General features: G+C 43.1%; 9 protein-coding genes, 1 long non-coding RNA gene and 1 pseudogene across 14 annotated transcripts; 5 read left to right on the top strand and 6 right to left on the bottom strand.

Annotated features, from left to right (window-relative positions):
- Positions 1-1,694: 1,694 nt before the first annotated feature.
- LOC127761840 (nuclear pore complex protein NUP35-like) lies at positions 1,695-5,457 on the bottom strand. Its single transcript, XM_052286175.1, has 3 exons — positions 4,848-5,457; positions 4,094-4,205; positions 1,695-2,810 (listed from the first exon to the last, which is right to left on the bottom strand). The coding sequence occupies exons 1-3, from the start codon at positions 5,381-5,383 to the stop codon at positions 2,481-2,483; spliced, it is 978 nt and encodes a 325-aa protein (XP_052142135.1). The 5' UTR covers positions 5,384-5,457; the 3' UTR covers positions 1,695-2,480.
- Positions 5,458-5,687: 230 nt separating this feature from the next.
- Positions 5,688-12,857, top strand: LOC127760806 (uncharacterized). Its single transcript, XM_052285104.1, has 11 exons — positions 5,688-5,919; positions 6,052-6,096; positions 7,496-7,552; positions 7,753-7,822; positions 9,021-9,062; positions 10,107-10,180; positions 10,626-10,696; positions 11,080-11,165; positions 11,311-11,411; positions 12,393-12,450; positions 12,535-12,857. Coding segments are annotated over exons 1-11 (801 nt in total). The 5' UTR covers positions 5,688-5,724; the 3' UTR covers positions 12,537-12,857.
- A 3,919-nt stretch (positions 12,858-16,776) lies between these two features.
- Positions 16,777-21,802, top strand: LOC127760647 (homeobox-leucine zipper protein HOX29). The gene is made up of 16 exons (XM_052284934.1): positions 16,777-17,438; positions 17,507-17,597; positions 17,678-17,773; positions 17,884-17,997; positions 18,073-18,156; positions 18,281-18,436; positions 18,515-18,589; positions 18,663-18,769; positions 18,872-19,058; positions 19,150-19,335; positions 19,435-19,512; positions 19,611-19,745; positions 19,842-20,200; positions 20,356-20,467; positions 20,856-21,005; positions 21,435-21,802. The coding sequence occupies exons 1-16, from the start codon at positions 16,915-16,917 to the stop codon at positions 21,582-21,584; spliced, it is 2,604 nt and encodes an 867-aa protein (XP_052140894.1). The 5' UTR covers positions 16,777-16,914; the 3' UTR covers positions 21,585-21,802.
- Positions 21,803-23,221: 1,419 nt separating this feature from the next.
- Positions 23,222-25,046, bottom strand: LOC127760505 (uncharacterized). Its single transcript, XM_052284776.1, has 2 exons — positions 24,952-25,046; positions 23,222-24,236 (listed from the first exon to the last, which is right to left on the bottom strand). Exons 1-2 carry the CDS (start codon positions 25,006-25,008, stop codon positions 23,676-23,678), a joined length of 618 nt encoding a protein of 205 aa, XP_052140736.1. The 5' UTR covers positions 25,009-25,046; the 3' UTR covers positions 23,222-23,675.
- Positions 25,047-27,951: 2,905 nt separating this feature from the next.
- LOC127770586 (phosphoribosylaminoimidazole carboxylase, chloroplastic) lies at positions 27,952-42,252 on the bottom strand. Of its 4 annotated transcripts, none has more exons than XR_008017025.1 (17): positions 41,915-42,252; positions 41,578-41,793; positions 41,352-41,463; positions 40,874-40,936; positions 40,665-40,803; positions 40,394-40,449; positions 39,109-39,182; positions 38,853-39,000; positions 38,592-38,765; positions 38,374-38,461; positions 38,161-38,274; positions 37,445-37,542; positions 37,224-37,341; positions 36,733-36,827; positions 36,489-36,595; positions 35,817-35,991; positions 27,952-28,140 (listed from the first exon to the last, which is right to left on the bottom strand). XR_008017025.1 is itself a non-coding variant. In XM_052296364.1 (16 exons), the coding sequence occupies exons 1-16, from the start codon at positions 42,091-42,093 to the stop codon at positions 35,883-35,885; spliced, it is 1,890 nt and encodes a 629-aa protein (XP_052152324.1). In that variant the 5' UTR covers positions 42,094-42,252; the 3' UTR covers positions 35,780-35,882. The 4 variants fall into 4 exon arrangements, 1 of the variants encoding a protein (XP_052152324.1); XR_008017026.1 differs by lacking the exon at positions 27,952-28,140 and adding an exon at positions 35,213-35,708; XR_008017024.1 differs by lacking the exon at positions 27,952-28,140 and adding an exon at positions 35,214-35,713.
- Positions 31,358-34,660, top strand: LOC127770605 (autophagy-related protein 3-like). Of its 2 annotated transcripts, none has more exons than XM_052296385.1 (10): positions 31,358-31,807; positions 31,890-31,960; positions 32,205-32,321; positions 32,411-32,583; positions 32,684-32,769; positions 33,228-33,279; positions 33,360-33,425; positions 33,909-34,039; positions 34,143-34,253; positions 34,420-34,660. In XM_052296385.1, the coding sequence occupies exons 1-9, from the start codon at positions 31,647-31,649 to the stop codon at positions 34,237-34,239; spliced, it is 954 nt and encodes a 317-aa protein (XP_052152345.1). In that variant the 5' UTR covers positions 31,358-31,646; the 3' UTR covers positions 34,240-34,253; positions 34,420-34,660. The 2 variants fall into 2 exon arrangements, with proteins under 2 accessions (XP_052152345.1, XP_052152353.1); XM_052296393.1 differs by having other exon boundaries at positions 34,401-34,660.
- Positions 42,253-44,136: 1,884 nt separating the features above from the next.
- LOC127753817 (uncharacterized) lies at positions 44,137-44,565 on the bottom strand (annotated as a pseudogene).
- Positions 44,566-46,038: 1,473 nt separating this feature from the next.
- Positions 46,039-47,265, top strand: LOC127760279 (uncharacterized). The gene has a single exon (XM_052284511.1). The coding sequence runs from the start codon at positions 46,261-46,263 to the stop codon at positions 46,882-46,884; it is 624 nt and encodes a 207-aa protein (XP_052140471.1). The 5' UTR covers positions 46,039-46,260; the 3' UTR covers positions 46,885-47,265.
- Positions 47,266-49,077: 1,812 nt separating this feature from the next.
- On the bottom strand, positions 49,078-50,546 carry LOC127757425 (uncharacterized). The gene is made up of 3 exons (XR_008013420.1): positions 50,166-50,546; positions 49,960-50,082; positions 49,078-49,875 (listed from the first exon to the last, which is right to left on the bottom strand). It is a non-coding gene; the product is annotated as an uncharacterized LOC127757425 (long non-coding RNA).
- A 3,476-nt stretch (positions 50,547-54,022) lies between these two features.
- On the top strand, positions 54,023-58,664 carry LOC127760764 (uncharacterized). Its single transcript, XM_052285062.1, has 7 exons — positions 54,023-54,484; positions 56,079-56,117; positions 56,238-56,308; positions 56,878-56,942; positions 57,024-57,113; positions 57,349-57,441; positions 57,928-58,664. The coding sequence occupies exons 1-7, from the start codon at positions 54,072-54,074 to the stop codon at positions 58,342-58,344; spliced, it is 1,188 nt and encodes a 395-aa protein (XP_052141022.1). The 5' UTR covers positions 54,023-54,071; the 3' UTR covers positions 58,345-58,664.
- A 2,523-nt stretch (positions 58,665-61,187) lies between these two features.
- LOC127760384 (uncharacterized) lies at positions 61,188-62,283 on the bottom strand. The gene has a single exon (XM_052284634.1). It carries the CDS (start codon positions 62,258-62,260, stop codon positions 61,691-61,693), a length of 570 nt encoding a protein of 189 aa, XP_052140594.1. The 5' UTR covers positions 62,261-62,283; the 3' UTR covers positions 61,188-61,690.
- Positions 62,284-68,321: the final 6,038 nt, after the last annotated feature.

Genomic DNA, 68,321 nt, shown 5'->3' with positions numbered 1-68,321 from the left:
AGGCCAAATGTTTTCCCCAAGTGGTCATCCGGATTGATATTTTTTTAATACTCAAAATGCGCACATGAATATGTTTTTTATGATATTACAAGTCAAAATTCTTATTCAGAAGTATATTTGTATAAGTAAATGTCTAGTTGATATAGAGTCGAAGCAATTGCCAATAGAAAAAATCATTGCACCACAAAATCAGCCTGTTTATAAAGTCATGAATTCTTTTGAGCTCAGTTAATAAGGGAAGACATGTAACTGATACAACTAAGAAATAATTTTAGAATAAAACCTTTACACTTTTTTTAGGGGGAATAAAGCCTTTACACTTTGCTCTTAGTGGTCTAAAAGTCAAGACTGAGTGATGAATAACGATATAAAAATTTATTTTTTAAATTAACTTGTAAAATTAAAAGTATAAGCCGCATCTCTAAACCAAGCAGGCCTACTGGCTGTTAGCGTGAAATGTATGCTCCCTTTGTCTCAAAATATATAAGGGGCCCATAATTTTAGAGAAAACAACATTTTGCAAATTTTGAATAACAATTAAACTAGCATATATGTTTAGTGTTATGCATGTGACATCTCATTAAATTTGTATTTATAAGTACTTTTCCATATGATCTGAATTTTGTAGTTGTTAATAATACATTACGAAAGAAATTAATGGTTAAAGTTTATACGTATTATATTTTAGGATTAAAAAATACTGTTTTGTGGTGCAGTCTTTATACCTCTAATTATACCATGGCTCTCGAAGATTTGTGCTAAGCTATGAATTGATCGGGGTTCAATCAGGTCGTTAAATAACCACTTTGACAAAGATTGTTCTGCACAAACGAACAAAACCCACTCGATTAATTTTAATTAGGTTATCATGTCCACTTCGCCTTTCCTGATTGGGTATAATATCTTGATTAACGACTCCCAAAACGGTGGTTGGAAGTTGTCTTCACCTTCTCATAGCCACACGACAATATTGATGGAGTTTTAAGCATAGATCAAGAATATTTTCTTCCTCTTAACTAGACAGTCCGATTTGATCTATCCAATAATAAATTATAGGTTTTAAGTACGTGCTCAATCTGTCTTCACATGTTTAAAAAGCTTTGTTGGATTTGGTTGGCAAGTATTGCATTTTTATACAATACAATACAATGTCTCGTGTACGGTTTTTGGCAAAGAAGACAGGGTTTATGCTAGACACATTGCCGGCTGCCTAATTGAAATAATTATGAGCCATAGTTAAAAAATTATGGATGTGGGAGGTCTCCAGCTTGGATATAAATAATTTTATCCCTTCCATTATATAATTATGTAAGTTTATTACTCTGATTGTATGGATGAGTTTGGTTCGTACAGGTGTTCATTATATAATTCTTGAGTTGACATATATGATTTTTTAAGGAGCAAAAATGGCACATTTGTCAGGCTAGAGTAGCCCACATTTTGCTATGGATTTTTTTTTTGGGTCATATAGTGTCATTTTCTGACATTTTTGCGTCTTTTTTCATAGTTGATTTGCTCAAACAGACGTGCTGTAATACAGATTTTGAAATTTGGAAACGGGGACGTACTTGAAATTGTTTTGTTCCCAAGTTTGTTGTTAAGTATGTGATTACTGGATATATCTAACACGTACGTAGTACTACTACCTTATAAATAATTCATACTACTAATGTTAGTGCTTAATTAGCGAGTTGGATTGACTTAACCATATTTATTAGGTGAAGATGACCTTGACATTGTGAGCCTCGTGCAAAACTATGTTATCTCAATGAAGGGTCATGTATAATTAATTCTGTTTGCTCATGATTGCTGTTAACACTCAGTTTTTTAATTGAGTTCCTAATCAAGAATACTCCACAACGTATTAGAACTTTAAAAAGTCTAATCCAAGCCAACTAGCACAGGTCAAACTGTGTTTTCCTAATTGTTTTTTTTCCCTCCCTTATCAGATAGAGAGAAGAATTGAACAAACTAAAAAATTCAGATATGTTGTTCCCACAAGGGAGACCATTCATATTCAGTTCCCAATTTGACTATGACTACATAATAGTATCATTTCTGGTGTCAAATCCTTGGAAAACAATTTACTAAGACGCATTCAACATATATATAGGCTCTCATGTCAAATCATTCGAAAACAATTTACTAAGATGCATTCACATACAGGTCAGAATCATTTCATTATGTATAAAACCAGGATGATACTTGATATTTCCATGGGCATAATTTCCATATGGTTTGGTATTGGATGATCCACTGAATGCTTACGAGCGAAACACCATCAACACTAGCTCCAGACCGACCGGGTGATATACCAGTATGACACCCTGATGATCTTAGGCTCGGTACAATACAGATTCTGTGGACCAATAATGTCACTTCGGTGCGAAAAACCCAACAATAAGAAATGTTATGATCAGTAATCCTCGATTTGCCTTGGAACAGCCAAAAGAATAACAGCCAGTACTTGGTAACAGGATTTAGAGGCCGAACATCAGGTCCATAACTTTGGACAATACTGATTTTGTGGGTGAAGCAATGGCCCCCGAAGCACCACGGCCACTCCCGTTGCCGATTCCATTTGGCATAGAATTGCTAGGCAAAGGTGCTAGTGCATTTCTAGTTGTAAATGAACTTGGTGCTACATGCTGTGATGGAAATGGATCTGTTGCACCAACTTGAAAGTTCTCATTTGTGTTCTCATTCAGGTACTGCCGCTGCCATGGGTCCACTTGCTTCACACCGATGATAAGAACACTGTTTAACTGTTGACCGTGCTTGGCGAGAGCTTTTTGTGCATCATGCCGGCTCTGGAAGATGTCGAACAAGATAGAGATCAGCAATTAGAAACATACATAACAAACAATGGTCAGAACTGGCAACAGGAACATTCAGTGATATCTCGCATATATTTGTAGTTTGTAATCATGATTGAATTAAGCATATGGTCAAGCCCTACATACGAACATTATTGCTGGTAGGAAAAGCTCATCACATCAATGTACTGTTATCATACTACATCTGAATTCTGCGATCTATCCTAACAAAATACACATGACGATCAAATGAAAGGGAAATATTGACCCTTGAGCCACATTGTCACCTCATAGTTCATGCATGAGATATTGTCATGTACTAGGTCCACAAATCACAAACTGTGCGTCTGTGCCACCATCCATCTTTTGGTTTAGTGTTGATTTGTTTTCACATCTAAACAATTTAAATTCTGAAACAAATGCAGAGAGACCAAAACTAGCAGAGAGCAGGCATATGAGAGGATCTCCAAAAGACTACGTGTATGACTAGCCATCCCAAAATTTGGCTAGCGTAGCAAAAAAAAAAAAAAGAGGTCCTCCAACAGACTAGCCATTGGTTGGGCCATCCGGCTAGCCATTCCCCACCTACACTCACTATTATGGCCCACCAAAAAATATGAACTATGGAGAGTGTGATTTGGGAATTTGGCTAGTCTGTTGGAGTGCACAGGAAATATGGCTAGGCACTTTCTTGGCTAGCTAGCCATAAGACCATTTGGCTAACCTCTTGGAGATGCTCTTAGCTGCTTACATAATTACATAATGTTCCAAACTTTTCATAATCATGTCCTGACCAAAATGAAAAGCAGGTAACTTTTAGAGCAGTTCAGATAATACATAACCAGAAGACATGTAAAATTCTTAACAAAGAAAAGCGCAGATCCTCATCAAACAGTGCAGAAAGGGGTTCAACTCAACAAGTCATGACCTGTACAGGTCAAAATCATTTTATATTCTTGAAATAAAAAGTTCCTAAAGACCACAATCTATCTTTTGTCATCCCAAGCGCTCAGTATAGTCAAACAGTTGTTATGAATTCTGGGCCAGGCCAGCTCAGAGCTTGCAACTTTGCAAGGCCCTCATGTAGAATTAAAACTGGGCCATAGCCATTAAGAGGTATCATTTCCACTGGACTCCTCCCCTTCACAACTTAACAACTTTACAAGCCAGTTACATTTTGAGCTTGCTCTCCTTTTCTTTTGGCTATTAATATGCAATAGAAACAAGGTAATTATCTTTTATCAAATCTAAAACAATTAAGTCATCAAAGTTTTTACCTGATACAGGATATGCATCCAGTTCGCATCCCTTGGACCAGGGACATGTCTCAAGACTATACCACACTTCTCAAATTCTCTCAGTACCAAGTTGGTATCGCCAGGTAAAAAACTGGAAGGACAAAGACAGGGGCAACATTATCAAAGTGAATTATGTAAAACAGTGTAATCAAATATGCACCAAGTCAGGGGAACTATTCGAGATAGAGTAAGACGAGGACAAACCTAAGTACAACAATGAGAATCATATTATATTGAAAGCTAAATTAAGGGAACAATATGTACAGAGCGAATGCATGGTCATATGGATACATTCATGACGATTCCCCCAAAAGAAAGAATAGCATCAGGATGCTGTTTCTGACTGTCTAGTGCACGTGAAATTATATATTAATTCATCCCAAGAAAAAGGTTTGCTAAACTATTTAACTAGATTTTTGGGATCTCCTTTTCCAACTTCCTACACTCAAAACCTTAAAATTTTCCAATTACTGAAATGAATCACGATCTCTATTCTCTACTTCAGCATATCGATTCAACTACAACAGAAACATCAAGACAACATAGCATCCAATCACATACTCACTGATCAACTTAGACAATCATCGTTTTGCAGTACTATGTAGATTTAATTGAAATATGGCATAACACATACTCAACTATATGAACCCAATGCCACAAATTTCATCAAACTTATACTAGTTTATAACTTAATCATCCTACTATCATAACAGTAAGAGGAGAGGCCACATACCCAAAAACGGTGACCCACTCCTCCTCGTCGACACGGCCAGCGGAAGGTGTCGAATCCTTCGGCATCTCCGGCCGCGCAACTTCCCTGGGTGGCGGCAGCGTGATGAGCGTCACCTTCTGCTGCTGCGACTGCTGCCCAGACGCCGTCGTCGGAGACGGCTGCTGCTGCGGCTGCACGACACCATCGACCGGCGAGCCCTCCCTGGCCATCTCCTCCCTCGAGGAGGACCACCACGCGGCGGGGGAGGGGGACCCATTGGAGCGCAGCGGGGTGGAGGAGAAGAGGCCGCCGCGGTGGGGAGGGGGAGGCGAGGGGCTCATGGCCGCCGCCTGAGGTGGGGTGGCGGGCCTCGGCGAGGGGGAGTGGTGGGAGAGGTCGTCGAGGAACAGCAGCGGCGGCGGCGGCGGGGTGGTGGAACCTTGCGTCTCGCGGCGGAGGGAGGCCGGGGGCAGCCGCACGGCCGAGGAGATCGGCGACGAGAGGTCCCGGAGAAACGGCGGGTGGTGCCGCCGGTGATCCGGCCTGGATGCGCTCATCTCTGATCCGGCGGCGACGGCGACGGCGAGCGGCGGCGGCGGCGGCGAGAAACCCTAGTGGAGAAGCGAGTGCCCGTGCGTGTCAGTGACTCGTGTGCGTGGCCTTTGGGTTTATCAAGGATAGATGGGCCCACCTGTCAGTGGGACAACAGAAGTCTGACCAGAAAGCGTAAATTCGTCAATACGTAAGCTCGCTTCGGAGGCGTAGTTATCAATAGGACAATGAAATCCTGCTAGAAGGCGTAGAGTTAGAATACGTTATTCCTTTTAGAAGGCGTAATTTAGTTTTATTTTGGGCTTTTAGTTCAAACTGACAGCGGAGCGGAGAAGCGTCGGAGGAGATGGAGGTTGCGACGGCGACGGAGGCGTCGGCGCCGGCGGCGAGCGGGGCGGCGAGCAGGCGGAGCCACCCGTTCCCGTGGCTAGACCTGGCCATCTCCGAGCCCTACTACTTCCTCCACCTCGTCGCCTTCTTCTCCTACTTCGCGGCCCGCAGCACGGTGCCCTCGGCCGACGACGGCCTCCTCCTCCGCCGGGTGAGATACTGAGATGAGATACCGGATCTATTTGCAGTGTAAACGATCCGGATCATGCCGTTTGGGTGGTGATCGAACTATTTCGGCTCATGTGGATCGGTGGTGGTTGGTGTGTTTTTTTTTCTGCTGCAGGAGATCCAGGCGGTGCTCACGTTCCTCGTGCTCTTCGTCGTGAAGGTACGATCGTTCTCGTACGGTGTTTCGTGACGAATGCTTGTCCTGAATGTTACTTTGCTGAGTACTTTACTTGATTGAGGATTCTGAATCTGGTAATTTGATTTAGGAGTAGGGAGATAATGTGAGAACAGGAGCTGTGAAGTTATGATTTGATTGAACTTGAGTGTAATGTCATTATGTGATGTGATGCTAAAAGGCGGAGATTTAGTGTATTTTCAATTTTGCATAGGGGGAATCAGTCAAATTGTGAGCATAAGTGAACAATGTCAGATTCGAGTGAACCCGAATGTAGGTTAAGGTTAGGTGAAATTGCTTTTAATTTTACCGCCATGTGTATGGCTATGGTTAGTTGTTTGATATTTGCAAGTGTAACAATGGTGTCATGTGAAGTTGTTATATAAGTAATTTCCATTTGTGAAATTGCATTGTCCAGTTGACATGAGAGACAATGCTATGCTGTTCACTTCGAGCTACTTCCCAATATATTGTACATATGCAAAGATGTTCACACATGCATTATCTGTTTCTTAGGGCCTGTTTAGTTGGTGAAATGAAAATTTTTGAGTGTCACATTGGACGTTTGACCGGATGTCGGAAGGGGTTTTTGGACAGGAATGAAAAAACTAATTTCATAACTCGCCTGGAAACCGCGAGACGAATCTTTTGAGCCTAATTAAGCCGTCATTAGCATATGTGGGTTACTGTAGCACTTATGGCTAATCATGGACATTAGGCTCAAAAGATTCGTCTCGCGATTTACATGCAAACTGTGCAATTAGTTTTTCTTTTTATCTATATTTAATGCTTCATACATGTGTCCAAAGATTCGATGTGATGTTTTTGCGAAAAGTTTTTGGGGAACTAAACAGGGCCTTAGTGGAGTTGGATTTTTTTGGGGTGAAAGATAAACATTGTAAAAGAAGATAACATTAGCATGCTATCGGAACAATTCTTTGGTTTGGTTCATAAGAAAATGGTATTTGTAGATAACAAAAATAACGCTTGTATCATTTGGACTATCAGGTTTTTTAGCTTTAGCTTGTGTAAGAGAAAATTAAGATTACATGTTAATTACGAGAGTTTTTCCAAAGTGGAGAGTGGGAGGAGAGTTGTACTTTTGAGCTCTCAATGCACTTCCTTTAACTTATGTAGAAAAAATAAATCACATCGAAGTCCTCAAGATGCTTGCCTTTTTGAGAAAAGATATTTGCCCTTTTTCTGTGTTAGAAGATAATTAAATTGTATGTCAGTTATCTGTTTTTTTTACAAAGTGGATGGTGAGAGTGATGATTGTAGTTTTAATCCCTCAAATGTGCCCCCTTGTACTTATCTGGCAAATTAGCTGAGTAAAATCTCTTGTAGATTATATTTCTGAATCAAATTATTCAATGTTCTGCAGATCGTGAAAGAGGAAAACTGGGAAACATGCATTGCTGATTCACTGCTCTATGCTAAGGTGCATTGATACAGAATGATTCTGACCTCTCATCCCATGATTCATTGATGCGAAATGATCAACTTGATTTCCGGTTTGATATCTAATAGCATGCAAAAGTAGGGGGAAAGTGGAATACTAGAATCATTGTAGTTTATTCTACAATTAACATTGCAGAGTGTTGTAAATCTTCCTTTAATTTTTCTTATTTTGATCTGTAGGGATTATTGCTGGCAGTTACTTTGGTTATCGATTATTGGCTGACTGTCTCCTACTTACTGGGATTTGTTGGTATGAATTTTTTTTTTTTGCGATATTATTGCGTAATGAGTAATACCTGTTTCTGAAGTGCAATGAAAATATTTGATGGATTTGGTACCCTCCTTGACTATAAATTTACCTTTCACGTGTTGCAGGAACTTAAAAGGATACTCTATTCCTATTTAAGTTCCTGTAGTGTACATTCTATATTTGCCCTTTTATTCAAGATGTACATTCATGTTAATGAAATGCTGCAATCTCCTATTGTCTCTTAATTATATGGTACTGTATAATGTTCTCTGGCATATTTAGTTGGAGCAATCATGTATCAGTCTCTTGGTTTGATTGATGAAACTATTATACCCTGTCCTGCTTAGCCAAGTTAGTCTATCCATTAGAATATGGAACCTGTATACCAGATTTTTCATGCTTATGCCCAAGGACAACTCATCAGAGAGCGTAGGTGTGCGTTTACCCTGGCTGTTGAACACCCTTCTCAGTTTTATAGAATGAAGAAACTGGTTAGATTGTGTCAAATGTTAGATTAAACCTGTGGAATTTCATCCCAAAAAAGTGCTCACAACATTTCCTACCTTATTGCCAAGGAGTGTAAGCTGCAATACAATTTTGGCCCAATTCTGTGAGTAAATTATCCATCTTTTTCTTCATGCATAGCCCAATTTTAGCATGAAGGACCACAAAAGCACTGCCCCTGGTTTATCTTTGTAAGCAGGATGAGAACAACTTGTTTAGCTTGCTCTCTCATACTCTGATAACAAATTTGAGGTGTAGCCTATCTGTGGCCTCCTGTTCCCCTATCAGTGATTGCAATTGATTCCAATTGTTGTAGTGTAGCGATGCTGATGCTAGTGATTGTGCAGTAAATCTGTGATTCAGTAATCTGGTTTTACAGTCACTACAGCACAATATCAAGTGTATGTTTTTGTCATATGAGTCCTATGCTAGTCATAGTAGCAATTGGCAAACACATTAATACTGCCCATGATAGATTATCCAATATGGGACACACTGATAGTGGATTGACTACTTCCTCTCTTTCTTTTCCTGGTTTCTGTCAGTTTGGAGGTTTCTTAATTTTCTCATTTGAGTTTTCAGCTGTATTTGAATTATATTATTATTCCATGTCCAAAAACAAGTGATTTTCTTTTCCCTAAAAAGTATCTTTTGAAATTTTCATAACGAAAGCTTATACTGTTTTCTTCTGCAGTTATATATGCTGTTGCTCAACAGCCACCTTATGATGGTCTTGGTATGTTTTATACACCTATTTTTTAATCACGAGATTCCATGCAGTATTATCTCCTGGCGTTACCATGTTCATGAGCACATCTAATTATTCTCCAGCAGACAACAGTTGAAAAATGTATTCTGATGGGCGATCGTGATGGCTTTTAACTTGTATTAGTATATTTTCCCTGCTACCTGCTTCACTGGTTTGCTATTTTGCTAATTGATTTGAGTAAAATTAAGTTGATATAATCTGTAGCTAACTAGTAAAGGTTGCTATTGACTTTTGAAACCGATACAAGGGGTGGGATTGCAAATTGCTAATTATAATTGTGTTGTGCTGAAAATGCTTTTCTTCCCAGCTGTCTCTGAACATGAAATACTTGATTGAGGGCAGAACTGACTTGACCATTATCTCTATTCTTTTTGTGATAAGCCTTTTTTATAAGCAAAGAGCCAAAGCCAATTGAAACTCAACTGAAATTGGTGTGACTTGTCTACCACATGGAATAAAAGGCCTTTAGTCTATAATCTCGATGGTTCTAAAAGCTTTGCTTATTTGGGGTGACCAGTATTGCAAACACAAGGACAACATATTTATGATGTTTTAAAGCAAAATCATGAGTTTTCAACTCCATTAAATAGAATAAATTATAATCACAGACTGGCTTCTAGTTCAATATCAGTATTCATTTTCTATTTGAATATACTCATGCATAGGGAATTAGGGATGCAAGTTTGCCTACTTATGGGTACCGGTACCCCATGACCCACACTATTCTATTAGAAATGTGTTTTCCCTCCCACTTTCTAGTTCATTATTAGGTGGAAAAATTGTAAGGAAAATGAACTACTGTTAGTCGATGGGTACCCCATAGGTCAACCCATTCGTATCCCTATTCATGCATTCATTTAACTTCTTAAATAAAATGAAATTACTGGATTGCTTTTGTTCTATTGATTAGAAGTATTAAATTAACTTTCCTCGTTTTCGATTCTAAATTGAAAAATCACAGCAGTTTCCTCTTAAGTTGGATTGAAGGCATTCTTTTTTTTTTTTATCTAGGTCATTCAAATCATTTGACTCCATTGCAACTGGAAGGCCTACTAACGGAGGAGCCAACAACACGATTTTGGCTGGTAATTTGTTTCACATCATATTTTTCCTTTTCTCAATTACCAGTAAGAATTTTATTCATGCTTTGCCTTTTCATTTTGTGTGAGATATCTGGCGAGGTAACTAAGGCTGCATTCGTTACCGGGAGTTCCCAACTCACTCCTCTCGTTTTCCGTGCGCACGCTTTTCAAACTGCTAAACGGTGCGTTTTTTGCAAAAAGTTTTTGTATGAAAGTTGCTTAAAAAAATCATATTGATCCATTTTGAAAAAAAAATAGCTAATACTTAATTAATCATGCGCTAATGGACCGCTCCGTTTTCCGTGCGCAGCAGCTGTGTTGGGAACACAAAGTAACGAACGCAGCCTAAGCTTGAAATATCTCCCACTCCTATTTATTTTCTTACTGCCTCAATTGAGTAATGCAAGTGGACCAAACAGAATTTGCTCATTTTTTTAATTTTGAACAGGTTGAATTCCGGACTTCCTTTTCAGGAACATGTATAGAAGCAAGCAGTGTTCTGCCTGAACTCTCTAACATGCAAGTATTTCTGTTTGTTAGTTGTTTACTCCTATGTCAAGCTTGTGCATCTCTAATTCTCTATGCTACTATTTGTACTAAAAGAAGTCCTCCAACAAAATTGTACTTTGGCCCTTTGCTGCATTAACACTATATTCTGTTCCGAGAGCCTGAGACTTATCTGTAAGCATGAAATGTTCATGACATTTTTTTTTTACTTTTCAGTCTCACTCTATTTACATTACATTTATCATAGCATTCCTTCTTTTACTGATAATGACGCTAGTGCTTTCCCAGTCAATGTCTGATAATTAGTTAATAATCTTCAAAGTACCTTTTTTTGTCCTGAGTACAGTATATTTCATACTTTTTTATGTAATCATGTTCACACTTTATTAATGCAGATACTCTAACAAGAACATTTCGTTTGGAATAATTGATCTTGGGCATTTTCCAAATGCTGCAGCAAAGTTTGGAATATCCATGTGGGGTAAATTTCTAGTCTTATTCTGTGCAGTATTGCTCTTCTCAACTTGATATGGAGTGCCTGCATTTCTTTACTGTATTGTGTTCAGAATTTTGTGTCTGTTTCTTTCAAAATGGTTCCTTATTCTCATTTGAATTTCGTTTGGCAGATCATCTTCCCACTTATATACTCTTTGACAAGGCCACTGAAGTTGCACGATTCCCAGAAATCATGAATGAATCAAAAGTATTTGTGCCAAAAATTACAAAGGTTGTTGTTTTCCCACTGTGCTTTCTTATTTTTGTTATGAGTTATGAACAAAATAAGTTGCATCATGTTTGCATCTTATTTCGGGTAGACTAGTATGATTTGGCACAGTTTTGCAATTTTAACCTACCCTGTTGCAGAAGATTTAACATTACTAGTACCATATGATTACTTACACATATAAGCAAATTAGGCCTATGCTTAAACTCTCAGCATCAAACCAACATAAATATAATTCCTCAAAAGTAATCTAGATGCTGTCTATGGTGTCTTGCATCACCCTTTAAATTTGAAGTTCAAATTCAAAGTATGATGCTAGTACTTACTAGTAACAAATGAGATAAATTCTACAGAAAGTAACAAATGGAACTGAACTTGAAATGTTATAATAAGTAGGGTAATTTATATGCGCATCCACATTTTCTTCTCATTTCATTTCATTTCTTTATGTGTGCATACTGGGGCAGGGCGGGAGGCAGCTTTTGCACTAAATATACTTTTCATATGGCCAATTATTCCAGTTGAAGGGGAAATAGGAAACCATTGTTCCTGAAAAGAAATGAAAGAAGACACACATAGGAGATTAGCTAGTGTGACAGGATAATGGTGCTTAGAGAAACATATCTCCCACTTATTGAAATGGGTGGAACCGATAAAAATAAAATGAAATGGCCAGCCTAAAAAAAGGTGCGAGAGAGGATCATATGCAGTACAGTATGACAACACAGTTCCTTTTTGGTTTGGCCAAAACATCCAGGTTGGTTACCTGGCACTGTACTTCAATCGAAATAGTGAGAACTGACGTGACAAATTTATTGAAGCCACCAATGATAGAATTCCTGAAACATCAGTTAGCTATCGAGTCGTCCTCAATAACCTAAGTGTGAAAAATTGACTGTATCAAGTACTGCTGATGTGGTCCAATTTTGTGGTATTGCTTTTTGTGGGGGATTGTTAATATTATTCTTATAACTTCTCTTACAGAAACTTCTCTGCCAGCACTTCGACCTTGACAGGCGACTGATTGAATACCTATCTAGATGTAAGTCAGCCAGAGATTACTTTCACTGTCTTTTTCTCTTCACCATCAATAGAACACCTGTTAACTGAATGCATACTGTCGCAGGACCCATCATCTATCCCAGCTGTCTCAAAAAGAAAGCGCCAATTCCCTTTTGTCGACGAACCAGATGAATGAACCGGACAGTTGTGCGGCAGCAATCACTTCAGGGGGTATCTTCAAGCTTGTTTTATTCTATGAGTTTACTTGTACCCATCCAATCAAGGACAGTATACTTTAGGGTAGGGTGGGGGTGGGCAGGATTATGATTTGCATCTTACTACCATATGTCACCTCTTGAATTACGGAATGTTACCACACCTGTGGAGATCTTGCAATGATATGCCAACTATGTTTTCCACTGCAGTTAGTGATCAATTCAGACACCATTCGTTTCCAGGGCAGGCAGTGTCTCGGAATTTGTTCGTTGACACCCTTTTTCCGTAGTGGTAGTGGCCTGCATGGTAGGTCATCCTGGCTCCCCTCCAATTCCATTGCATTACCTGCCATGCCTGATGCTTTTCCTTGCCAATTTACATCTTAAATATGCCTAGTGCTCCCTGATAACCTTGATTAAAACACAAAGCCGTTGCATTTGGGCACCACCATTATCAAGTGGAGGAAAAGTGGGATTTTGGTGGTATTATTAACAAAAGCTGATTGTCCAGTAAAAGGAGGGATTGGTGATGGGTTAGAATAACAAAAGGCTGTGTATGTTGGGTGTTCAAAAGGAGGAGAGGGAGGGGTGTTTGATAAGATCACCATAGAATAGTTTTGCAAATCTGGGGAGGCCAAATGGTAGCATGGATGGGTGATTTGGCTTAGAATAACACAAAAGGTGTGCATATCCAGGCCATGACACGTCAGACCCAGGTAAGTGGTTGGTAGTGGGATAGGACAAGCTCTAGCTTTTTTAGCTTTTGGTCATCGTCTCTTTCCATTTTCTTATGTTTGCAAACAGAGTATTTCCTCTTCTCCTGAGAGGGGGGTCTCTCTCTTTTTTGGGTTTTGATTTGAGAGAAAGTATATGTGGTCTTGACAAATGCCATGTGGACCAGCATTGAATAGTGAGTTGGCTTGCAGCTGTCAAGCTGCTAGCCTGCTGCCTTCCTTTCTGGTTTGGTCGACCATGTTTGATGCATCCGTATTAATACGGTATCATTGCAAGGAATACAGGTGGAAAAAATAATAAATACTAAGCTTGTTTTTGTCATTTCCTTGTGATTAAATCCATCAGAAATGCATATTGGCATATTGTTGAGTAGTACCTTTTAGTCAGATTCTGGAAAGGACCAGCTTGTCTAGCTAAAATCTCAGTGAGGGCTATTATATATGCTAGGAAATCTATTCCTAAGCTGTGCCCAAGTATACTACTGTACTGGGAACTAGGAGAAAGCCATTAGATAAGCAACGAAATAGCTGCATTATCATATGAAATTCATTTCCATGCTTTCATGTAGGTAGCATGTGCTTTCAACTAGAAATCCAAATGGCATATGAGTATCTCAATATCACATCAGTTTTAGGAAAATGTCACAAACAGTAGTTGAGTAATTATTATGACCACAGGTGGTTCTATTCCACATGAAGATAACATGAGGGAATTATTAAAAAAAAAAACTTAGTTGAACTAGGAATTTCACAAGGATTTGATAGAAAATTTACAGAAAGCAGTATTTTCATCTCTACATAAACACAAGAAATTTCATGTATTTCAAGTGGGCCTTACAGAGAGCATTTCAATGTGGTCCAAACTGTCCCTTTATTTTTGTCCTTCGAGCTGTGTTTGATCTGGCTGATTGGGTGTACAAGGAGGCTAAAATTTTTACTGCCTAACCTGGAATCGAGACCAGAGGCATGTCAAAGACCATAGGGTGAAAAGAAAGCGGTAAAAAGAAAAAGGAAAGCCTGGGTGAAAAGAAATTTGTGAGAGCTTTGTTTGATCTGGGTGACTGACTGGGTTATGAAGAGGCTAGAATTTTTTTTTTTTTTACCGTCTATCCTGGAATCAAACCAGGTAGGGTAGTACACTATACTCCATCCGTCTTATTTTAAATGCAACCACAAGTTTTTGTGTCTAACTTTAATCGTCCGTCTTATTTAAAGATTTTTTATAATTAGTATTTTTGTTATGAGATGTTAAAACATGAATAGTTTACTTGTAACTTATGTTTTTAATTTTTTTTAAAAAAAAAATTAAATAAGACGGACGGTTAAAGTTTGACTCAGAAAACTATGGTTGCACTTAAAATGGCGCAGATGGAGTAGCAAAGTATTAGCAAATAGCAATGCCCAAAGAAGCGGTAAAAAGATAAAGGAAAGGCTGGGGTAAAAAATAATTTTTACGGTGGCCGTGGTGATACGGAATCTGCGTGGCGGATCAGGGTCCAAGATGCGGATCGCCGCCTTTAATCGGGCTCCAAATGCCGAGAAAATCCGCTTTTTCTCCGGGTCTTCTGCCTCTACACAACCCGACCCGATAATATTTTAACCGTCCTCCCCCCCCCCCCCCCCCCCCCCCCCCCTCGTGCCGTTCAAAAATCCAAGGACAAAGAAAACTGCTGCAGTCTCCAATCTCGAGGAAAATTCTCTTGGTTTCACTCAGGTCTCCAAGTCCAATCACATATCCTCTTTTCCTTTTTTTTTCCCCTTTTCCGTTCGCTAATGACAAAGAGAATTGTCCCTAATGACAAAGAGAATTGTCCCCAAATCAAAAAAAGTAATAATGAAAAGAATAAGAGAAAACAGTTATATTTGCAGGCTAAATATTTAGGGAGAAATGTGAGTTTTTGCTAGGAGATTTTCAGTGTTTTTATAAGGACGAAACCAGAGGCAGTTCGTGCAAAGGAGCACTAGATCGAATTCACGCAAATCCACGGGAAATATCTCCTAATTATTTATGGGATCGAGAATTCACGCCCTGACTCAGGGGGAGAATGTCTTGAGTACAACGCTAGTAAAAATATTAAAAGGAGAGCAAAAAGAAAAAGGAAAAGAGATTCCTTTAAGCACATCTAAATTTTATTTTTTTTTTCCTCCTCTTCTCTCCTCTCTCTCTGGGTGTGATGGGAGAAAGGAAAAGATACAGATTGTATTCTACCGATGGAAGAAAAAGAAAAGCTTGGAATCTCTAAAGCATGTGCAGAAAGCTTTCAATTATTTGCGTAAACTATCTGCTCGTTAATTTGTTAATCTGCCATTAACTTCACCTCAACTTGTTACTCCAAGACCATGTTTATTCAGAATATGTTCCCCTTCTAAAGTGCATGTCATTTAAATTCAAAATATGACGGTTCGATATACCACGGTCAAAACGAATATGAAAAATATTCTCAAGCCCCCAAAAGTTTCATATTCGAGTCTTATTCAGACCAAATGCTTTTCTTAACAAATATTAATAAGAATTTCACATGAACCAATTCAATTCACACGGAAATCAGAGAGGTTAAAGCATTTCAAAGAAGCCCCCTTACAGAAAGGTAAATGATACACGTCAAAGAAACTTATTTACATGCGTCTTAGAAAAACTGATGTGGCATGCTACGATTATTTCTTGATATTTCATAACTAATTGCTTACTAAATTCAAAAAACTGTTTATAAAAGTTCAGTAAGGTTTTGTAAGTACATACTCTCGCTTCTCGGTTCCAAAATAAGTTCATTTTTCACCTATTACGCATATACCAGTATAAAATAAACAAAACTATAATATTCTCACTTTATTAAAAGTTTTTATGCGAACACTTTATTAAATTTTAATATAATTAGTTCTATCTTTATTTGCTCTCAATGCATTTATTCTCTACTTTCACAAAATTCGATGTAGTAAATACTCAGAAATAAACTTATTTTGGAACAAACGGGAAATGATAAAAATAATCTTATGAGGGTGTAGTATAGCATTACTCTTACAGAAATGCCTCGTGGAAGAGTTACACACCATGGTCTTAGGCGGGCCTCACAATCTCTGATGGTAAAGTGATAACGACACACGAAGATCATCATAATGTTTTGATGGATGGATGGATGGAGAGTACTCCTACGAAATTACATGCGCCAATCTCCTATAACAATCTAGAATGATTGGACATTTCATAGTATCCGTCCAGATTCGTTGTAATATGAAATGTCTTATCCGATTCTAGGTTATATTATGGGATTGATGGAGTATAAATTTTTTTTGAAAAAATGTTTGTTTTTTTAAAAAAAAAGAAAATTACATGTGCCAAATGTGCATTCGCCGGCGACGTCGCAGCCGGGAACTTTCCTTTTTCCCGCAATTTATTAGCGCGCGCGCGCCGCGCCACCGCCGTCCTCGCGTTTAAAGGCGACGAGACGACGAACAACACGAAGCTCTCCTTCCCCCCCTCACCTCGATGTCGCCATCGAGCTCTACGCCTTCTCGGCTATAGCCTAGCTTGCTTGCATTGAGCTCGATCGATCTGGCATGGTGGCGTCGGCGGCGGCGATGGACGCGAGCAAGTACGTGAGGTACACGCCGGAGCAGGTGGAGGCGCTGGAGAGGCTGTACTACGAGTGTCCCAAGCCGAGCTCGCTGCGGCGGCAGCAGCTGGTGCGGGAGTGCCCGGCGCTGGCGAACGTGGACCCGAAGCAGATCAAGGTGTGGTTCCAGAACCGCCGGTGCCGGGAGAAGCAGCGCAAGGAGTCGTCGCGGCTGCAGGCGCTCAACCGCAAGCTCACCGCCATGAACAAGCTCCTCATGGAGGAGAACGACCGCCTCCAGAAGCAGGTCTCCCAGCTCGTCTACGACCACGGCCGCCACGGCGTCGCCGCCGCCGGGATGATGCGGCGAGTTCCTGCCTTCCCTCCTCAGGCCGCCGCCGCCGCCGGCCACCAGCTCGCCACCGCCACCGACACCAGCTGCGAGTCGGTCGTCACCAGCGGCCATCATCATCAGCAGCAGCAGCACAACGTCGTCCAGCCGCCGCCGCGCGACGCAAGCCCAGCTGGGTACGTGACGTCACCACCTGCGCCATCGTTCTTGCAGGTGCAGCTCTAGCTTACTCGTTGTTGCGCAGGCTGATGTCGATCGCGGAGGAGACATTGACGGAGTTTCTGTCCAAGGCCACCGGAACCGCCGTCGAGTGGCTCCAAATGCCTGGGATGAAGGTCACAACAATTTGCTCTTCATCGTCACCAACTTCTCAATTGCAAAAGCTTGATTTGATTTTCGTCGTCGTCGTTTGCAGCCTGGTCCGGATTCCATTGGAATCATCGCCATCTCGCATGGCTGCACCGGCGTCGCCGCGCGAGCTTGCGGCCTCGTCGGCATGGAGCCCGCTAAGGTAATTAACCTTCTTGTCACTGTCACTTCTGCAATAAGCAACAGTATTTCTGATCGATCGATTGATTGGTTGGTTGGTTGATTGATGAGTTGTGGCAATGATTTCATCAGGTTGCCGAAATACTCAAGGATCGGCCGCTTTGGCTGCGCGATTGCCGGTCCATGGATGTGGTGAACGTGCTCCCTGCTGGCGCCAACGGCACCATCGAGCTGCTCTACATGCAGGCAAGAACACACAAGCCTGAAAATTCTGAACCTGAACCTGAAATTCTGAAGCTGAAATTTGTATTCGATCTTCAGCTCTATGCTCCGACGACGCTGGCGCCGGCTCGCGACTTCTGGCTGCTGCGGTACACCTCCATTCTCGACGATGGAAGCTTAGTGGTGAGCTGCTCTGGTCATGGAGCGTGTAAAACAAATTATCCATGTGTAATTAGTACCAAAGTATTTGTGTGTCACTATGATGTCCTGCCTGCTTGCCTGAACGTTCTTGCTCTGAATTCTGAAGGTGTGTGAGAGATCACTCAGTAGCAAGCAAGGAGGCCCAAGCATGCCACTTGTCCAGCCTTTTATCAGAGGTGAGATGCTTCCCAGTGGGTTCTTGATCCGGCCTAGCGATGGTGGAGGCAGCGTGATACACATCGTTGATCATATGGACCTCGAGGTACTAACCATTACAATTTCTTGTCCAAATAGTTCATTCATCTAGCAGAATGAAATTTAAGCCATTTTGTGGTCGCAGCCTTGGAGCGTGCCTGAAGTTGTACGACCTTTGTATGAATCTTCTGCCATGGTTGCGCAGAAGATCTCGATGGCGGTACAGTAATTATAGCACTCTGTTCTTGCTTATTTGTAGAAATTCTTGACTAATTCAGTTATGCAAAATTCAGGCTTTGCGCTACCTGAGGCAGGTTGCACACGAAGATACACGTTCTGTGATCACAGGATGGGGAAGGCAGCCTGCGGCTTTGCGTGCTCTGAGCCAAAAGCTCACCAGGTAGGACTGACTCCTGAACAGCAGATGCTTCTTGGTTCTTGCCATGAATCTTCTCCAGCTCAAAAGTGTGATTTTTTTTTTTTTTGCATGCTCTCTTTTCAGAGGATTCAATGAAGCTCTCAATGGGCTTGCCGATGATGGATGGTCCGTGATCGAGAGCGATGGCGTCGACGATGTTTGCATCTCTGTCAATTCATCCAAAGTGATCGGTTGCAATGCAACATTCAGCAGTGGACTCCCTATTGTCAGTACCGGTGTTCTTTGTGCCAAGGCATCCATGCTGTTGCAGGTTAGCTTCACTATGAAACTAGAATTAATATTTTTTTTGTTTGGTTGATCATGTCCAGTTTTTTTCATACAATATTTCTGCTGTTTGCTAGGATGTCTCTCATCCATCACTACTGCAATTTTTGCGCGAACACCGGTCACAGTGGGCCGACAGCAATTTAGACGCATTCTTCGCCTCCGCGATGAAACCAAACTTCTGCAATTTACCCATGTCCCGTCTTGGAGGATTCAGTGGTCAGGTCATACTTCCTTTAGCACACACGTTTGAACCTGAAGAGGTAAGTTCATCTTCTACTGTCTGTCAGTTACATAAAAGGTCCTGTCCAATTCTGTCCTCCTGCTCAATTATTTTGATGCAACCATCTATTGTTTTTCAGTTCCTGGAAGTTATCAAGCTAGGAAACGCCAGCAACTACCAAGATACACTGGTGCACCGTGATCTGTTCCTCTTGCAGGTGACTTCTTGATTCATGAGACTTATCACCAGTTGAAGAATCATTTTCTTTTTTTTTCCTCTGTAAAACTTGTGTTCTTGGCCTGATTGCAATGGCAGATGTACAATGGAGTAGAGGAGAGCAGTGCAGGAACATGTTCAGAGCTCATCTTTGCGCCCATCGACGCATCGTTCAGTGATGATTCCCCACTGCTGCCTTCCGGTTTCCGCATCATCCCAATCGATTCTCCTCTCGTAAGTAAATCTCACACAATAGTTTCAAATCAAATCTTCTGAATTTTTATGTTTAAAAAGAAGTTGTTCTGAATATTCTTTCCCTGCAAATGTCAGGACACGTCGAGCCCGAACTGCACGTTGGATCTCGCGTCCACGCTCGAAGCCGCGACGCCACGGAGCAGGATCAGCGGCGTCAATGGCGGCGGCGGCTGTGCTGCTGCTGCGGCGAGCTCTAGCTCCAAGGCGGTGATGACGATCGCGTTCCAGTTCGCGTTCGACGGCCACCTGCAGGACAGCGTGGACGCCATGGCGCGGCAGTACATGCGCAACATCATCTCGTCGGTGCAGAGGATCGCCGTGGCGCTCTCGTCCTCCCGCCTCGTCCCTCCCGGCGCCGGCGCCGCCGCCGCGCAGCTCTCACCGGTGACTCCGGAGGCGGCGACGCTGCCCAGATGGATTTGCCAGAGCTACAGGTCTGTGGCTTCGCAGCTGCTTGTGTGATACAGTTCATATCTGTCAAGAAATTTTCACTTGCCATCATCGCAAGATTTTTTAAAAAAAGTTCACTCTTTTTTGAACGAAAAAAAAAAGTTCACTCTTCATAACTGATGATGCTATGCTTATACAGATTTCATTTTGGAGCTGAACTCATCAAATCTGTAGATGCAAACAGCAGCAATGAATCGATTCTGAAAGCAGTTTGGCATCATCCGAGTGCCATACTCTGCTGCTCTCTCAAGGTTTCTTCAGCCCCCTTTTTTTCTTATTTAGATACAGATTTTATCTTAATTTTTATAAGCATGTTAATTAAACTGTTAAACTGTATATTTTTATATAGAAACTTTAAAATATAAGATAAATCTATTTTTAAATTTAAATAATTAAAATTTAATTAACGAGATGTTAAATGTTAATAACTTTCTCATTTTACCTGTCCGTAATCTTTTATCTTAAACTCGAATGGGGCCAGTACTCATACTGCTATGCATGGAGGATTGTTTGTTCTCTGAATTTATTTCCGGGACTTATGAATCTTTGCTACAGCTCGACTGAAATTTTGTTTTGACACAAATTCACCTTAAAGTTGACAGTGTAACGCACCATTTAACCATCTGATTTTTCATGTAGGCGATGCCAGTGTTCACATTTGCAAACCAGTCTGGCCTCGACATGCTCGAAACAACTCTGGTGGCGCTCCAAGACATGACGCCGGAGAAAGTTTTCGACGATCAAGGGAGGAAGAACCTGTGCACAGAGCTCCCCAACATCATGGAGCAGGTATAATCATATCACAAACTGACATGAGATAAGTACTAATGCAAAAATTATTTTTCATACATAAAAAAAGATACTTTTAGATTAATAAGTAATTTTGACTTTGATCAAAATCAAACTACTTCAAGCTTGATTAATTAAGTTTGTAAATAAATATAGTAATATTTACAACACCAAATTAGTTTTATTAAATTAATAATTAAATATATTTTTTATAATATATTTGTTTTAGGTTTAAAATGTTACTACTTTTTTCAGTTTGACTTTGACCTTAAGTTAAAATGAGTTATAATCAGAAATGGAGCGAGTACATTACATGGAATGCATTAATAATCTTATCATCTTATCAATAGCAGATACAGTAAGATTTCACCGAGGCTTTCATCAGTTGCAAATTGATTAATTAGTGGCACGCGATTAACTAAATTGCAGGGGATGGCGTGCATGGAGGGAGGGGTGTGCGTGTCGAGCGTTGGGAGGGCGGCGTCGTACGAGAAGGCGGTGGCGTGGAAGGTGGTCGACGGCGACGGCGGCGGCGCCCACTGCATCTGCTTCATGTTCATCAACTGGACCTTCCTTTGATTTCATTTCATTATACACCCCAATGCAAAACGGATATATAATATTACAACTAGTGCAATTTACGTACGTAATCTCATGAAACAGCGTGTACAAATGTTTTGGATTTTGAGAACCGCGGTGCTAGTTTTTGTACGGATCGATAGTGGATACATTCTCTGTTCGGAGTAGGGATAAAAATGGCTTCTTCTTTTTTTTTTTTCTTTGAAATGGAATCAGAACGATAGACTAACTCGGGAACAACTTATTATAAAGGCAAACAAGCTAGTCAGTCATATGCAAACTTTATAAATTAACATCGTATACGTAATTATTAGCGAAAATTCAAAGAAGCAAGTAACTAATTTAAGCACTCCATTGTATATTTTGTATTAACATCGGAAAAAGTTGTTACAAACAGGCGCAACAACTATGTACGCTCCACCTAGATGGGCGCTCCTGTCTCCCTCGAGAGCATGGCCTCCGATGTTGCTAGCTCCGCTATTCCCTGCATGGTCTTGCATTAACCATTGAAAACCCGGCTGTTTCGTTACTTCCATATCGTGTAGGCCATCAAGATGATGATGGTGTCAAACCCTCATCTTTGGGCCGCTATGATTTTGTCTCGGCGTCTCACCATAATATGGAAGGATTGCTGGGAAGAAGTGGAAGCCAGTGCCATATAGAACTATCCACCATAGCTATAGTGTTTATCGGCATTGGATCAGAAGGTTGGTCAATTGACTCCTCACTTTGATTACAAAAGACGCATTTCTACGGACCAAGCAGTGTCGGCCCTCACTTGCTCAGCCTATCACCAATCCAACATCAACGGTGGACTACCAACCAATTGAAATACCGATATCGTGGCGGCGTGTGGTTCTTCTATATTTGCTTGTCAAGTAAGGATTCTCTCCTTAGCAAAAAAGCGTGATAAGCTGACTGCCTAGCACCAGAGGAGCGTGTTTCCTAGTGGAGAAAGGGTTGTTGCATTGATCCGTGCCCATCCGGCAAGATTGTTCATCAAGGCAGTTGTCTCATTGACTGGCCCTAAGGAGCGATCTCCACTTGGCACAGCACTGTTGTATTATGTGTTTCTTTTAAGATATTAACAATCAACACTTACAGCACTCGCGCGTTCGTAAAATATCATCGCATGATATCAACACTGACAATACTTCATAACAATCATATACTATATGTAACTATTTTGATGAAACACATCAGACTTATTTTGATGGTTTAGTTTGTGCGATAAATTTCTCTCGAAATTCCGGATGGAAAAAAAAAAAGATCATTTAAGGACGGTATTTGGAATCGAAATAAAATAACCGTGTACCGTTTCACCCCTATTTTCGAAGCAAACAAATACGGCGCCGCGCAAACGAGCTTCGGCCCACCGCGACGTTGGGCTGGGCCGAAAGCCTGAAATCCCACGTTGCAAACCACAGGCCGCGCGTCAAACCAAAGTTTGCTACGTCACGCATGCAATGACACCATTGATTTTTTTTTTCTTTTAAACTAAGTTTGATCATTCGTCTTTAAAAAACATAGAAAATATAAATCGTGATGAAAGAATATTTAATCATAATTAAATGATTTTTTAGTAAAATATGAATTAATTGGTTAAATGTATCTCACAAAAAGTTAATTGTGTCGTATATTAAAAAACGGATGGAGAGAGTACAATACTCATGTAGCTAGACACTACAGTGCACTCAGATCATACAATGCAACTGATCCACATACGTACATGTTCAATATTAGGTAGGAGTACTAACACTACTGTCTACTGGGCCGCACTGATGCAGTGACAGTACACTACCGTTGGATCTAAGCTAGCTAGCTTGGTTAATATATAGCGTGATATATACCCTATCCGCCCAAAAAAACGAATCGAACTAGATATGACACATTCTAATATAACGAATCTAGATAAAGATATATCCAGATTTATAGTATTAGAATATATCACATCCAGTATTAGATTGATTTTTTATGAGGCGGAAAGAGCATTTACTTAGAAAATACGATTGGTTACCCATATATACAACCACATACTAACATCGATAGAGAGCGATCGAGTTAATTACTATCGAACACCATGGAGCTCGATCATCTGCACCGATCGCCGGGAGGAGCGCCGCCGTTGATGACGTCGGCGGCGAGGAGGCTGCAGAAGCGCGGGTCGCAGCTGGCGGACCTGGCGAGCGCCACCGCCTTGGACGCCGCCGCGCCGAGGCGCCGCTCCTGGCACGACGCCGACGTCCTCTTGTCGAAGCTCCGCCGCGCGATGCGGCGCATGGAGCCCGCCAGCGACAGCGTCGGGTTCAGCCTCGTCGTCGCGTTGAAGTCCCTGCACTCCGCCGCGTGCGACGCCAGCGCCGCCGCCACGCCGCCGCCCGGCGCCGGGTCGCGCCGCGCCGTCTCCTTCACGGCCTCCGAGCACAGCCCGCACAGCCAGTCGCCGCAGAACGCCGCGCGCACGCCGCCGATGTACGCCGCCGTGCACTCCTCCGCCACGCCGCAGCACGCGCACCGCACGGTCTCCACCTCGCCGCCGCCGTCGTCATGGCGTGCGTCGCCGCTGCCGCTGCCGCTACTCTTGATGATGATGAGCTTCTCCATCTTGTTTGAGCTTTGTGAGTCGTTGGCTACGTGAAGCTCTTGCTCTCCCTGAAAAAACGCATGTGTGACTTAGACTTGTATATATGGACGCATGCATGAGAATATAGAAGTGTATTTTCATTTCTGGATGTCTCATTATCTGTCTCTGCTTGTCAAATTAAATTATATTAGTGAATCAACAAATTTTATTTTGTATAGAAGAATCAACTACTATGTAAAACTTAATATGCTATTAGAACCAAATATAGTTCTTCTTTTGACAGTCGGCAGCTACAACTATTCCCAGAATACCAGTCCGGATTCACATTTGCATTCTACAGAACCAGAAAATGAACTAGTCAAAAATTTGGTTTCTCCACATTCTCACCATCTCGATCGGTACGTACTAGCTAATTCTCAAAATCTCCGTATATATCTCTTTAAGTAGGGCCATAGTCAATTTGAGACTTAGGATAATTCAAAATCATTCCACGTACGATGCTCAAATTTCAACTTAATTATTAGGGTGGATAACTAATTTGATATATGAATAAATACATGTTATGTTATTGTGCTTCGTGCATATCCACAGTATTGGCCAATGGCCAGTCAATGTGAAACTGACGACATCAGTGATGATATGTTGTGGGAATTAGAGCAAACTAACTACTTAGATGGTATTAAGAATCAACACAAACAACATATATATGCAGAGTCTAATATTTATGTCTACAACTTCAAAATGTCTTTGGGAAGAACTTGGGAGTTGAGATTTTTCTTTTACCTTGGGAGAGAACCTGCTTGTGTTTCTTTGGATAACTGCAGTTTCCTGGTGCTGCATCTATCTGATCTTCAGGAACCTGTGTATATGTTAGTCTGATCCACAATATATGATAGATGCATCAAGATGTGATCATGTCCCCATATTTATAGGCACAGAGTGATGAGCATCTAACCACTCAAAAGTGGTAACTAAAGTTTAAAAAGTGCAACTTGAATCTCATCTTTTAAAAATTTGCAACCTAGAAGAAGGTGACAGGTGATACTCTCCTAGCTAGTTGCACTGCATGTAGCTAGCTAGCTTGTAAAGGAGCATGCAGGTTCTCCTAATCGTAGGGCACCATATCTTATGTGTGAAAGGGAAGCTTGTGACAGGGGCAATCTCTACAGTTCAGTTAAGAGGCCGGAAAGGGTGTAAAAGATTGCACTTTAGTTAACATCAATTCACTAATATGTGGCACTGTCCATGTCCAACATGCAATGCACCCCAACTGAGCCGCAAAGCAAAGTTCCCTAGGAAAACGAAGGCATCTAGGCTCGGTTCATGCATCCCATGCAAATGGCAGTGTTGATGTGTGTGTTATCAACTTATCATCACACTATCAATGAGTAATCATGCATCATGCTAAAGGTGTAAAGAGAGAAGAAAAGCTTATGTTAGCTGATCACAAATGGATGCAAGGAACATACCCAATTTTGGGTTTTAATTAGCTTTTTTTATATATGCAAGGATAAAAATTAGTACACTTCTCGCGAGCGAGGAAGAGAAAGGGGAGGGGGGGGGTGCGTATAGTTTATACGCAATTAATAAAAGTATAAAGCAACTATAGTAAAGACTAAATTTAAGCGCTTTCTAAAAAGATAATGGATGAATCAGGCGCTCCGCCCCTAGAATTAAGTTCGATCATATGCTACATACACCGTTATTGAGTTATATTCACGAGTCAGTTATACCCTAAAAACATAAAACTAATTAGAAAGAGAATTCAATTCAATACTCCCTCCGTCCCAAAATATAAGCAATTTTAGCATAGTATCAAGTCAAACATTTTTTTTAACTTTAACTATTAATAGCAAACAAAATATAAAAAATATCAATCATGTAAAATTGATGTTATTAGATTTATCATCCTTAGACAAACTATCATAATATACAACTCTTTTATTTAAAACATCTTTTATAGATATTGTTGGTCAAAGTAGTATCTCGAAGATTATGTCGAAGTCCAAAAATGCTTATATTTTGGGATGCAGTGAGTATATACTTATACTCACCTTCCGGAAGAAACCCCCTCATGCCTCAAACATGAAATTAAACTGTATTTTATTTTTATTCAACACTACTCCCTTCGTCCCTAAATATTTGATGCCGTTAACTTTTTTTTAAGTATATTTGACTATTAGTCTTATTCAAAAACTTTTGTAAAATATTTAAAACTATATGTATATATAAAAGTATATTTAACAAAGAACCAAATGATAGGAAAGGAATTAATAATTACTTAAATTTTTTAAATAAGATAAACGGTCAAACATGTTTTAAAAAATCAACGGCGTCAAATATTTAGAGACAGAGGGAGTATATTTGTGTTGCAAGTATGTAGTAGCATTCAATTTATAAAAAAAACTTAAGCTGGTGAGTAATGGTATGCGTCGTCCACAGTAATCTTGCTTGATCCTTAAACCACACATCCAACACATCAACAAATCAATCATATTCGAGCAATTGGGTGAAGTGCTCCAACGGTGCAGGCAAAAACTGCTAAATACACGATGCCCTCGTGTATGCTAAAGTACAAAAAGATGGCCACCCCTACAACTAGCACACATACACACGAACAACAACTAATAACAACTCAGCATGGGCATCACTGATAGCCAACACAGCAATATATAATCGAAAATGCTATACACACGACTGTGATGTACGACTCTTGTCTGACCAGCTCTTAGCTGCTAATTGCCCTGGCCCACATGAAGAGAAGCTGGTATGCGTGGAGCGAAACAATTGGCACGTGAGGTTGGGTCGGATGGGAGTTGGACGAGGGAGTCGGACGTATAGCAGTGCTGATATATAATGGCGTCTAGTGTTAATTGATTAGTAGCAGTGCTCGTAAAGCAGTGTCACGCATGCCATGGCACGGGTGTTTCGCCTACATTATACTCCTTCCGTTTCGAAATGTTTGGCGCCGTTGACTTTTTAGCATATGTTTGACCGTTCATCTTATTCAAAAAATTTAAGTAATTATTAATTCTTTTCATATCATTTGATTCATTGTTAAATATATTTTTATGTAGATATATAATTTTACATATTTCACAAAAGTTTTTGAATAAGACGAACGGTCAAACATGTGCTCAAAAGTCAACAGTGTCAAACATTTCGAAACGGAGGGAGTACTATGTGAACATAGCGAGCAAAAAAAAAAGCAAGAGATGATCAATCGATATCGTCTCCCGTGATCGCCATTAATTACTGATCAAATTGAGAATGGAAAGAACTAATTAAGCTTCTTGCCTGCAGGCAATTGGCATGCATCCATGATGACTTAATCTGTTGCAAGATTGATTTGGAATGCCCATGTCATGACATATCAGAGTGATCTTGATTGTAATCAATCATTTCATACACAAGAGTGTGGCACTGTGCGAGCTGGATTTGCTTTGCATCGGAGTAGTTGGAAAGAAAAGTTGGCTCGCAGCAGTGCAGAGCGCCAAAAGGTTCGTGTATCCTCTTGCTGGCCTGATTTTATCCATGCAAAGTTTGGGACGCAAGCAACACATGCATCTTGCGAGATGGATCATGGTGATGATTCTACCAAAGATCTTGTTCATGCATCTCAGGAAATCCTTTTCGCAACACTATTCAGTTGCAATGTTTATCTGTAGTCACGATTTGTGCTGGCGCGGCAGTCGTCACGCTTCATCAGGAAATTGCTAATAAAGCATGATACTCCACAGGTTCTCGATTCTTTTTCTTTTTTCAGAACTCGTTAAAATTGGTTGATTTTTTTCCCTGAAACATCATCATAAGATCCGCATGAACATTTCAGGCATCCTCTAAAACAAACATTTCAGGCAGGCATGTTGTTACAGTTATACAAGCAAAGTTTTCTGATACTGAGATGCTCATGCGCCGTGCTTCGTCAACATCTTTCACTTTGTAAGTCGGCACGCCCTCTCCAGGCCTCCACTAAAGAAAACCAAATTTCAATGAGCGGAGAAATTTATAAATTAGCGAGAAAAAAGAGAAAAGAATGAAAAGGATTTTAAGAATGTGCCACAACCATGGGTCAATCTGCTTATGTCAACACTGGATCAAAAAGAATGACAATACAATGGGCAGGCAGGGATCAATGCTTCTTCAAGTATAGCTTAGTATATTCCTCCCAACCTAGTTCCTCAAGCCTTTTTGCTTTCTCCAACACCATATCCCTCAGATCATGCTGGCATTCAGTTGCCCTGAAAGCAAGTCGGGTACTAACATCTACTTTTTATGAGGCAACTTAATTAGCCTACATCAGACAGGTGTAGTGTAACAACTGAAAATAGGTCCCTAACTGAAAACATGCTAGCCAAATAATCACTTGTGCTCCCTGACAATGTAACTAGGTTTTCAGCAGGTCAAGGCAAAATGAGAAAGTTGTACTGATGACTAATGACCTACTGCAAATTTCGAGCAACTGTAACGTAACATTGATCATTCTTTTCGAACAGATTGATCAATTGAGAACTTTTTTCATGATTCGACATTTCTACTGACTAGCTTTGTTGGCAATTTGGTACATTACCAAAGGTCTCATCAGTCTACTCAGTTACTCACTGGCTTGCTGCAGCCTGGCAGATATCAGCTCAAACCACTGCTTATGTATAACTCCAGGAATTAAGGAATTAACATATGTGAGCCAGGTCGAACATATGCAACTTACTGCTATGAGGTATCTATTATCAATTGCATACATACATACAGTTACCCTAAGCAAACTTCGAAATTTGCAGGAGAATTGCAAAAAAAGAAGAAATCATACTTGTCCCCCAACTCAGGATCTCTTGAGGCCAGCATCCTAACTGCCAATAAACCTGCATTTTCTGCATTTCCAATTGCAACAGTAGCAACAGGAATACTTTTCGACATCTGTCAAATTAGTGAGAGTATCAGCACCAGAATCAACTCCGTTGGGATAAAAACAAAAGCAGGCCGTTCCAATAGAGATCATGAGTAGACCAACTGATTTAGTGTTAAATGATTTAATCACTAGTTTCTCTCTGGGCTTTCCGCTTCATTAGTTAAAAAAGAAAAAAAAATGCTTGTGGTACCAAATGCTTATATTAAAGAATAGCAATAGGTAGGTCAAATAACAACACTTATTAATGGGATTTTGAACCCAGCAGGTGCGCCACCCTCACTCTAGCTTCCAATTCATATATGTAACGAAGCAACTGTGGCTTGTATCCTTCTCTTTTCATCAGCCCTTCCTCCATCTAGCATGTGTTCTTGACGGCACTAACCACCTACAATGCCCGGCAACACAGAAGCCTTGAATCCATCAGGTGGCCAGTGTATGAATCAGCCACTCGTTTGATAATCTAGTGCAATATAATTATATATTATCTGCTATTATACAGAACCATGTAGATCCAAAAGGAAAAAGGAATTGGTAAATTACCAAAATCTGTAAATCTCTTCTCGGAGCTACATCATCAATGATAAACAGGGGGAAAATGCTCTAGTGATAGGGAGATCACCAATGCACCTGTTAGTACTCTAGTGAATGCGTCCGTCATGTCAGGACCTATCTTTGTCTTTCCCCTTTTCCCCCTTATCCAGTATCTCCTGCAATGAGGTCCTCAAGGCATGGAACATCATCAAACATGTCAGACGAAGGAGCTTCACCTCAAAAACTATTCACCCCACAAGCTCATGGCAAATCAGCTTACCCTAGGATCTATGGGAATATCGATGAAGGAAATACCAGCAATTCACAAAGAGAATTTGGCATAAACAATAAACAAACATACTATTTATTAGTTCTGTACGCTCATACCTCTGTTTGCATACAGTATGGCTAGTGATGCGTTGCTTATTCATATTATTTACAACTTTCGGCTTCATTTTCTTGACCTCAGCAAAAGAAACACATAAAGATCAACATATTTTTCCTGGGCAAAGAACAAAATAGAAGAAGTTGTGCATTTACTGATTTGCAATGACCACAAAAAAAATCAACCGGTTACCGGCAAAGCACGTCACATTGGGTAAGGAGAAGAAGACGGCGTCTGTGAGAGCTCATCGCCTTCGTCAGCATCACCATGACAACACCAGCGCTAGCTCCATCCATGACCGCGGCTACTCGAACTGCTCCATCTACGCTTGCGCCTCGGTGGCCAAGCCTCGGTCTGCAAAATTCTTATGTAGAACAATGTCTGACTTCGCTTCAGCTAGTGAATCCCTCAGGTTCTGGGCTTGTGCAGGCCCCTGAAAAAGCAGAGGTAACTCTGTTATGCACAATACAAGTGGGTTTTCTTGTCCTGAACCCGAGTAGCATGAGAAATCCATGTAAAAAAATCAATTGACAACCCATTCACCACATTGGTCACATCAATTTGTTCGTTATTCAAGCAATTTGTTGTGCAATTGATCAATTAGTGATTGGAAAATGTCACATGTGCGACACTGATCATCTAAATGAAACGGGAAAATAAGTTTGAAGACGAGAAAGAAAACGATTATTTTTTTAAGACAATCATTCATACTCCGTATTTGCTTGATGGCCTTAAACGCCTAGGGAAGCAGCGGGAACAGGTTCCTCCCACCCCTCACTATAATATATACTGCGACACAATCAATTCAGCGAGATAAACAAACCCCCAAAGAGAGAACAAATCCAAAAGGGAGAAGGGATGCAAGCAGAGCGAACCTCCTCCTCGTGGCCGGCGAGGAAGACCTTCTCCTTGTTGAAGATAGATGTCTCGAAGTCGAGCGACGTCATGGCGGCGCCGCATGGCAGTGACCGCGCGGCGGCGAGCGGCGCGCAGGCGGCATATGAGACCGGGAAGGAGACGCTGCCCGGCGCACGGGGGTGGTCCGATCCTCATCCCCCGACCACATGGAGGCCGGAGACGGCGGCGACAGAGAGAGAGGGGAAAGGTGTTTTGCGAAAAAACCCCTCGGCCTTCACATTTTCAAGCGCAGTCCTAGTTCGCGTTGTTTCCTCTCTTCTTCCCGGGGAATATCCGGCTTTAGTAAGGGCTTAAACTTAAAATAACATCTCAGAGGTAGGTACTGTTCGTGAGGGATCTAGATCGAATTTCACACAAACTCAAGTCCTATTTCGTTTTCAAGAGATTAATTAATTTTCTCAACTTTGCAAGGGCAGTCAGTTTTAAAAGCCGTGGAGTACTCCAGTAGTATATCTTCCCCTTCCCCTTGCGTAAGGAAAACGAAAATCTTAAAATCTCCTCCCCGTCTCTGACTCATCTTCTAGATCAGCTCTTCTCCTCCTTAATTTCAGAGCCTTAGCCTCTCTCTTAATTTCTGTTTGTTTGTTCGTTCGTTCCCCCAAAAAATTTGGGTCCGCCTCTGCAGATTGGTGCCTTCCTTCCGCTGGAGGCAAACCCCCCCCCCCCCCCCCTCCCTTGTACGCTTCGTCTTCGTCTCCGGCGACGAGCGGAAGCAAACCTTCTCCGGCGAGCAGCAGGATGCAGGTGAAGCAGAAGGTGTACGAGCTCTACAAGGGGACGGTGGAGCGGGTCACGGGCCCGCGCACCGTGTCGGCCTTCCTCGACAAGGGCGTCCTCTCCGTCCCCGAGTTCATCCTCGCCGGCGACAACCTCGTCTCCAAGTGCCCCACCTGGTCCTGGTAGCTCTCTCCTCCCCTCCGTTGCTCCCCCTCAATTGCTGGGTTTGGGTTTGGGTGGCGTCTCATCGATCACCCTGTGTAGGGAGGCGGGCGATCCGAGCAAGAGGAAGCCGTATCTCCCACCTGACAAGCAATTTCTCGTCACCAGGAACGGTATGCTGATTCTGGATTGCTTCTATTTCATCTTGTACATGCGATGGAATGGAATGCTGCATTGGGTGGCATGATTGTTATGCTTAGTTTCCACTTTCTAGTGGTCTTGATTAGGCCACCATGTTTTGGAATGCTATATTGGAGGATAACAACTAGTAAAGTTTGGTTTCCTTCGTGTTTTAGTTGAAACGGTTTGAATTTGATATATGTCTCATTGTAATTGAAATTTTGGTTCTGCTTGCAGTGCCTTGCCTAAGACGCGCTGTGTCGCTTGAAGAAGAGTATGATGCAGCAGGAGCTGAGGTAGTTCTCGGTGATGATGAGGACGGTGAAGGCTGGCTTGCCACACATGGAGTGCAAGGTTGACCTCTCAGAATGCCTTGTTTCAGTGTTTCGCGCACTCTCTTTTGTATAGGCTAAACTCCCTTTTGTTCTGTTGGTAATGTATAGCATCAAAGCAAGAAGAGGAGGAAGACATACCATCGATGGATACATTGGATATAGGGAAAACTGAAGGGATAAAGTCTATTCCCTCATATTTCAGTGCTGGTAAGAAGGCTGAAGAAGAGGAGGAGGATATACCAGACATGGACACTTATGAAGACTCAGGGAATGATTCAGTGGTAAGAAAGGCTGTGATCCTTTCTTCGATGTGGTTAAGGAAGGCTCATAATGTTCATAGTCATTACTGATTCCAGCTTTGCCTTCGTCATCTTATTTTAGGCTACCGCTCAACCTTCATATTTTGTCGCAGAAGAGCCTGAAGATGACAACATCCTTCGTACTAGGACATATGACGTTAGCATCACGTAAGCTCTTTTATTTGATCTGCATGCTTTTTAAGTCTTTTGTTAGTTGGTTAGTATTAGTTGCCTTATTATGTGTTATTAGTTTCCATATTATCTTCCTCCTCTTTCTGAGTCTGTATATGTTTACACAGAACTTCTATAGACATTACCAGGATTTATCTTCAATCACATGTTCTTTCGACCATCCAAGTTTTATATTTTGCATATCTGCTCCTTGGCACTTAAATATAGCACATAACACACTATCTGTGAACAATGAATCGTAGTTGGCATTATATGCCTTGATTTCAAAGTATTTGCATGTACAACATTGTGCAAGTGATATTGCTGTTGTCTTGAACTTCTCCCTGTTGCTTCTGAGCAATGATGTTGTCCTCTTGGTTATTTTTTATTTGCCATAGTATTGTGTGCCTCAGTCTTCTAGTTTAAGAAAGTAACAAGTAGTTCTCTTATTTCAGATATGACAAATATTACCAAACCCCACGTGTCTGGCTTACCGGATATGATGAGGTAAGTCATTTTGCCCTTAGAAGTGTCTTGTTGCAGTCCTGAAGATGAAGTTGATTCATTTAATTTTATTGTTGTTGCAGTCAAGAATGCCACTAAAGCCTGAACTTGTGTTTGAAGATATCAGCCAAGATCATGCACGGAAGACGGTACTTTCATTCATTTTAGTATTTGCTATTGACATGTAAAATGAAACATGAATCAACTTGAACTGGATTGGTTCACCAATATCCTTAATTTTGTTAGTACTGCTTATATTTTGAACCGAGCCTTTCAATGTCATAGAGTACACCACTACGCATTAAGCCAATGAAAAGGATTTGAAGTATTCATATTTTAAAAAATATTTGATATCAGTAATGTCTCCAGAAATTAGATTTTGCAATGGTAGCATACCGGAATTATTGGCCTCCTTTCTATCCTTTTACTGTCATTTTCCGTCATTCTCACAACTTAGAAGTGTTTGTCTGTAATGATGGTTCCTGTATTTTAAGCCATATACATCATGCCACACAGTTCGATAAATTTCAAGGTTCAGTGTTAGCTCCTTTGTGGATTGCAACAAACCACTAGTTAAGTCATCTACTACACATTGCATGTTGATGACACTAAAGTGGATTGTGTTGCCACAGGTGACTATTGAAGACCATCCTCACTTGTCAGCAGGCAAGCATGCTTCAGTGCATCCATGCAAACATGCTGCTGTGATGAAAAAGATCATTGATGTTCTAATGTCTCGAGGAGTTGAACCAGAAGTTGAAAAGTAATATTATCTACAGAGATACCTTTTGCTGACTGCCTGGATGATCAAAAGCAGTACATCTCTTTGTTGGCTGGCCTGTAACTTGTGTTTCTCTTTTGGACAGGTACCTTTTCATATTTTTGAAGTTTATGGCCTCAGTCATACCCACTATTGAATATGACTACACTATGGACTTCGATCTGGGCAGCACAAGCAGATGATTTGTTAATTGAAGGTATGCACAATCCTCTTATAATCTGGCATGCATTCTTTCTATATATATGGAACAACTACCTGTCCAGTTTTGCTCATGGAATTGAAGGGAGACTACATGTCACTCTTGACCATGCTACCAACTGTTTGTACACTGACGTGGATATAGCAATTTGATGTTGCGACAGGAAAGGGAAAGATCCTGTAGAAGGTGTACCAAGGCTTAATCATGGTGCCCCAAATAATCATTGCTTGTTGGAAAGATTTGTATATGCAATATGTGCGTGCATGTGTGCTCATTCGTTTGGAAAGTAACTGGAAACAATGCAGAAACATCAGGGCTGATTTGCCATGTACATGTAACACTACATACCCGTTTCACTTGAATTCGTTTGCCTTCCAGATTGAATCCATTTGTTCTTAGATACACGTTGAGTATGCCAGTCTTGCCCCTCTCTTGCACAATTTGGCTTAATACGGGCTGCACATTTGTATCCCTGATGCCAACTAGATGAATACGCGCGGCTTCAAGCCGTGCCCATCAAATGTGTACATAGTAGCCAAAAAAAAATTCAAAAAACGGAGAAATACGGAATGTAATTCAAAAAATTCAAAAATGTGTACATGGTCCTAAAGCAGTATCACGCATGCCATGGCACGTGTGTTTCGCCTACGTCATACTATGTGAACATAATAGCGAGAGAAAAAAAGCAAGAGATGATCACTCGTATCGTCTCCCGTGATGGCCATTAATTACTGATCAAATTGAGAATGGAAAGAAACTAATTAAGCTTCTTGTGCCTGGCAATTGGCATGCATCCATGATGACTTAATCTTGTTGCGAGATCGATTTGGAATGCCCATGTCATGACATCAGAATGTCATGACATCAGAGGGATCTTGGTTGTAATCAATCATTTCATACACAAGAGTGTGGCACTGTGCACAAGAGTGTGGCACTGTGCGAGCTGGATTTGCTTTGCATCGGAGCTGGTAGTTGGAAAGAAAAGTTGGCTCGCAGCAGTGCAGAGCGCCAAAAGGTTCGCGTATCCTCTTGCTGGCCTGATTTTATCCATGCAAAGTTTGGGACGCAAGCAACTCATGCATCTTGCGAGATGGATCATGGTGATGATTCTACCAAAGATCTTGTTCATGCATCTCAGGAAATCCTTTTCGCAACACTATTCAGTTGCAATGTTTATCTGTAGTAACGATTTGTGCTGGCGCGGCAGTCGTCACGCTTCATCAGGAAATTGCTAATAAAACATGATACTTTAGGGACTCAATTCTTTTTTTTCAGAACTCGTTAAAATTGGTTGATTTTTTTTCCCTGAAATATCATCATAAGATCCACATGAACATTTCAGGCAGGCATGTTGTTACAGTTATACAAGCAAAGCTTTCTGCTACTGAGATGCTCATGCGCCGTGTTTCGTCGACATCTTTCACTACGTAAGTCGGCACGCCCTCTCCAGGCCTCCACTAAAGAAAACCAAATTTCAATGAGCGAAGAAATTTATAAATTAGCGAGAAAAAAGACACTATGCAGAAAAGAATGAAAAGGATTTTAAGAATTTGCCACAACCATGGACCATATCTGCTTATGTCAACACTGGATCAAAAAGAATGTCAATTAAACGGGCAGCAGAGATCAATGCTTCTTCAAGTATAGCTCGGTATATTCCTCCCAACCTAGTTCCTCGAGCCTTTTTGCTTTCTCCAACACCATATCCCTCAGATCATGCTGGTATTCAGTTGCCCTGAAAGCAATAGCATACATCAGACAGGCGTAGTGTAACAACTGAAAACATGCTAGCCAAATAAATAATCACTTGTGCTCCCTGACAACGAAACCAGGTTTACAGCAGGTCAAGGCAAAATGAGAAAGTTCTACTGATGACTAATGACCTACTGCAAATTTCGAGCACCTGTAACGTAACATTGATCATTCTTTTCAAACAGATTGATCAATTGGGAACTTTTCATGATTCTACATTTCTACTGACTAGCTTTTGTTGGCAATATGGTACATTACCAAAGGTCTCATCAGTCTCTACTCACAGGCTTGCTGCAGCCTGCAAGATATCAGCTCAAACCACTGCCTATGTATAACCCCAGGAATTAACATATGCGAGCCAGGTCGAACATATGCAACTTACTGCTGGGAGGTGTCTATTATCAATTGCATACAGACATACAGTTACACTAACCAAACTTCAAAATTTGCAGGACAATTGCAGAAAAGAAGAAATCATACTTGTCCCCCAACTCAGGATCTCTTGAGGCCAGCATCCTAACTGCCAATAAACCTGCATTTTCCGCATTTCCAATTGCAACAGTAGCAACAGGAATACCTTTCGGCATCTGTCAAATTAGTGAGAGTATCAACACCAGAATCTACAGGAATACCTTTCCAATTGCAACAGTAACTGTTGTAACTTTTGATTGTGTATGACGCACACTACAATTCTGCTTTTTAATGAAAGACTTAGAATACTCACCTGGACAATAGATAGGAGGGAATCAGTTCCATGTAAAGATGAAGTCATGATGGGTACTCCTATTACTGGGACAGAAGTCAATGAAGCCACCATCCCTGAACCAAAAATAGTTTTTTTTATATATTATCATTCATTAATCAAGATGGATTGTGAATAATTTTCTTTATAAAATAAGCGTTTGGTCTACATTTCCAACATCGAACCCATTTATCCAAACGTGTGTTGCATCCATTTCAGCAACTCAAGCACAGGGTGAAACTAGCACTTGCTACTTGCTACAATAGAACACAATGAAATGATCCAGTTATATAGCATTCCTTATTACTCAGTTTGGAAGAGAAATACAACAAGAATTGATGCTCGAAATGAAATGAGTCCAAGTACCATAATCTAGACAAAACACAAGTGTACCAGTATGCACATAATTTGGTCTTGAACTAATATGAAGTATTATGATGCATTCATGCATGTGTTTTTTCTGTCACACTTGCCTGGTAAGTGAGCCGCTCCACCTGCACCTGCAATTATGACCTCTAAGCCTCTTTCTTTAGCAGATAATGCATAATGGTACATCCTCTCTGGTGTACGATGAGCCGAAACAATTGTAAGCTACAAAAATTCGACAGTCCAATCATTTTGCATCCTTAGAAAATTTTGACTTAGCATGTAAACATTTCATAACTTGTCAATGGAAGGGTTTCAGAGATCAAACCTCAAAAGGTATGTTGAATTTCTTCAATACTACTGCAGCATCTTTCATGACAGGAAGATCAGAATCAGAACCCATTATTATTGCAGCACGAGGTTTAACTGCAATTAGTACAATATTATTATACTTTGTCAGCCCATTGGTATGAAGAACATGAAAGGACTTTTTAGAAAGTAAAGTGGGTCAGAAGGTGGCACAACAAAGCATGATTAGTTTTACCATGGCAGATAAAACAACAACGGTGAGCATCAAACAGAGTTACCTATGATTTAGACAAACCATATAATTTGCTGTGTGCATGGATATCTATCAATTAAATCCTTGTCAGGCCTCAACTGTATTCTCAGACTTGGATGTTCTAAATAGATGATTCAGAATACACATGCCTCCTACAGTCTCTTTCCATCCTGACAGGTTATTCTTTCTTCATTTGGCTAAAATAGATCCTATTAAAATCTACTGCCCATTCCAAGCTACTATTTTGCAACTCCCAGAGAACAGGATGCTCCTTAATTGAAAATAAATAAAAATGCCTTTGTAATAACTAAAATTGGTGAAAACAGCTCAACAAAATTGAACTTCACCATTTACAATCCTAGGCCAAACAAAAGGTTATGGTGCTGCACTACACAGCAATCCTGAAGATACTTTATTAACTACCACTATCAACGGGGAAGTTAACAAAGATCAGAATTACAAACATCATGTGATAATCTAACCTTTCTTGGGGTCATATGCGTCTCTTTGCAGCAACTTATCTAAGCGTGCTTTTACACTGTACTTTGAAGGCCCCACAATTGTAATATGGCCCATCTTTCTCTGCTTCCGTATTTCTGAAAGAAAAAGAAACAATTTTATAAACAGCAACATGAAAATCAAGAAGCAGGCACGTTCATTTTCTGTAGCACCATCAGATGAGTATGTGAACCAACCTGGTTTTGCATACCAATGGACAGATGCACCTGAAATGTCCAAAGCTCTCTCAATCAACTGATGAGCTTGAGTAAATCCTGCCTCACCCTATATCATAAATTATCAATGCCAATAAAGGTAACTGGATAATGTAACAGGAATATGGAAACCTAATTATCCACATTCAACATGGCCCAAATAGCAAGGATAAGTAAAAAGATAGTGTTGCAATAGTTACCTCATCCTCACCCAGGATGTTGTACATTATTGATGCAGGCGCTTTCATTGAAGGATCACCAAGAGGAAGGCCAAGAATAGCACGTAAATGTTGCTCATATTGCGAGGTATAACATGACTCAATTGTGTGATGCCCACTGTTGTGAGGCCTTGGAGCTACTTCATTCAATAAAACCTAGTGAAATTATCAACATGGGTATAAATATGCCAACACCACTCAAGAAGGATTAAAACTTAAGATACAGGTATGTTCCCAGCAAACCTGATTATCTTGTGTTAAAAATAATTCTACAGCGAAAACACCAGCACCTTCCAATGATTTGATAGCCTTTTCAGCTACATTAGTAGCCAACTTCTTTATTTTATCAGGCACCTCGGCAGGAGCCTCAACAACATGGCAGATGTTATCCCTGGATGTTCCAATCTAAGGATTCATATTTTGGGAATTCCAAAGGGCAAAAGCACAACACAGACAATGCCAATCAATAACACAAGGTAATCATAAAAGAAAATCTTACTTGTGGATGGTTTCAACAACAGGATAGCACACCGTAGAACCGTCTCTGCTCCTTGCCACAATGACAGAAAGCTCCTAAAACAAGAAAGAAAGCAACAGACTATAAATAATAGAAGTATCTTAATTCAAAAGGTCATCAACCATAAACCATGACAATGTCGTAAACATTAGAGCAAACAGTTATATTCTTGTCTGATTCTCAAACACGACTCTGAAAACAAAAGGGCAAAATTGCAATTGAGGTACCTGGACTGCTGCATTTTGTCTAATAAAATCTCAATACTTTAAATTTGTTAGCTCAAGTCCCTCAACTACTTGAATATGTTTAATTAGGCCCTTCATTACACCTGCTGTTGATGACAAAATGGCCCATGTGCCAGATACAATACAGGCCTTTGTAGAGTGAATATAGATTTGAAATTTTATGATCTGAAAGATTAGAATATATCCCCCTTTTAGGATGCATTCCCATGTATCTTTTGCAAAATATGGCACGTGTGGTATTGAAAAATACTGAAACAGTTGACCTGCACTGAAACCAACTATATTTATCATGTTGCCAAGTTTCAAAGCCAAATTCACTGTACAAACTAGAAAGTACACGAGCTTGATAGACGAAAGGCAATATTTCGCGGACCTCAAATGCAATTTTGCCATTAAGAAGATACTCCCTCCGTTTCAAAATATAAGATGCCACAATTTTAGGAAAATCAACATTGCAAACCTTGACTAAGAATCAAGCTAACAATATATATGTTTAGTGTCATAGATGTGACATCATTAGACTTGTATTTGAAAGCACTTTTGTATAATGTCAAATTTGTAGTTGTTAATATATTATGAAAGAAATTAATGGCAAACATTTTACATTGGAGACTGTAGAAAACCTATAGGCCTTATATTTTGGAACATAGGGAGTATCATGTAACGAACTTGCAGAAGATATCCTAAAATCAACAGAAAACAAGGAATGCGTCATGACTGTAGAGCCATAGGGGTACCAGGATGTAGCATAATTTACACGATGACCTAGTGACTACACAGGCATATGACCTTAAATCTACTGCCATGTGAACCATGATACTGAAGATGATTTAAATTACAAAAAAAAAAGGGCCTAGAAAATTCAAAAATATCTGAATTATGAAACAAATGTGTTAAATTAGCTATAGTGTTTGGTGATCAATCTAATGAGACACTTAAAGAGCGTTAGTTGTCTACTTGACCAAGAGAAATTTAAATTACTAGCTGCCAATTTGACCCAAAAAAATTAAATTGATACTAACCTTTACAAAAGATGTCCACCTCTCAACATACAAGCCATGCTCAAACCCACCAAGAGCTACAAGGGAAAAATGAAAAAAAAAATCCTCATCAGCTCATTTACTTGTACAGCTGAGTGGATCAGCTCATCATCTGTTCAAAAGTATAAGCCACAAATTAACAGCTGAAAAAAATGTCAAATACTACTGTAAACCAAGTAACAGCATCCTTGAGAGAGTATAGTTTTAGGAATTCAAATAAAGAAAGCAGCTCCATTAATTTTTATCAACTTACAAGCAACAACAGAAGATAGCTCTTTTTTGTCGTGAGCAACAGCATTTCCACGGCCATCATATGCTAATCTCTTGCTTTTGACCATTAGAGGATAACCAAACATTTCCCCAGCTTTCTCTATGCTACTTAAAGTATCTACCTGGAATGTATTACTTTATTTATATCAGACACTCAATTAGTTTCTAACAAGATAGAAATTAGTGCCTTACTTCCACAAAGTCAGGTAACGGAATTCCAAATTTTGAGAAATGAGTTTTCTGCCTGTACTTGTCCTGAAATAAAACATGGATGCATCAAATGAAGCAGATAAGGATAAAATGGCATATGAAGCAGCAAGCCGTAGCATGAAGATTTTGTATGCAAACTGTACTAAAAAAGAGGTGTCGCCACAAATACAATTTCCAGGTGACACATGGTATGAATGCCATAAAATTTATAAATTACTAAAATGCACAGTAGCAATCTATTTGGAGGAAGTAGGAACAATAGATATGGCCACAACTAATTAACCTAGTTAGCAAAAGTGCTCAGAATGTTAACAGTATGCATAACGCTAGTTAGATAGCACAAGTGCTAACTGTAATTCAAGGTTTCATCTTCACAGTAAAAAGGTACTAAAGATAACTTGTACTAAAATTTAGCAACAACGAAATATAGAGATGGTTAGAACAAGAAGTGAAAGTTTACTTGAATAATCATGATGGTGGAGGCTTTGGGCTCACAATCGATGCCCTGTTTCTCAAGCTTCTCGAGTGTTACAGCGTCGACATGCTCAATTTCCACCGTCAAAACCCCGCACCTAACAGCAACCAAAGGAATTTTTTACAACAGTTTGTAAACCATAAGAGCTTGAAACTAAACAAGTGTTCTCCGAATGAAGCTTGATAAGAGCTTTGCAAGTAGGGGCCACCACCTCTTTGCGAACTCGCTAACCGTGGCGCCATCATTGAAGCTCCCGACGACATGCTCGTGGCAAACCGAGCTCGCCGGGCAGTCCTCGAGGGGATCGAGTATGGCCATCCTGACCCCCATCTGGCTGGCCGCCTGGCACAGCATCTTCCCCAGCTGGCCTCCCCCCAGCACGCCGACGACCGTGTTGGTGACGCCATGCACAGGCTGGTCGCTATGCCTACAAGCACCACACACCAAAAAAAAAAAATCCAATCAGGTGAAAATCCTGCGGCGGCGCCAACGAATGATACAGAAATCGCAACGAACTCGAAGACCAGCAGGGAGAAACGGGCCCTTACCCCTCGGGAGGAGGAGAAGGATGCATGGAGGCGGTGGCGCGCAGCAGCGATAGAGGCGGCGGCGGGGAGGTGGGCCGCGGCGTCCAGGAGGCGCGGCAAGGGTGGGCGGCGGCGAAGGGGAGGGGGGAGGAGGAGGCGGCGGAGGCGTGGGAGGGGGCGCTGAGGAGCCTGGAGTGCATGCTCCCCGGTGGGGTGGGGGGGTGGGAGGCTAGGGTTTAGCGAGGGTTTAGGAGGAGGAGGAGGTGAGGCGCGAGAGGTGGGAGACGGCCGCGCGGAGCGGAGGAGGAGGCGGCGGCGGCGGCGGCGGAGGAAAGCGACGCGTCTGTCTACTCTAGCGCTGTGCTAAAGGCATCTCTGCTTTTTTCTTTGGAGATTTTCTCCTTTTTAAAAATATATATTTTTATTTGCTGGATAGTATTGTACCTGTACACACAGGCTGTCTTCTTTACTCAATCTTTTCAACTTCACTCATTTTCCACATTCACCTTTCTTAAATTATTAAACCATGTATTTTCTGAAAAATCATATTAATTTATTTTTAAAAATAGCTAATACTTAATTAATTATGTGCTAATTAATCACTCTATTTCCAACTTACTCATAGAAACACAGGGTGTGTTTAGTTAACGTCAAAATTGAAAGTTTAATTGAAATTGGAACGATGTAACAGAAAAGTTGTAAATTTGTGTGTAGAAAAGTTTTGATGTGATGGAAAAATTGAAAGTTCGAAGAAAAAGTTAGGAACTAAACCAGGCCACACCCAATAATGCCTCGGACACATAAAACGAATGAACGATCCATAAATGCTTGCGCAAAGTTTACATGAAGTTTAAAAACTACAGCAAATTGCGGCTGGTCGATTGTAAGCTTGCAACATAAAAAAAAAAAAAGAGTACTCCTTATGTCCCAAATCTTAACATGAAAAGTTGCGTATCTTAACTACTCCCTCCGTTTCAGGTTACAGGACTTTTTGACTAACTGTTTAAAGTTTGACTAAGTTTATCAAGAAAAGTAATAATATTTTTAACCCAAAATAAATTTATTATAAAAATATAAGTAATTATTGATTTAATGAAACTAATTTAGTATTATAAATTTAAAGCAATTTAACTTTGTCCAAGTTCAGACGCCTTATAACCTCAAACCGAGTGACTGAAACGGAGGGAGTATGAATCAATATATAACGTGTCATATCAACTTATTGCTGTTGATGCTTATTAGTACGATTTACGAGTATGATTATTGATGCTGCTGCTGCTATTATTATTCTTCCTACCAAAATCAAAAGCATTTACAGATGGGCCGTGTGATCGAGAAGTGAGGAAAAGTCACAAGGCCAACTACGAACTACGAAGGCCAAGAGCGATTATTTGCTGGGGGAATAACCCTCAAAAAGTGATTGAAATCTAACCGTGACCCTAAACCACAAAACCGGATATATCTCAATCCCTCAACTCTTAAAACCGGTGTAATTTGACTTCCTCAGTGATTTTGTAGGGCGGTTTCGCTGACGTGGCGCCTACGTGGCAGTATTGCTAGGTCTTTTTTTGCACGTGGCGTTGATGTGGCGCTTAGGTGGCATTAGAAATAAAAAAAATGTGTGGGACCTATTTGTCATTCACTAAAAGTATGGGTGGGACCCAGTGACATGTGAGGCCCACATAAACCATGTTCTCCTCGTCCTCCCTCTCTTTTTTCTCTTCGGCGAGCGGCGACTGAGAGACGGGGGCCAGCGGCGGCGGCGGGAGGGCGGCGGAGTGCTGGAGGAACATCAACTCGAGCGCGCCGCAGCACTGGATGTTCACGCCGTGGAGCGCGACGGTGCTCTGCGCCGTGGACGGCTGCAACCATCTCGACTGCCACGGCGGCAACCCCTTCCGCGTGGCGCTGGTGAACATCGACGCCGCGGGAACCACGCACGCCGCCCTTTACTCGTCGGAGACCGAGGCATGGAGCGGCCTGGCCTCCATTGATCACCACCCCGACGCCTTCGTCCAGGCAAGAAGGCCAAGCGTCCTCGTGGAGAACGCGCTCTACTTCCTCTGCGACAACAACACCAGCATCGTCAAGTTCGACATGGCCACGATGACGCTGTCGGTGGTTTACAAATTTGACAACACATTGATCAGAGGTTTACAAAAGAGATTTACAATTGATGACAAAATCAGAGGTTTACAGTTGATGACAACTAGTAATAACACATTGATCAGTGAGAATAGAGATCAGAAGCAGGGGACAATGCGTCAAGAAGCCTTGACGACGCCATCAACCCCGACCACCTTGCTCTGCTTCGTGTGCTGTTCATCCGCGCCTCCCGGCGGCGAGTCGCTCGCGCGCTTCAGCTTCTTCCTGGTCACCTCCTCCTCGTCGGCGGCGAACATCTCCAACAGCCGCTGCGCCTGCTCCATGGCGGTGGCCAGCCCGGGAACCTACAGCTGCTTCAGCTGCTCGGCGCCGTGGCTCTCCAGCGCGGCCACCATCTCCCGCACCTCCTGCCTCGACCGCGCCGCCAGGTACCTTGTCACGGACGCGAGTGGGCGCCCCGGTACGATGAGGGACGCGGCGTGGACGGTGTCCTCCATGCCGACGGGCTCGCGGTCACCGCCACAGTCGTCGTGGCTGAGGGACAGGGTCCAGCGGCGGCGGGAGCCGGCCCACCCTCCCGCCGCCGTCGTTCCCCTCGTCCTCCCACTGCCACGAGCCGCCGCCACCCTCGCCCGCCTGCCCTCCCGCCGCCGCCGACCCCTGTCCCTCAGCCGCCGCTCGCCGAAGAGAAAGAAAGAGAGAGGGAGGATGAGGAGAACATGGTTTATGTGGGCCCCACATGTCAGTGGGTCCCACCTATACTTTTAGTGGATGACAAATGGGTCCCACACATTTTTTTTATTTCTAATGCCACTTAAGCGCCACGTCAACGCTACGTGCAAAGAACACCAAGTCAATAATGCCACGTAGGCGCCACGTCAGCGAAACCGTCCTCCAAAACCACCGAGGGAGTCAAATTGCACCGGTTTTAAGAGTTGGGGGTTGAGATATCTGGTTTTATGGTTTAGGGTCACGGATTAGATTTTGGTGACTTTTAAGGGTTACAAAGTGAACTTATTCCTTTGCTGGGCCAAGAGAACGGCTCATTGAACACGGCCCAGCCAAAGGCATCGCACCTCCGCGTGCGATCGAGGCCATCGGCGGCGAGTAGTAGTCCAGGTACAATCGAAAAGCCAGCGCGTCTCGCCCTCGCCCAGACATCTCGTGACCGCCCCGCCCGGCGCGCGCCGCTCGTGCAGCCAGGGAAAGCGCGCGCGCGCGCGGCGCAATAATCATTGACGCAATCACGCGGCGAAGCGGACGTCCGGCGCGCGCGGGCGCGGCGGCCGCTAGCTGGTTGGGAGTTGGGAGTGGACGGACGACGGACACATGCGCGCAGCGCGCGAGGTGGTGATGGACTTGATGGGTATCGTAGTAGCGGAAGCTTGTGGACGGCGTCGCGCGCGGCATATGGATGGACAAGGCACCTGCATGCTCGCTCGCTGTTTAGAGATCGAGATTGACACACAACGTGGTTCACGCGTGCGCCATCTATATATTCATCTATCCATGAATGATCATAGAGACGATAGTGTGGCACTTTTTTTTTTGGAACACGTAAAAATATTGCACGCCAATGTATTAGAAGAAAAAGAGTTTTTTTTACACAACACAATCGGCTAGATAGACCTATATATATACCGGGGGGAGGAAAGAAGATGAGAGTATGACACACAACTAAAATTTTGCAGGGACCGATTAATGTTGTACTCCATTAATTTACGCAATTAATTAATTAATCAAGGTTGTAACCACACAGATCGATGGACACAGGAGTTCTTCTGATTACTCGTGGCCAAGAAAACTCGAGCATCTACTTTAGCATCTAGCTCACGAGCACGAGCTAGGCGTCCAAACACGCAGCAATCTCGGTGACACTGCATGGCCAATTGAGTTAGTCATTGCCCATTGTTCGATATGATCTTAATTAGCCAATGGATGCTGAGAGCCTGAGAGTGAGTAATCTAGGGCATTCAAGCGACCTCTCCCTCTTTCCCCTCCCTTCTTTTTCCAGCTCGCTCCGTTCCTCGTCGATCATGTCACGGGCTCATCATCCACGCCGACGTACGCAATCTGATCCGCGCTCGCTCGCTTTCCCGTGCACGGCCAGTGTATATATAACTCATCGATATCACCTTCTTCTCCACATTGAATTCAGTTCATACTCACTCGTCGGTAGTAATCAGTCAGCTCATCAGCATCTGATCGAGTAGCAAATTGAGCATTCGTTTTGCAGCTAGAAATCATACTAGTGGTAGTGGATGATGTGGCCAAACGGGGAAGGCGCAGTGGCGGCGGCTGCGGCGGCGCCGGCGCCGGCGCCGGCGGCGGCGGTGGCGAGGGGGAAGCGGGCGGAGAAGCCGCGGAGGATCTCGATGGAGGGGCTCCAGCGCGCCATGTCCGACCTGGCCCTGGAGCTCACCAAGAAGCAGCAGGTGGCGGACGCGGCAGCCGGCGGCGGCGGCGGCGGCGAGAAGCTGCCGGAGATCACGGAGCAGCAGCAGGTGGTGGTGGAGGAGGCGCGGTGCGAGTGCTGCGGCATGCAGGAGGAGTGCACGCCGGAGTACGCGCGCCGCGTCCGGGAGCGCTACTGCGGGCGGTGGGTCTGCGGCCTGTGCGCCGCCGCGGCGAGCGCCGAGGCCGACAGGAGGTGCCGCCACGGCGGCGCCGGGCGGACGACGGCGCCGGCGGAGGAGGCGCTGGCGGCGCACATGGCGGTGTGCGGGCGGTTCAACCGCGTGGGGCGCGCCAACCCGGTGCTGATGCAGACGGAGGCCATGAGGGAGATCCTCCGCAAGAGGTCGAGGTCCAACAGCCCGAGGGACCACGGCCATGGCGGCCTCACCAGGAGCTCCAGCTGCATCCCCGCCATTACCAAGGACTGATCAGCTGCCCCCAACAAATGAAATCCTTCACCTTCTTCGGGTGCAAAGCCCGCCAAAATTTAAAAATTAATTAAGCCTCTAGGTTGATTAATTAGTGTCTGATTGCGAGTGATAATCAAGAAACTTGTTGCAACAAAAGTGATTAGTACTATTGATACTACTGAAAGCCTTTTCAAAAAATTGATTGTACTGAAATGAAACTATTGGTGTAGAATTTTCATGAATTCCATGCGAGCTCTTGTAGTTACTTACAGATTGTAATTCATCGTTAATTATTAGAGTAATTACTTAAAGTTTGTCTCCTTTGAAGTCTTGGCTTCTTTGATATCTAGAAATGTGCATGTGTATTGACAAATGTATTGATTTACTTAACTACTCCCATTTTACCCGCCCATCTGTTTTGCTGGTTGCTACGTTTTTTCTGTATATCAGGTGAAATGGAGTTTATTTAAGCTGTTACCTTCACACAGTCAGATGAATGAAAATTTAGCAGCTGCCACAAGCAGAAGTTGAAAACACAGAGGCTAGGTATCATATACTGTCTTCATTCCTGTCAGCGTGTCATTACATCCATAGGGAAGAAAACCAAACAGTGAGCAAGAATAAAGAGTGAAGTGTACGCACGGTTCTTAAACTTGTACAAATGTGTCATCTAGATCCCTAAACTCTCAAAATATATTTTTTGGTCCCCAAACTTGTCATGTGTGTCATATAGGTCCAAACGGGCTCCAACCCGCTCCATGAGATGACGTGGCATGCCACAGCGACGCTTACGTGTCAGTGCGATCCACATGTCAATCATGTAGAAAAAAAATAAAATTTAAAAAGAGAGGAGAAAATGATGTGTTAATTTTGAAAAATAAATGAAAAAAGAGAGGAGAAAAAAATATGTTCTTATTTTTTCTATATGTGGCTGATATATGGGTTCTACTTACACGTAGGCGCCACCATGGCATGCCACGTCAGCACACGGAGCAGGTTGAAACACATTTGGACCTACGTGACACCCAAGACAAGTTGAGGGACCCAAAAATTCATTTTGAGAGTTCAGGGACCTAGTTGACACACCCACACAACGCCATTACACTTTACTCAAGAATAAAAATGTCTTAATCTTTCAGGCACTTCAGTAGACCCATCTAAAACCAGCTCATGTTGTACTGTATCTCATTGCAGTAGTGCAAAACACTTGTAAACAGACACTGGCCCTGTTTGGAGAACTAGTCTAGAGTTATTTTGAAAGCTATTTTTTAGCACAAGGAAATAGTCCTCCAATAGAATAGCCCTAAGTTGTTTGGATTCAAGGGCTATTTTGAGAACTATTTGGCTTTTAATGTACCTTCTCATGGAGAGAGATAGAGATAAAAGACACTTTTTCAGTGGGCCTCACCTGAAATAGCCCCAATTAGCATCCTTTGGGTGGGATAGTTTTTTTGGGTGGGCTATTTCCAAATAGTCCTCAAATAGCTCACACTTTTGGATCTTTTTGAGCTATTTGGACTATTTGAGGGAAGGCTAAAAAATATCCTTTGGATCCAAACAGGACCAGATACTATCTGGATGACTGAATCTACCATCTTCATCGAAACAATTCTTTTTTTTTTTGCGGGGTTCACCGAAACAATTCACTTCACACTAACTGAACTATTAGCATGGATGCTAACCGGAGCATCAAAACTAGGTCACATAAACAACCAAGAAACAAAACGATTCTAAACTTCCTCTGTTGAAAAGCGATTCTGAACTTTTTGTATGGACGAGCACGGTTCATCTTGCCTTCTCCTTCGTTCATTACTACACAGGCCCGTTAGGCCATAAAGTTGGTCCATTATGGCAAGGTGAGCCCGTTATCCGAGTCAAGAGGCCGTGGGCCGCGGCCTCCTCTTCATATGGGCTGGGTTTTTCTCCCTTTCCTTATCGTGTCATTAGGCTACTCCCTGTACACCTTACTGTATCAGCCCAGTATGTATAGAGAAGCCTGGAGGAATAAGTTCACTTTAGGTCCCTCTATTTGTCGCCTAGTCCGATTTTCATCCTTCAACCACAAAACCGGGTACGAACCACCCCCCAACTTACGAAAACCGGACACATAAGGTCCTAAGGCGGTTTGGGTAGTGGTTTTGGCTGACGTGGCGCCTACGTGGCTGGTTTGACTAGGTCTCCGTCCCACGTGGCATTGACATGGCGCTTACGTGGCAATTCGATTTGGAAAAAAATAATACACATGGGACCCACATGTCAGTTACACAAAACAATAATTAAAAAAGATGGGGCCCACATGGGCCCACATGTCAATCTCACTCCCCTCTTCTTCCTCCTCACTCCCCATCTCCCCTCTCTTCGTCTCTCTCCCTCCTCTCCTCTCTCGGGCGCGACGGCCGACGGGCGGCGAGTAGACGGGCGGTGGCCAGCGGGGAGAAGGGGCAGTGTCCGGCGGTGGCCGGAGGAGGAGGAGATGCGGCTAGGGCGCCGAGACGAGCAGTGGCCGGCGGGGTGGACGGCGTGACAGGCAACGAAGAGATGGGTGACTGTCGGCGAGGAGAATGGCGCGACGGGCGGCAACTGGCGGGGAGAAGGGGCGCCGGGATGGGCGGTGACCGGCGGGGAGAAGGGGCACCAGGACGGGCGGCGACCAATGGGGAGGATGACCGACGAGCAGCGGCCGACGGGGAGAATGGGCGGCGCGCGTGACGACCCGGGCGGCACCCTTCCTGCTTCCGGCGAGGACGGAGGGCGCGGCGGAGGACAGTGAGGACGTAGCAGCCGGAGCCCTCGTGCGCGACGGCAGCGGCGAGGTCGGTCCCTCCTCGAGGGGGACGCGGGGCAGCACGGCCGTGGGCGGCGGCGGAGGCTACTGCTGACGACGACGTCTACGTCTTCCTCACCGCCGTCGCGCTCCTCGCCGTCGTCGGCTACGGGGTCAAGAACCGACGCCGTCGAAGCGCCAAGCTCCCGCCATCGCCGCCGTCTGCTCTGCCCCTCTGAGCGCTTCTGTTGCATGTTTTTGGATCAAATAATGAACTTTGAATAACTGATGGTGAAGTTAAAAATGATTTTGGAAGCAGAGAAGCTAACCTTTGCCATGAATTCCAAACAAATTGCGCGCTTCCAGCAGACAACGTTCACAGGCCTGGTTATATTTCGAGGTAAAAATGCAAAATTCCTTCAAATTGTTTTTATCTCTTTCTAACACGATCACTGCAAAATTTGGTCTATCATAAACAAAATAGTTTGCAACTTTGGATGATATCGTCAGATCAAGTTGAGGTCGTTGAGTTCACCTATAAGAGAGATCAAGAACCAGGCCCCTGAACCCGGACAGATCGTCGCCTCATCGTCCTCCCCGTTGATGAACACCACAGCCTCCGCCGCCTCATCCTTCTCCGCGCGCTCGTCGTCGTTGGGCGCGGTCGGCGTCCTCCAACCACGGCGCCAGGAGCTCCCCCCCCCCCCTCCCTTCCCCGGGTTGGACACCCCTGAGTTGAAGACCACCCGCGCGCGAGCACGTCGTCGTTCACGGTGTCCGCCGCGGCGAGGATGGCGACGGCTCGACGACATCCGCTCGCCCCCGCTCCACCCCGCTTCGGCAGCCGCCCGCCCCGCTTCGCCCCTCGGCTCCGCCCCGCTCTGCCTCCGCCGCCGCTCCGCCCCGCCGTCGCCCGCTCCGGCCGCCGCCCATCCCGTTCCGCCGGCTGGAGAGCGATAGAAGAGGGAGAGAGAGGATGACGTCTGGGTCCTCATGGGCCCACCATTTTTTATTAGTTGTGTGCGACTAACATGTGGTCCCACGTGTACTATTATTTTTTCGGATCTAATTGTCACGTAACCACCACGTTATTGACACGTTGGACAAAGACCTAGTCAAAAGAAGCCACGTAGGCGCCACCTCAGCAAAAACCAGATGCAATACTGCCGAGGGACCACATTTAAACGGTTTCGAAAGTTGGGGGACCTGTCGTACCCGGTTTTGCGACCAAGGGACGAAAATCGGACTGAGCGACAAATAGAGAGACCAAAAGTGAACTTATTCCAAGCCTGGATAACTTTGTTGTTAATAACAAGGCCTGTGAACTTTAGGCCCACAAAAATGTGCTCGGCTAGCAAATACAAGGGACCACGCTTATCTTTTTGTCGCTAAGGGAGCGTTCGGCAGGAGGAGTAGGTGAGTTAGTTTGTTTCGTTTTCCGCACGCATGTTTTCCGAACTATTAAACGATGTGTTTTTTTAAAAAAATTTATATACGAAAGTTGCTTTAAAAAATTATATTAATCCATTTTTGAAGTTTTAAATAGTTTATACTCAATTAATCATGTGCTAATTACTCACCTCGTTTTGTGTATCTTCCCAATCTTTTCTTTTCCCCTCCTCTCAAACTCACCCTAAATTATCCCTCATTATGTTTTTTAAGACCCATTATGGCAGGATATAATCCTACTATGTATCCCCTTTTTTTTCTCATATGGTTTATTTTAAGATAATACATACGAATATCAACAACTATCATAGTGTACTTGCCAGCAAGTATCACCGTATATTAACGAGTATATCGAAGGTATCACAAAGATTTCAAGGAGTATCATCAGAAGTATCAGGAAGATATATATCGACGGCTTAATTAAGACGAAAATAGCAAAAGACTCCCAAGTTAAAAAGGAGAAATAAATAAATAAATCCTTGGCTCTTGGCTCCCTTGTTCTCTTTGTCGCAACTTCCACAGCTCGTTTATATCATCTTATTAATTATACATTTATACTCCTTTCTACAGGAAAAAAAATTAGGGCAATTAGTACTGTAATTCCATGGCCGCATATTCGTTCACATCGATGCTGTGGATTTGCTAGATGCCTCATAGTTCTTTGCTTGGCGTGGAAAATAGCATTGGTTCGATAGGGACGCAACGAGCCATATATGCCGTACAGCCGTAGTATATTTGTTTACTCCTCTGGCACGATCAGGTCGTACATTTCTAAAATAATTTTATTTTTCACCATCTAATCTGTCCTCAAATACTTTTAGATTATCACTTTATTAGAGTTTGTGAAAGTAGATTGCAAATATAATGAGACTTATTAAAGTGGTGGGGGCGATTGTTTTGGGATATGTTAAATTAGAAGATATTGTAGCTTTTTTCCCTTTTATTGATATGTGTGATGAGTGAAAAGTGAATTAATTTTACAGGGTACAGTGAAAAGGAAGCATTATATATCAAAGGTACAGAGAAAATTAATTTTACTGTTAATGTTACTTACTGTGTGTTCATGTGGATGTGGTTGGTTTTGCCGCAACCGACAGGTCGCTTGCAAGGAGACGACGATCGATGAGCACATCTGCACACATGTATGGGTCGCATTCTCTCTCTCTCTCTGCATCGACCGTGCCATGCAGCAATAACAATCAGTAGCTACCTGACAATGACCTTTCACTAGCAAACAGCTTCAATGCATTACTGCTGATGTAGTATGGGTATGTTTGATTGGCTGCATTGGGGTGGCTCGTATCCCTCGTGCAACCAGCGATGCGTTTTGGTTGATTGTATGGGTATAAATAGGGGCGGATCCAGCAATAAAAAAAAATGAGAGGCTTAATTATATAGCTTCTTCAACCTACAGCTATTTAGGAACCATTAATTTATCATTTATGGTGAGAAAATTGAAAAGATTGCTCCGGAGGTATCCATTGGTCTTGTGGGTGTAGGGGGGACTCGAGTCCCCCTGCACCCACGTTGGATCCGTCCATGGGTATAAAACTGGAGTAGATCACCCAAGTGATTGTTATTACATCAACAGTATTAATGCGGACGATGTATGTCCTCTCGACAGTGTCTTAGCCACGCTTGTGTCAGAAAAGAAAGTAGAATTTTCCATCTATTTTTTTTCTGTAGTTGATTAATCAATGTAATTGTCCATCATCTAGATGGTTATTGGTTAGGGTCCAGGGTCCTCGCTGATAGTCAACAAAATGGCCATGTACAGTCTCGATGATCGAGTGCAATCTCACCGACTGCCGGTGATCTGGACGGATTAAAGAGGTGTTTGATTCATTATCACGTTTTACTACACCATTTTTTAAGCTACCATAGTTGAGTTCGGTTCATTATCATAGTTATATTTTTATTAACTTTACCACATATTATAGCTAGTAATCTATCTACCATATTTTTATCTACTATAACTTAGCTAACTTTTCACAGAATCTTCAGCTTTCTAAACAGTTCAGATTGTCACATAAATTCTGAGAATATGTAGTTATAGAATCCAGAAAATGAATTAGGGGCCCTTTGATTCGCAGGATGGGAAAAACACAGGAATAGAAAAAAATGCAAGAATTGAAGTAGTACGTTGCTCAAATCCTACAGGAATTAACAAACACAAGAAAGACAAATATGAGTCCTTCGATAGTGCTATGGGATAAACAAAGGAAAGTTCACAAAAAAATCACACCTCTTGCTATTTTTCCTATAAAATGTGAAGCATAGGAATACAATCCTATGGAAAGTTGCCTTTCTTTCCTATGAATCAAAGGGATATGTAGGAAAAAATCCATAGAAATTTGAATCATATAAAAATTCTTTGCCAATCCTATCAATCAAAGGGGCCCTTAGAATTCAGAAGCTGGTTTACAACTTCTCTAAATTATCAGAAGTTAGCTACCAACTAGCATATTCTCGAAATCTTAGGGCCTGTTCAGATTATAGTCGAAATAAACCTTAGCCAAAATTTTGGCAATTTAATAATATTACTAAATTTTGGCTGGATTTCTTATGGATTTAATAGAGTTTAGTGAAAAAAAAACTAAATGTATGTATATATTTGATATTTTTTTAAAAATAATATAGTTTAAAATGTAATTAATCTGAAACAACCTCCGTAAACTTCCCAAACAGCACACTAGATCCAACGGGCGAGACGAGCCCCCTAAAGAATGGAGCATGGCTGTCCCGTTCTCCATGATACAGTGGACGGTGGATGGTGGGGACCACATGAATGAGCCGGCAGCTGTAGCACTGCCGCTGGGAGCGATGGCCCCACCTGTCAGCCCCCCGTCGGCTCGGAGCGTGGGCCCCACCTGTCAGCCACGTCGTCGCTTGCGCCCACCTCCCTATAAATACGCGGAGAACGACCGCGTAAAACGCGCGAAGGAAAAAAGAAAGAAAAAGTAAAACGAAGGGGAGGAGTCGGCCGGCGGGCATGGAGGGCGGAGGAGGAGGAGGGGAGGAGATGATGATGACGTCGGGGGCGACGGGGCGGATCGTGCCGGTGTTCCGCTCCGTGCTGTCGCGGCGGGCGCTGCTCCGCCTCGCCGTCGCGCTGCACTCGCTGCTCCTGTGGGTGTTCCTCCTCGTCGGCGGCGGCGGCTGGCGGCGGAGGCGGGGCGACGCGGGGGAGGGGGCGGAGGCGGGGAGGGCGGTGAGGACGCGGAGGAGGGCGGCGGAGGAGGAGGACGTGCGGCGGAGGAGGGCGCTCGCGGAGGAGGTGGCCATGGTGGAGGACGCGGACGGGGAGGGGGCGAGGCGGTGGGAGACGTTCGTCGTCCCCGGGGCGAGGAGGAACGCGCTCTTCTGCCGCGTCTGGGCGCCCGCCGCCGCCGCCGCCGAGATGAGGTGAGCACGGAGGGTTCGGCGATCAATTTTTCCTTCGGTATAGTGGTTTGGATTGTTGTGGTGGGGATCAGTGGCTTGTTTTTTTTGTTGGCTTATGGCGATTTCGTTTTCTTGTTGGACACATCGATTCAATTTCTTTAAAATTGATCTTCTCCCATTGGTGGATTGGTGGGGGAAGGGCGTTTTGTGGCTCTGCTTTTACGCAAGAGGACTACCTTTTTATTCTCGTCTGATTGCTGTGAATACTTTTACTGTATTATTATTCGTCATTTCGTTCTGAATTTTAGGGAATTTTTGTTTCTTGGTGGAGAGAGATCCCAGGTTTCGGAATTGGGGTGGCGTTTTGTTCTCCTCGAGTTGGGGAATTGGAAGAGGCTTCTTTTGTCTCTTCTCCAAGCGTTTTCTTTTGGTTGGTTGTAGCTGGTGGCAGTTTCGGTCAAATTTCCAGATTGTTTTCGCTGAAATTTCCAGTGATCTAGCTGTGAAATGACGGTTAATTTCAGTTCCGATTAGACATTCGTGAAGATGAGCTGCATCTGGATCATAATAATTTAGTGGTTTGATTTATCACGGTAGGATTTGTGGCGTAAATCGCATTGTTGAAACTCTGTTGCTGCATCTGCGAGTCTCTCTGAGAGAGACGTGCCGTCTAATGCACGTCTCCTACACACATCCGGCCTCAGATACCGGGCAACGTTCTTGCATTCATTGCACCGGCTAGGCTGCAATTGAAGTAGTTCGCCGCTGCATAATCTTGTCTTCATCCGTGGTTCTGCAATTGTTAGGTAGGAGTAGTTCGATATAATGGTCAAATGGACTTCTTGCCAATTGTCATACTCTCTTACAAACCAGTTGGCTAAGTTTACGACAGCTTCTGATGCAGAGTATTTTTCTCTCTGATGGTATGAAATGTTTAGTGCTGGTAACTTACTAGTACTAATGGATAAGAAGAGATTATAGAAGCTTTATTCGTGTACCTTTAGGCTTTAGTTTAGGAGAGCAATTTAAGCACAATCGGGTAGATTAGCAGAATCAAAGCGATTCCTTATCTCACAACCTTTGCTCCATTGCTATATCTTTGTTATCGTTGAAAACGTCTGAATGTGATGGCTTAAACTAAAGTGACCCTGAATAGCTTAGCTATCAAGAAAAGGAGGAAGCTTTTTTTTATTCCTTTGCCCCAATGTTGTATAACCAAACTGTGGATTATTCTTATTCCCATGACCTGCTGGTTTAGCTCTGTTCAGCTGTTCACATTTTAAATGATACTGTAGTCAAACGCTGCATTGAACAAAGATTGAAATAGGAACCAACCACCTTTGTTTAATACTTCAACGTGTAGCTGATCAGCTACCCTTGACGCTGCTGGCAAATTTGACAACCCTACAGCTGAAACCTTTTGAAGAGTATTGTTCTGTTGAAGCCTCTTTTGCAGCAAAGTGGAATTCTTCATTAGCCTGAACCATCTATTTACGAGGGTAGCATGTGTTTCAATGCTAATGTTAAGAACAGTTTATTTTTACTTTGCAGTGACACTGTTGTACAATTGCTTCCACTTTCAATTTATACTGATCATTTCCTCTCTTTACTTTAGGGGTATTTTGGTCATCATACATGGGCTTAATGAGCACAGGTAAGGCTATATATCCTCTTAAGTCCCCCACCCACCACACACCTTAATATACAATATACATGTTCTTTCCTCTTTGTTGTCAAAAGTATAATTAAATACTTTTTGATCCCGTATTTCCAGTGGAAGGTATTTGCACTTTGCGGAGCTGCTCACATCATGTGGCTTTGGAGTATATGCAATGGACTGGATAGGTGAGAACTAGTTTGGTTTCTTGGACATGCATTATTGCCTCTTTCACTCTTTGGATGGCTAGTTTTAGTCCTACATTTAGGTAAGTTACAGTGGTTTGGGTCAGAATGCACATGAAATTAGTTTTTGGGGTTGTTTAAGTACCCATTTTGTCGGACCTAATATAACTAACTGAGTTTTTGTGTGAGCCAAAAAGTCATTGGAAAATATGGGGATTGTCTATTAGAAGGAGTATGACTAATTAGAAATTTAGAACCAGCTAAATATTTCATTTGATATTGAAAGTGAAGTAGTCTTATTGATAACAGAGTATTACCGTTTGTTATGGACAAAAGCATGAAATTTTATTCAGAATCAACTTCTAGCTCATGATTCTAATGTTACCACACTCTGTTCACCCACAGCACAAATTGACCCTGCAATGCACACTTACTAACCAAACACAGTAGGCAATTTCATTGATTTTATCCATGCAGTTTGCATTGCTTTTTGTATCAACAACATCTGTTTGTTTCTACTTTTATTTTGAACATTAACAGGCTAACTCTAACATCTCCATATACAATGTCAGGCCATGGTGGAAGCGATGGTCTACATGGTTATGTGCCTTCACTAGATTATGTTGTAGAAGATATAGTAAGTCTGAAAATAGCAAGTCTGTCTTGCAATTATTCCTTCATTCTGTTACTTATGAAATATTTTATTATCTTCAAACAGGATGTACTTCTTGGTAAAATTGTGCTTGAGAATCCAGGGGTCCCCTGTTTTCTTCTTGGTCACTCCACTGGTGGAGCTGTTGTTTTGAAGGTATGCCTTGTAACAATAAGTAGTTTTTCTCAGCTCTATTTAGGCCAGGTTTAGAAACTGACCCTACTCCTCTGGGCCTGTGAATAATGGATATCCTGACGGGCAGAGCAATGGTGCAAAGCATTAACAAAATAGCCTGGTTGAAAACTTGAAATGGTTTGGCTGCAGATATGTTCATTTTACATGCTTCATGTTCTTCTTTCCCTTGTGCTTATCAATAGCTGGTATTTTCCAGGCATCATTGTTCCCTCATATCAGAGCAAAACTGGAAGGCATCATCCTAACTTCACCAGCTCTGCGTGTAAAACCTGCTCATCCCATTGTAGGGGTAATGCTGCTTTTTCTGATACCCTGTTTATTTCTAAACTGTGTTAGTTTTGATGGAATAAGCATCCTCTAGGTCAGCAAAAGTAGATTCATCTGCATAACTTGCTAAAAGAAGATCATGAATACCTTTGAAGAACTAGGTATATTTCAATTAATTAAAACAGCTTGCAAAATTGGTTTAAGCAACTTATCATTTGCCATCTTATCAAACCTTCTGTGAGAAACTGTGGCAGTTGTATTCTATTCAACGTTAGAAAAACAGATATACTATGACCTGTATGCGCTTATTAAAATGATTGCATTATATATTTAGAATTTTCCAATCTGCACAAACTATGCCCGGCAGAAAAACAATCTGTACAAAATTAATGCTTACGAGAACTACATTTAATCTCGTCCTTGATGTGCAAATCTTAAAAAATTGGACCATCTTGTTTTTTTTTTTCCACATTCTGATTAGTGCATACCAACTATCTGAATCTTGCAGGCTGTGGCGCCAATATTCTCTCTGTTAGCACCAAAGTTTCAGTTCAAGGGAGCTAACAAGAGAGGCATCCCGGTGTCCCGCGACCCGGCTGCCCTGCTAGCGAAGTACTCCGATCCGCTGGTTTACACCGGGCCGATCAGAGTTCGGACCGGCCATGAAATCCTACGCATCTCCTCCTACCTGCTGCACAACTTGAAGAAGGTCACCGTCCCATTCATGGTCCTCCATGGAACCGCAGACCGGGTGACCGACCCCCTGGCTTCACAGGACCTCTACAACGAGGCCTCATCGAGGCACAAGGATCTGAGGCTGTACGATGGGTTCTTGCACGATCTGCTCTTTGAGCCTGAGCGTGATGAGATCGCCACAGACATCATCGACTGGATGGAGCGAATGCTAGCTCTGCAAACCGTGTGAAGGAGAGCAGTTTGCCTGAAAAAGGAGAAAAGAAAAATTGTATGATAAGTTAGGAAAATGGCCGTGTATGTCATTGATCTCATTCTTGATGGAATTATCTGAAAGTGATCTACAAGCTTCAAGTGGTGATTTTGGTTGATTGTTTCATGTAGGACTGGGTCGAAAACTGAAAAAGGGTTTGTGATCTGTAATTATATATATACACCCGCAATAATAGAATTAAGATTTTTAAGGAAACCCCTGCCGCTGAATTGGACATTTTCAATCAGTTTTGTATAAAATCTAATACTGTTATTGGTGTGCTGCAGTTTGCCTAGTACTGCTACTGGCCCATCAAATTTGTCGATCTTTCTTTTAGCGTGTGTAGGATGGATATAAGGATATTCAATTTCTGTGGTTGATTGTTCCTCCCATGGCAAGAGGATTCTTCTCAGTCAAGCATAGACAAACAAGAGTGGACCTCCTATTCTTATCAACAGCATAATACCTCGGTCAAGGATACTAGTCCTTTCATCCCATTTTAAGCGCAGCCATGAGTTTTCATATCTAATTTAATCGTTCGTCTTATTTTGTTTTAAAAAGGTCAAAAACATATCTCACACATAAATTACTATTCATGTTTTATCATTTAATGACAATAAAAATAGTAATCATAAAAAAAATTGAAATAAGACAGACGATTAAAGTTGGATACGAAAACTTATGGTTGCGCTTAAAATAGGATGAAGTATACAAAGGCCGAGTTTAGATCCAAAGTTTTTCTTCAAACTTCCAACTTTTCTATCCATCAAAACTTTTCTACATACACAAACTTCCAACTTTTTCGTCACATCGTTCTAATTTCAACCAAACTTCCAATTTTAACGTGAACTAAACACACCCAAAACAAAGTACTGCTCCCTCGGTTTGAAAATACTAATTCAAAATTTGTACGATAATATAGTCATTTCTGATGCACTGATTCTAATGCACAGACATCCATACATTTTCAGCTAATCACGTGCTTGCGAGAGGAATAGAATGAATTCAAAATTTAAAATTTAACCATTAATACAACTAAAAAATAATATCAGCATATGATAACAAATTAATGATCTAAAAATATTTATACTTTGGAACAAACGTAGTAAGTCGTATTCGTAAGGAAAAAGTCCGAATTACCACCTCAATTAATAAAAAACAGATATTCTTCACCCCTATCTTGTTATACCGGACAAATTGCCCTCTGATAAACTCCGAAGCAGTTTTGATCCTACCTGATACACACGTGGCAGTCTAGTCAGCATAAAAAGAAGTAGGACCCACATATGGTGACCGAGAGAAGAGACAAACTGATAAGTGGCCCCATCATTTTTAATATTTTCTATACTGACTAGACTACCACATATGCGCCACGTGGGACCAAAACCACTCCGGAATCTGATATAGAGGGAATTCGTACCGTCACAATAATTCACGGGAGTAATTCGGACTATTTTCCTATTCATGATAGGCAGCAGCTAGTCTACCTTTCTGCAAGAGTGCAATGCAACCACCAAGAGTCCAAGACTAATCGTATGTTAGCAGCCGGCAACGACAAGTACAACCATGGCACATCCCAGCTGCCGACCTAGTGACCTGACCATCATGTGCGGACTACTCCTGGAGTAGGTGGGGGGAGTTGTGCAGTTTCTTGGATTGGACCAGCAATGGCGAACGGACGAACGGTTGGTCGGAACAATAAAATCACTGCTCCACACCATGTGCATTGCAGTGCGGTGACCTAGGAAAGAAAGCTCGGTCACTAGTCGGGCGACCGTTTCATTTCCTCATCAAACAAGCTGGTCGGTCAGCCTCGCCTGTGCGTCAGATATTCGGATGGATCCATCAGATTAGATTTTCGTACCTATGATGCGCTGTGGAATTGTGGGTTTTGGTGTTGGTTTTGTGCAATTGTCACGTCCTTTTGTTCCTGCCAAACCAAGCAAGTACATACTTCCACCGTGAAGAAGTACTATTTGACGTTCGAAACCAGGCTTGATTAACTTTTAAAGTTTTAGTAATTGATTTTATATTAGAACAAGTTTGTAATATCGTGAGAGGTGCGTTTGCAAGAGCAAGTTCCCAACACTATTCTCTCGTTTTCCACGCGCACGCTTTTCAAACTGCTAAACGGTATGTTTTTTTTATAAAATGTTTCTATACAAAAGTTGTTTTAAAAAAATCATATTGATCTATTTTTGAAAAAAAGGCTAATACTTAATTAATCACGCGCTAATAAACTGCTCAGTTTTCCGTGCATGGGAGATGGGTTTACCTCCCAATACTCTTCGGAGACAAACCAACCGTTGATTTTTTTTAAAAAAAATATAATCATGTGAGTTAGTTATTGGTATTTAACATTTACAAAAGTTTGATGATATCTTATCATGAACAGTAAATGTTGATGACAATATGAAATAAGGGCCTGTTTAGATCCCCTAGCAAAATTTTTCACCATGTCACATCAAATATTTGAGCACATGCATGGAGTATTAAATATAAACGAAAAAAATAACGTGCAATCCTTTTCTTCTAACTGTGGTGTGTAACTAAAACTCTTTTTCTTCTAATATATTGACGTGCAATCCTTTTGCGCGTTCGCGAAAAAATAAACGAAAAAATAACTAATTATACAGATTGCGTGTAAATTGCGAGACGAATCTTTTAAGCCTAATTGCTCCATGATTTGATAATGTGGTGCTACAGTAAACATTTGCTAATGATGGATTAATTAGGCTCAATAAATTCGCCTGGCAGTTTACAGGCGTTTAATACTTTAAATATGTGTCCGTATATCCGATGTGATACGATAAAAATTTTCACCCCTTCATCCAAACACAGCCTAAGTAAAAGGTAGGAGCAACATAAACTTACCCAGGAGCAACAATACTTTGCAATATTTATTTAAGAACGTAAAAAAAAAGAGAAACTTTTCTATAAATCATTGCATGTTTCTTTTATGTTAGATTGTCACGAGTATGTTACTTATGTTTTTTGTGTGAGAGGGAATAAAATAAATCTCTCTCATCCCAAACACCACCTAAGGGGTGCGAGTTATATAAAAGTTTATACACAATTTTTTTCTTATAATATTTTTCCATGAAAAGCTATCGCAAAAATGAAAACGACCTAATAGTGGCACGAGATAAATTTCATGAAGACATCATCACCGCCGCTGATCGATCCATGGTAGCACTACAGTAAAAAAAAAGCGACAGAAAATCTCTCTATCAATCAGCCACCTTGCACGCAACGCACGCGCGACGTCCTGACACGACAAAGACACGCCGAACCAGACGCCGCCCCCGCCATGGCGACGTTGACGTCACCCAGCGACTCCGTCTTCTTCTTCTTCTTCTCCGGCGCGCGCCTCGGCCTCCGCCGCCACGGCTTGCTGCACCCTCTCGGCCATGCCGTCCACGCTGGCGGCGAGCCGCGCCACCAGCGCCGCCTCGCTCCACCCCTCGCCGCGCACGGCGTCGCACTCGAACGCCCACGCGATGCGGCACCCGCCGCCGCCGTCGAGGACGCGGAGCGTGGCGACGTAGCGGCCGAACCCCATGTTGCTGTCGACGACGGCGTACCGGAGGCGCCGCGCCGCGTGGTCCGGCGCCTCTAGGAGCTCCTCCCGCGCCCACAGCCCCGCGGCGCTCGACGCCACGTGCCGGACGCACCCGGGGACGAGGAGGAGGCCACCATCCTCGCCGCCGTCGCCGACGCGCTCGCACACGTCGATGCCAGGGAGGTAGCGGTGCGCGGCGTAGAAGCTGGCGACGTGCGGCCACGCGGCGGACGCCGGCGTTCCCGGGAGCGCCGCCTCCACGGCGCCGCGCCACTGCTCTTCTGGCGGCGCGCCACCGCCGCCGGGCTGCACCGGCCGCTGCTGCTCCTCCATCTAGCTTGTTGCACGTGCCTACAGTCGTGTGTTGACCTGCGACGCTCGGGTGCAGCAGGTTGGTGACGATATATAGAGGATGGTTCCCGTGCCGACGTGTCAACGCGTGCGTGGAAGAAGCTGACGAGCTGAGTGAGCGCGTGTGTCACTTTGGTCACAAGTACTCACATTTTTTTTCTTCATTTTCTCGACACGTACATAGTTGATAGTTGGGGTTCTTTTCTCTAAAAATAAAGATCAAGATCTAGATCAACATTAAGTGTTTTACGCAAAACGATATAATATACACGTATGCTTGTACACACGTACGTGTGTCGCACTCATCCGTATAAACGTAGACACATCCTAACCATGCCCACGTATTTTTAATACTCCATCTTTTCATATTATAAGTTGTTTTAACTTTTTTTCGATCATTTATAAAAAAAAGCAATAACTACAACACCAAGTTGGTTTCATTAAATTACTATTGAATATATTTTGATAATATGTTTGTTTTGTGTTGATAATATTGCTATAATTTTCTATAAATTTAAGTCAAACTTAGAAAAGTTTGACTATAGAAAAGTCAGAACGATATATAATATGAAACATAGGTAGTTTACCATTATAATGGTGATGATAGGTTGATTTGGTAATTTGTTTGGGATGATTTTTATAGGACTTCTATACTTAAAAAAATTAGTGTAGTTCCATTTCGAGCGTCTCTAGTAGATTGAGGAAACATATATGACAAAGTAATCACAAACGCACCATCCATAATTAAAAAAATTAGTCATAAACATAAGTATTCGTGCTTAGTCAAAGACTTGAAGTCGAATATACAAGTTTCATCGTAAGGAATATAGCCAAATGAGTTAAACCTAGAGCTTGTTCACTTTTGCAATCGAGCAGGGACGAAGCAAGGATAAGTAGTCATCGGGGGCACTACTTTGATATCAAGCAACAAAGAAGTGTAGTATAACACTTTGATATCGGCGATTTTATATGACCAGTCTTTGGTGGTGGAGTGCATCATCATATCGTTAACAAATCACTCGATAACCAACGTCATCGTTCACAAAAAAATCATGATAACCATATAAACGAAATTTGCCCCCACGCCGACCACGCAATGGATGGGCTGGAGCGCAGCAATAGTACTTAAAACCGCAGTCCCACTACTGGGCTCAAAATATAGTGGCACACAAGTGGAAATCACGTACTCATCCACACACTCTCTGACGAAAAACTTGTGGGCGGTGGCTTGGCTTTCGTACGTCGCGGTTGTGGCACAGGTGTCGGACACACGAATCGCGAGAGGCGGCGGACGGCGGCCGCCGGCCACCGGTGGAAGTGTCAAATGGTGTCGCAGAGCAGACGAGCCTTTTTGAAAGCGAGATCACGGCCCATCCAGAAAACGGCCTTAGGCTTCTGCTTGGCAAGGGCAGAGATCGGCGAATCGGAGTTTTTTCCGGCCTATTAGCCCATGCATATTTACATACCGGGCCGAATCACCGGTCAAGCCGGTTGGTGAAACAGGTCCCGTTCTCTAGATGATCGAGCTAGTTTGTCATCTATTCCGTCCCTCTGTTCTGAAATAAATAAATTTAATACGTGACGGGATATATCTTAGCGCTATAAATATAGCTAGTTTGTCCATGAGTAGCACGTCCCAGCGGCAACCAGCCACAGGACTCCGGTAGGGACCTCCTGTTGTACTCCCTCTGTCTCTAAATATTTGACGCCATTAACTGTTTTTTAAACATGTTCGACCGTTCTATCAGGGTTATGGATATCACATACCTAATAGTAGTCGACTAAATCTCGACAGAACTCATCATATACCACGTCTTATACGGAAACAACCTACGGATATAGGAGGAGTTCCGGATAAGGAAAGACAACCAGAGTTCTACATGAAAACGACAAGGACTACTCGGATTGTATCCATATTGGTTTCCCTAGTTCTACTTGGACAAGGGGACACCTATGGGTATAAATACATGACCCTCTATGAGGAGAGGGGACACACCCACCATAGAAGACACGGAACAATAGATCAAGACAGAAGATCAACATAGAAGCCAACATACGCCAAGACAAGACGCCAGATATCGACTTCAGGGATAAGCACGGCTAGTCCCCTACGGTGTCTCCGGATACTGTCAGCAGAGACGAAAGCGCTATCTCTGATCTCGACGGGCACAGATTCGAGGAGGAAGACTACCCTGTTGTCGACTACGAGTTAGAACTTCAGACCGTCATGTCGACAACAGTTAGAAATATTACCCCAAATATTGTACTGGTGTGGTTATGATGAATAAGAGCAACGACCGGCTTCGGCCAACAGGATGTAGGGTTATTACTTGACAATTCAGGGGCTCGAACCTGTATAAAAATCCCTGTCTTCATCTCTTTTACCTCAGTCTCGCGTATATCCTAGTACCTACGATCCCCATACTATGCAAATACCGGAATTGCGACATCAAATATCGACACATTCGTCTTATTAAAAAATTTAAGTAATAATTATTATTTTTCTATCATTTGATTTATTGTTAAATATACTACTACTACTACTCAAATTTTTAAATAATATTCATAAAAGTTTTTAATAAAACGAACAGTCAAACATATTTAAAAAAGTTAACAGCGTCAAATATTTAAGGACGGAGGGAGTATTACCGGACGCTTCCATGGTACAGTGCTGAGGATGGCTAGCGAGACCGGTTGGATCGATGTCTGTCTATAGGATCGATATATAGGATCGCCGAGCATCGGTGAAGACATGTTGCATGTTTGATTTCATCCACCGATTGACCGATCATATATATGTAGTCAGCACGCTAGTGGGAGTGGGAGGACCAAGTCTAGCTAGGTGAGAATTTATGACGCTCTACTCTACAAGCATATGGGCTAAAGGGTCAGCTGGTGAAGCGCGTGCAAATGTGCGCCATGAGGGTTTGGTTGTTCCATTCCTTTGAGGCTAGGGAGAGCCCTCGTGTTGTTCGGCCCTAGGGCGGCACGGGCTGCCACCCTCTTCCCTCCTCCTTTTCGCCTCACTGCCACCCGACCGAAAGCCCGGCGGGCGGAGGGCGGGGGTCCCGGAGCTCTCTACCGTACCTCCTTTTCTGGTGGCGGCGATCCGAGTGCTACCAAATATCGGAGGAAGGGTTTTGAGTGGTGGTCGTCGGTGATCAGGTATGCATGTTAGCGTTGGATCCAGTTCTCACATGGTCAGATCTGGTGGCTCAGCCAGTGAAACCAAGCGGTGGTGATGGGGAGGATGCACTGTGGCCTAGCAAGGAGTGGAGAAGTTGGGGTCACGCAACGCCCGGGGCGACAGGGCAGCGTGTAAGCATCGACGGAGGTCCACATGCGAGGACGCCGTCCTAGGCAATGACACATGCGGGTGGCTGGCGCGGCAAGCGCGAAGGGAGGTTAGTTGCGCACGAGGCAGTGACAGGCGGCACACGAGGAGGAGGTTAGCGGCATGTAGAACGGTTAATGTGACCGGCCGGGAGGCTAGAAGAGCGAGGCGGTCGTTGGCAGCACGAGCTGAAGGCCCGCGGCACATGAAGCCGATGCTGAGAGGACGTGGTCGCCGGGGCCGACAGGCACAACCGGCAACGTGAAAGTGTTCAGCTGACAAGGCCAGCGTGGCAGGACTGCATGTTGGCATAGGCTTTTTGGGTGGTGGATACACAAGGTTGCTAACAACAGGTTAGGGGAAGGGAACCATAGGCAAAAGCCTTGATCGGAGTTCTTCGGGCCAGCAATGATAATGTGTCGCGTTGTTTCCTCCCTTTTGGGTGTTGTCAAGCTCATGCTCTCTCCCCCCTAACAAGATTCTCCGGGTGAAAGCCTAGTCATTTGACGGATGATGGTGGCGTCTTCAACGTCATAACCATCTTGGGTGCATCATCTTTGAGATCTTGTTTTCCTGCCGTCACGGTATTATCTCAATGTGGTTTTCAACGTTTTGTCGGTTGTCGCCACTGGGTTGGCTGAGAGTTGAGTGGATCGTCTTCTCTCTTGCCCTCTCCCTTTTCCAACCCTGCTCTGCAAGGATGATCGGGAAACTTCTGTTTAGGAACTGCGGATCAGCAGTGCGTTCGCAACCCTCGTAGACTATCACCGATCAATCACGCATAGCGGCGCCCGGCTTGGTGCTAGCTCTTTTCTTCATAGATATGTTTGGAGCTGCTAGCATGTGGTGGTGATGTGATTTTGTTTTCCTCTCCTAATATATTTAGAGAAATTATCACAATTGTGTGCCAGTTCGTTTATTTTTTTTAGAAAAAGAAAAAGACTAGAGAGGGTATCCAAATAATACTCCCTTCAAATCACTTTAGGAGAAGAGGCCTATGTTGATTTTTTTAAGGAAAAAGTACGAATTACCCCTCAACCGAAGTATCGCGGTCGTCCGAATTACATCCCTGAACAATAAAATCGGACATTCTTCACCCCCAACTATGCAAACCAGACGAATTACCCCCCGAACCCAATCCGCGGTGGTTTTGGTCTACGTGGCAATCCATCAACAATTTATTTATTAAAAAATAGGTGGACCCCACATGTCAGTCCCTCTCTTCTATCTCTCTCTCTCTCCTCCAGACGGCGACAACGGCGCGGTAGAGGAGGCAGCGGCGCGGCGGCGGCGGAGGCAGCGGCGAGGCGGCGGCAAGGCGGTTGGCGGGGGGACGACGTCGCCGCGAGGAGCGAGCGGCGGTGGAGGAGGCGAGGCAGTAGCGGCTGGTGGGTGCGGCTCGGTGGCGACTGGCGGCGCGAGGCGAGGCGGCTGCGCGAGACGAGGAGGCGGCGCGAGACGAGAAGGCGGCGACGTCGTCCCCCCACCAACCGCCTCGCCGCCGCCTCGCCTCCTCCGCCCCCACCGTCTCGCCTCCTCCACTCCCGTCGCTCGCCTCGCCGCTGTGCCTCCTCCGCCCCTGCCACTCGCCTCGCCGCCGCACTTCCTCCGCCCCCGCCGCCGCCTCGCCTCCTCCGCTCCCGTCGCTCGCCTCGCCGCCGCGCCTCCTTTGCTGCCGCCGCCTCCTCGCCTCCTCCGCCCCCGCCGCTCGCCTCGCCGCCGCGCCTCCTCCTCCTCCGCCGCCGCCGCCGCCGCCGCCGCCGCCGTGCCGTCTGAAAGAGGAGAAAGAGAGAGACTCGCCTCGCCGCGCTGTCTGAAGGAGAGAAGAGATAGATGAGAGAGAGACTGACAGGTGGGGCCCACCTATTTTTAATAAATAAAATGCTGACTGGACTGCCACGTAGACCAAAACCACCGTGTATTGGGTCCAGGTGGGTAATTCGTCCGGTTTGCATAGTTAGGGGTGAAGAATGTCTGGTTTTATGGTTCAGGGGTGTAATTTGGACGACCGCGATACTTCCAGGGGAGGGGGTAATTCATACTTTTTCCTCTTTTTTAAGACCGACAGTATACATATACATACCTTGCGCATTTAAAAGGAAAAAGAATGCTGCTGCCGTAAGCGAAAAAGGGAGAATCACAAGATGGAGGCTCTACATGCATGTTGCTTGCCGTGTCGGGTGCCGTCTTCTTTTGAGTCACCGTGTAGCATGCATGGCGAGGCGCATGGATGATGATGGATGCGCGCAGTGCGGCGGCAGCAGCAGCTGATAATTTGGGCCGTAGCAAACCAGATAAGACGTGCGCGCGGGCAGGTGCGGCCGTATGTTCGCTGCGGCGCCGGCTTCGGTGGATCCGTGGGCCGTCGCCGTCGCCGTCGTCGCTGCGGTCGCTGCACGGGCGTCCTCCAGCCTCTCACGCCGCCATCGCCAATAAATCACGTCCTCCGTGCCGCTCCGTCCATCCCTCTCTCTCTTTCAACCACGTCGCCGTCACACGCACGCACACGTACACATCCTAACTATAACCCAAAACCACGTTCAGAGTAAGTTTAATAGGATGGTATAATTACAAGGAGAAGAGAAAACTTAAAAAATAAAAAAGAACTAGCTATTCACATATTTCAAGATAAATATATTAAATATATAAGTAAAGGATAGAGAGAGGAGAAAAAATCAAAAATAACCTTATAACTCATCTGTAATATAT

Source organism: Oryza glaberrima, chromosome 1 (assembly GCF_000147395.1).
Source record: "Oryza glaberrima chromosome 1, OglaRS2, whole genome shotgun sequence".
Lineage (NCBI taxonomy): Eukaryota > Viridiplantae > Streptophyta > Magnoliopsida > Poales > Poaceae > Oryza > Oryza glaberrima.
This window is presented reverse-complemented; position numbering and strand designations above follow the sequence as displayed.

Excerpts from the sequence above, each read along its gene's own strand:
- LOC127760647 (XM_052284934.1), top strand. The coding sequence starts at position 16,915 with ATGGTGGCGTCGGCGGCGGCGATGGACGCGAGCAAGTACGTGAGGTAC. Across the intron at positions 17,439-17,506 it reads CGCGACGCAAGCCCAGCTGG|GCTGATGTCGATCGCGGAGG; the intron begins GTACGTGACGTC and ends GTTGTTGCGCAG. Across the intron at positions 19,513-19,610 it reads GTGATCTGTTCCTCTTGCAG|ATGTACAATGGAGTAGAGGA; the intron begins GTGACTTCTTGA and ends TTGCAATGGCAG.
- LOC127760505 (XM_052284776.1), bottom strand. The coding sequence starts at position 25,008 with ATGCAGCACCAGGAAACTGCAGTTATCCAAAGAAACACAAGCAGGTTC. Across the intron at positions 24,237-24,951 it reads CAAGCAGGTTCTCTCCCAAG|GGAGAGCAAGAGCTTCACGT; the intron begins GTAAAAGAAAAA and ends GCGTTTTTTCAG.
- LOC127760806 (XM_052285104.1), top strand. The coding sequence starts at position 5,725 with ATGGAGGTTGCGACGGCGACGGAGGCGTCGGCGCCGGCGGCGAGCGGG. Across the intron at positions 7,553-7,752 it reads ATTCACTGCTCTATGCTAAG|GGATTATTGCTGGCAGTTAC; the intron begins GTGCATTGATAC and ends TTTGATCTGTAG. Across the intron at positions 11,412-12,392 it reads TTGTGCCAAAAATTACAAAG|AAACTTCTCTGCCAGCACTT; the intron begins GTTGTTGTTTTC and ends CTTCTCTTACAG.
- LOC127760279 (XM_052284511.1), top strand. The coding sequence starts at position 46,261 with ATGATGTGGCCAAACGGGGAAGGCGCAGTGGCGGCGGCTGCGGCGGCG.
- LOC127760384 (XM_052284634.1), bottom strand. The coding sequence starts at position 62,260 with ATGGAGGAGCAGCAGCGGCCGGTGCAGCCCGGCGGCGGTGGCGCGCCG.
- LOC127770605 (XM_052296385.1), top strand. The coding sequence starts at position 31,647 with ATGCAGGTGAAGCAGAAGGTGTACGAGCTCTACAAGGGGACGGTGGAG. Across the intron at positions 32,322-32,410 it reads TGCCACACATGGAGTGCAAG|CATCAAAGCAAGAAGAGGAG; the intron begins GTTGACCTCTCA and ends GGTAATGTATAG. Across the intron at positions 32,584-32,683 it reads ACTCAGGGAATGATTCAGTG|GCTACCGCTCAACCTTCATA; the intron begins GTAAGAAAGGCT and ends ATCTTATTTTAG.
- LOC127761840 (XM_052286175.1), bottom strand. The coding sequence starts at position 5,383 with ATGAGCGCATCCAGGCCGGATCACCGGCGGCACCACCCGCCGTTTCTC. Across the intron at positions 4,206-4,847 it reads GAGTGGGTCACCGTTTTTGG|TTTTTTACCTGGCGATACCA; the intron begins GTATGTGGCCTC and ends TTGTCCTTCCAG. Across the intron at positions 2,811-4,093 it reads GGATGCATATCCTGTATCAG|AGCCGGCATGATGCACAAAA; the intron begins GTAAAAACTTTG and ends GACATCTTCCAG.
- LOC127770586 (XM_052296364.1), bottom strand. The coding sequence starts at position 42,093 with ATGCACTCCAGGCTCCTCAGCGCCCCCTCCCACGCCTCCGCCGCCTCC. Across the intron at positions 41,464-41,577 it reads GTTAGCGAGTTCGCAAAGAG|GTGCGGGGTTTTGACGGTGG; the intron begins GTGGTGGCCCCT and ends GGTTGCTGTTAG. Across the intron at positions 36,828-37,223 it reads TGGAGCGGCTCACTTACCAG|GGATGGTGGCTTCATTGACT; the intron begins GCAAGTGTGACA and ends TTTTTGGTTCAG.
- LOC127760764 (XM_052285062.1), top strand. The coding sequence starts at position 54,072 with ATGGAGGGCGGAGGAGGAGGAGGGGAGGAGATGATGATGACGTCGGGG. Across the intron at positions 57,114-57,348 it reads GTGGAGCTGTTGTTTTGAAG|GCATCATTGTTCCCTCATAT; the intron begins GTATGCCTTGTA and ends GGTATTTTCCAG. Across the intron at positions 57,442-57,927 it reads CTGCTCATCCCATTGTAGGG|GCTGTGGCGCCAATATTCTC; the intron begins GTAATGCTGCTT and ends TGAATCTTGCAG.